Source organism: Coffea eugenioides, chromosome 6 (genome assembly GCF_003713205.1).
Source record: "Coffea eugenioides isolate CCC68of chromosome 6, Ceug_1.0, whole genome shotgun sequence".
NCBI classification, from domain to species: Eukaryota; Viridiplantae; Streptophyta; class Magnoliopsida; order Gentianales; family Rubiaceae; genus Coffea; species Coffea eugenioides.
Window position 1 is genome coordinate 16,504,355 of NC_040040.1, and position 72,089 is coordinate 16,576,443.

Genomic DNA, 72,089 nt, shown 5'->3' on the forward strand with positions numbered 1-72,089 from the left:
CGAGTCTAATATTTAGATCCAAATTCTATCCACGCCAACTAAAGCTTAAATTTACTGAGCTTTTTCGAATTGAACAGGCCGAATTCGGACATACCCAACCCTATTGATAATCCTAATTTTCCCAAACAATACACAAACAAAAAATAACTCCAAAAATACCCTAATATCTCAAAAACAACTTACAAATACACAAATTTTTTTTTTTTTTAAAAATCAATCATACCACCTTTTTTCCTTCCACGCATTACCACCACCCACCACAGTTGTCGCCACCCCTATCCTCTCTCTTTTTTCTTTATCTCCCTCCTACCTTCTCCTCCTCCCCCCCTCTCCTTGCCCCATCTTCCTTCCCTCCTTTTCCCCTTGCCCCTGTAGTCCATCCCTTTCTTCCCCAGTCCACCCTAGATCACAAACCAGATCGCGACCTTCTAGTTGTGATTCGTGACTTGGTTGCAATCAAATTAGGTGGGAGAAAGGGAGGGGCAGGGTGGTTGGGGGAGGGAGGGGAGGAGAAAAGAGGAGGAGGGAGGAGGACGAAGAGGGAAAGGGAAAAAAGAAGAGAAGGAAGTGGTAACGATGGCAGGAGATGGTGGTGTTATTTTTTATTTTTAAAAAATACCCTAAAAAATTATAAATTCTAAAAATGCCCTAAAGTGCATCTCCAAAACACCTTTAAAAACACCCCTAAAAACACTTAATACTTATAATAAAAAAAATTCCACATATATTGGTACTTTAAAATATTTAAAAAACACCCCTAGTGTTTTTGCAAGGGCAGAATGAACACAATCCCAGTCCCAGTAGGCCGGCACTGTCAGTACTAGTAACAATTTCTAAGTCCTAAGACAAAAGATAAATCTAAGCAATTATTTAATGACATAACTAATCATCCTCCTATTAACTAAAAGAACACACAAATTATTCGAAGAACTCGAGCGCGTCGATTTCTCTCCCAGTGAGACATGACAATAATAACAACACCATCATCGTCGGCGCCATTATTATCATCGCCATCATCATATTCCACGGACACCGGCCTTGCTGATGGATGCTGAAGCCGAGCATGCTTCCTTAATTCAGCATAATTCCCTGAAAAATCACACGATTCCAGAGCACAACTTCGTATCTTCGAGTTCATGTACGCACGAGCACCTTGTACCACAGTCCATCCGCTAACGTTCCCCCGACAAAGAGGGCAGAGAAGTTCCCGAACCTGCCTGTTTTCAAGGGGTGAAAACCCGTTGGCTGATGATCAGAAGTTGGTTTTGATGGGGTTAGTCCATGCACCTTACAGAACTGATAGAAGCAATTTGAATGGCGGTAGCTTGTGTCACAGATGAAGGGTTTACAGCCTTTTTCATGGGATGAACAAATTAACTGCACAGCGTTATGCGGATGATCCATGCATATGGGGCATCTTGCTTCTTTCCACTCTGAGTCTTCCTCTAACTTTTCCTCAGAACTAGTACTATTTTCTAACTTGTTCTTGCAACTTCTGCGATGATTATTGCTTGAGTTGACATCGTAAGGAGATGCCCTTTGTGGATGAGAATAAGTTAAGGAATTCGGGTTCCTGTGAGATCCTTTCGGCATCCTTGATGCTGATCGATGCTATGCTGCTAAAAGGCTTTGTTGAGCACAATTTTCTTTTTCAGGACTGACAAAATGATCTACGGCTTTTCTCAGTTTCTTGAGTCGAGGATTACCTCCAAGGTTTTGAAAAACGAAGTAGTGGTAATTATTTATAGGACAGGAGGCAGTGAAGCTAAAGGGTGTTTATTTATAGGACAAACGACGCGATACCGATGTAGGAATGGATTTTGTTTTCACTAGGAAAAGTTTGCAGATAATTATGGCGGTTATAATCTCTAAAATTAATCTTAGGATTTCAGTTCTATATAATCCTAAGTGGACTACATCGTCACAGTAGGTCTTTAATCTAATCTTAAGGATTCTAATTCTAAGTGGACAACTAATTACTTGACCCAAAAATTTAGGACAACTACAAATTTTGTCGTGCCAGCAATTTAGGAAATTACTATAGTGAAACTAATTACTATAATTTCGTTCATCTTGCTTTCAACTTTCCGCAAAGTTTTGGCCCAAGAGGAAATGTAGAACGGACAGTTTCTTTTTTTTTTTTTAAAGGAAAAATTTAGGTAACTTCGGCTTCGATCACCACCACACACAGATCAGAGCATGTTTTTGCGCAACGGATCTTCTGTCCCACACCCTGTGCCACTCTCTATCCCACTTTTTATTATATTGCTATTTCTCTTTCATAAACATCATGTTTTAATTTTTTTGTTTCCTTAAGATTCAATAACTATTAATTCAGTAAAAAATAAATACAACGGTTTCAAAAAAGCAATATATAATAGAAAATTAAAAAATACAGCAGAAAATTCATAAAAATTTTCATTTTTTATGCATTTTGATTTTTTGAGTTTGTTAAAGTTTGTGTATTACTGAATTAGGGACATTTAGAAAGGGTGTGGAACAGAAGAACCGTTGCGATGTTTTTGACATCATAAGCTGCTTAGAGAGGTAGAATGGATAGTACTAAGTAGGGCACAACTATTTTATAATTTGCCAAAAGAGGGCCGAGGCTGCCATTCACTTTAATGAGATTTAATTGCGCAATCGAAACTTACTACAAAGCGCTTAATGAAGTAGCTACCACTTGGCGCAAAAACTTTCGTGCAATTTTTTGGTTCATGTTATAAATATGGTGGTTCTTTTCCAATAGATGTGATGCAAGTTGCACAATGTCACTTTGGTACTTTAGTATTCAATTTATAGCTTAGTAGTTTGAAAAAAATTAATTACATTATAAATACAATTTTTAATCACTTTTCCTTGTACAAGTTACTTTTTCAATTTCACAACCCAACAACAACTTGGTGATGGATTTGGCCTGCCTTGAGGGCTTCTTTAAGAAAATGGGGCAGGTATTCTGAAAGGTTAATAGTCATGATTCAGTAAAAAAGAAAAATGTAAGACCCAAATTACATTTTTTTAAATGAATTTTAACATCATGTATGAGCCCATGTTTTACATTTACACGTTATTGAAACTGAATTACATTTTTAACAAAGGAGATTACATCCTATGTCTAGACTTGAACCCCATATTTCTCTAGCTAAGAATGCAAAGCTGATGTGAATCAATCAATAAATAGAAACAGGAAATGAGTTGGGTGACATTGGAGAAGTATAAATGAATGGTCCCAAATTTAAGACCTTTGCTTACACCCAAAAAAAAAAAAATCAATAAACAGAAAGTAGCGAAGACAAACTCACACATTAACCACTCCGGAATCGATTGGGAAGTGACATAGAAATAAAAACAAGTTGTTATCTTGCACGCTAGGAAACAAGACTCGAAAATTTCATCAAAAATTTACAAAATCAAATTTTAGCACCATATATACCAGTTTTAGCTTGATAATAAGCAAGTCAGGGAAATATGGTTCGAATTTTGTGGCCAATAGTTTAGGGTGGAAAAAGTATTGAATTCGAATCCTGTGTCTGATAACTACGGATGAAAAGGGTGGGAGGGTGGAAGGGAAAAAAAATCAAGAAGATATTTATAGCATGAAAATTCAGGATCACATAAATGAGACATGCCAATAGCCCGGGTTGAACAAAAAATTTCTGCAATCGATGCCCGAGCAACTAACTTGGATATTTCAGTCAGGGAAGCAGTAAGGCTCAGAATTCAGATCTGTGAAAGAATCAGGCTGAGGGGGACAGACACCGCCATGGCTGCAAAACCACATTGTTTCCATGAGCAATCTACTAGGCGCCCATGTTGCCCCGCCAAGATACGGGTCGTGTCACCCCAATGCCCACAAGAAGTAAGAACTCAAGAATTAAAGAATCAGATCTTCACAGCCTATAACAATGGAGGGGACCCGAAAACCAGCAGAAAGACTGGACCCATTCACGCTGGTGGTGACGGTGGAGACACGTTTTTACACGCGCGGGCACAAACAAATACTAGTAGATACCTTTCTCTGCCGGAGTATTCAGAATCTCAGAAACCAGAGCTGAAAAAGGGCTGTTAATTTTTTTCTTGCTTTGTTCTTTGATGAAATCATTGGCATGCAGAAAGAGGGCAACAACCCTTTAGAAAATTCCCCATTTTTCTCTCTGCAGCCTCAATTCATCCTTGAGTTCATTCTGGTCAAAAAAAAAAAAAAGAGGCTTTTTGGTGGAGCCGTTCTCTTCTACACAGACGATGAGGTCCACTTTCGTCCTCCTATTTACCAAGTTTAATGGGGACTAGCACAGTAAAATGCTTTTTGGTAGTTTATGAGGAAAAAAGGAAACCATAAAAAGAACAAAAAATTAATGCACGGGTAATTATAATGCCAAAATGTCTAGAATGGAGCAACCTCAGTAGCTTACCATCTTGAAAAGAGAATAAGGGACCATTCCAATTGATGTCATTTGTAGTTCACCATTTTTCTGTAAAGACAAAAGATTTATTCTCAAAGCCAAGGGGATTATTCTAAATAATTCACCTTTATTGAGGGCAATTACTGAAAGACTTTCTAAGGTTACAGCAACCTAAAATGTAGATCATAAATATACAAAAATACCAGTGATTTAGTTCTAGAGTTGTTGAACTTTTGTTAAAAAACTGAAATATTGGCGCAGAAGGCAATTATCATTTTTACACCAAAACATAGGAAGTAACATGAGATACTAAAGGGTTAGAAAATTTAAGGAATTTAAACAGGGGAAATCTTTCATGAAAAATTTAAAGAACGAGGCTAAAGCATCATCATCATACACTGGGTGAGTACTGACGTAGGCTCAGATCTGTAACAAGACAAGGCAAAAGAGAAGGCGACAGCGCCATGGCCTGCAATTTCCCAGTTGCATATGTGAAGGAGAAAGGAGGAGCTAATTGAAGCCCACCCGCTCTCAGATCACATGCCATCAGGGTTGCCCAGCCAAGATACGGGTCGGATTCAACTCCACGCCAATAACTCAAGAAAATAACTCTATCATCACAGCCTGAAACCTTCACTAAGCAACAAAGCCCTGATGAAGAAAAATGCTTTGTCGAAGGTGATCACATCAACAATGAAAAGTTTTCATGAAATGTGATGACTTCTTGACAAGCACTTTCAGAGATAATCAAACGAAGTCCCCAGTTCACATTCCATTTCCAAACGCAGAATTCAAGAAATAATACTACTGTATCTGTCTGTCTGCTTGGAAAGGGTTGTTGATTTTCTATGTTCTTTCTGTATATACAAGAAAAATTGGAAATCATCGGCAAAACAGAGAGGGGCAACAACCCTTTGAAAAACTCCCCGGCCCTCTGGCTGCCTCATCCATTCATTTTTCTTGAGTTTCGACTCTTTAAAGGTCTCAAGCCCCAAGAGGCTGAGACTTCATCATAACACTGAACCTTATTTATGCTAGTGGTGTCTCTTCCCCAAGGAGAACGGCACGAACACCGATACAGTGCGGATGATACAACAGCAAAATTGACCAGGCAAGTCCTTAGAGCATCGAGAAACAATAGGGTGTAACACGCTCTATTACACCCATGTATCGAATCCACTCCCATTGTTGGAGCTAATTCCTTTTATTATTGTCAAAGAAGAAAAAATCGCAACAATAATATTATTCTGACAATGGTCTAGTATAGAACTATACCTACTAGACTAACTAAACCCGATAGGTAAGAGAAAATTTTTTTTTTTTAAAAGATAGGCTATCGGACTGTCAGTTCAACAGTCCGCAACAATTTTTTTTTTAAACCGGGCTGACTAAACTCGGTAACCATCGAAAATTTTCAAAAAAGGCGAGGCCTAACTGACAGCTTGCAGCTTAACTTTTTTTAAAAAAAAAACTTGTAGGCTGCCGAACTTTCTTTTTGATTTTTTTTTTAATGTTCAAACATAAGAAAAAAGTTCAAGCAGATTTGCTAAATCAATTATTTTTATTTTATATTCAACCCTAAGAAAAGGTTTTAGATAAAAAAATCTCATTCAATTTATACGAAGATGCATTCCCCAAATCTTAATGTGCAACAGTCAATGCATATTTAAAAATCTTTGAAAGATAATCATTGAAATTATTATGTATAAGATTTGGTTTTATATTTTTATAAAACATATAGAAAATTGATATTTACCTAAATAAAATATACAAAGAAATTATTATTTGATAGTGGGTAGTTATAAGAATAGAGGTAGAAGCAAATATGATATTGGGTAATTAAACATAAAAAGTAATTATTAATCTAAACTATAATTTGACAAATATAACATTATTGTGGAATATAAAAATGGTGAAATGGTGAAGTTATTGTGCAATATAAGAATAGATCTCCAGGGCCTGGCTAAAGATGCAGCTCGGCGAGTAGAAATCATTTCTAAAAAAAAGAGTGCTTCTGAAGAATGGGGGTTCTTCCAGATTGTCAATGATGGGATTCCAGCGTTTTAAACAATCATTGAGGGTACCCATCAGTTTCATGAACAAGATACTGAGGTGAAGAAATAGTAATATACCCATGACTTAGCAAGAAAAATGTCATATAATAGCAATTTTGATCTATATCAAGCATCAGCAGCTAGCTGGAGAGACTCAATGCTTGAATTGTTATACGAGGGACTCAATGCTTAAAAAGTTAGCCAAAAAGCCCAACAGCCTCCAAGTTTTTCTTTTTTTTTTTTGAAGTGAGGCTACAGGCCGTCGGGCTGATAGCCCATAGTTTTTCTGAAAATTTCCAATGGCTGCCAGGTTTAATTAGCCCACAGCCAAATATTTTAAAAAAAAAAAAAAAAATTTGTTGTGGGCTATCGAGCTAACAGTCCGGTAGCCTAACTTCTTTTTAAAAATTCGTTTGCTTATTGGATTTAGTCAGTTCAATAGACATATTTTTACACCAGAACATTGTCAAGACAATATAATTGCAATTTGTTTTGGCAATAATCAAAAGAATTAGCCCATTGTTGGAGTATTTGCTCCATTACGGACAATAATGGTATAAAAGTTGAGAAGTGAGCCACTCTGGCCAATCATTCAATGCTTGCAACGGTTCAATTCTTGAAGGTTTTGCATGATTATTTTCAACATATTTGCAACGAAAGTATTTTGCTTACTTCTAATCCTCAAAATTTTGTCTATATATATCATTAATTTTTTTTTAATTTCTCACTTTCCTATTCCATCATTTCTCCTACTTCATTATATATTTTCTTCAAACTCTTATTCAATTTTCTAAAGTTTAAATATTTTCTCATTATGGATGAGAATTTTAATAATTTTAGAAATGCATTTATTGCTCTAAATATAGAAAATTTTTCCTATTATCTAATGCTTAAGTTATGATAGAGTTATAACAACGTATTATTTTTGAGAGACCTCAAAATATATATTATTGAAAGTAAAAAATTAATAATATTATTTTTTAAAAAATATTAGGAAAGTAAAATTTTCAATAAAAATTAATAAATTATTTTTCCTAGAATAATGAAATTATTTTTTAGAAAATGAAATTATTTATTTATGAGATATGTATTGTATATTATTAAAATAAATATGTAATTTAATTATGTGTCCATATGGTTATACCGTGTAAAATGTTTACATCCATTGTAAGTGATGGTATAAGAGCATCCCCAATCTAGTGAGTGATTGTGTAACGACATCACGAGAGCAATTTCTTATTACTCAGAATATGGTTGAAAAAAAGAAAACTCGGACATCTATTGCTCTGACATTGGTATGGTGCAAATCTATGGGTACCGGGCCGTGTCAGCTCGGCACCCAAAAGTCAGTCAAAATTTTTTTTTCAGCTCTGACATCTCTGTCGGGCTGTGTCAGCCTGGCAGCGGAATTTTTTTTTTTTTTTATAAAGTTGTCGGCTGCCGGCTGACAAGGCCCGGTAGCCGACAACTTCTGCAAAAAGCTGGTTGCTGGGCTGAGAGAGCCCGGCAGCCAGTCCAATTTGAAAAAAAAAAAGTGTCAGTCAAACATTCCTACTCTAATCAAGACAGAGTGATGGGGGTTAAAGAAGAATGCATTTAAGCAGAAGTAGAAGCAATAGGTTACGTCTAATAGGTTACGTCTACGGTGGAAAGTTCATTTTTCTGCGCATAATAAGCAGAAGCAATGCAAGGAGGCCAACTGTAATATGTGGAGACGCACAAAGAAATATATTAGAGCACTGGAGAAAGCGGATTATGCATAAATAAAAAATGTTATATATTTTAAAGTCATAATAAAAGCCCTCTTAAAAATTTATTCATCATCTAATGTCCAATACTTATATTTGGTAAATTAAAATAGTTAATTAAATATTCTATTATAATATAAGTAACTATATGTCATTGAGTCGATTGAATAATAATTTATTTTTTCTTTTTTTGGCATTTCAACTAGTTGTCTATCAAGTTTTAATTGAAATAAAGATTTTATAATTATTTAAATTATTCAATAAAATAATCAATTTAAGATGAACATAAATATAAATACATTAAATTGTATTATTGAAATATTTGATTTCATATGAATGAAAGACAAGAAGAAATGGCAAGAAAATTTTTAAAAATTCATGTGAGTTCTTTATATTGGTAATCACCTTTATTTGTTATTATAATCTTAATACCTGATCATAACCGATTGAAACTCATATCCTAATACTATTTACAACTAAAGTTACTATATACTCCAATTAAAATTTTCTTTTTTTCACTAAATTTTCTTTTATATATGATGTATGTGTTATCATTTGTTGATAATTAATATAACGAAAAGATGCTATTTAGTCTAATATATCTTGACAATGTGGATTACTTTTAAAGATTTTAATGAGAATTAGACCACATTTTTTATGGATTCAATCTAATTCACATTTTTATGTCATTTGAAATATAATTATTTAAAACATATGGGACCAAAAAATACGAAGTAAAACTTTTGACTAATTCTGACTTGTTTTTATATGATGTATGTGTTATCATTTGTTGATAATTAATATAACGAAAAGATGCTATTTAGTCTAATATATCTTGACAATGTGGATTACTTTTAAAGATTTTAATGAGAATTAGACCACATTTTTTATGGATTCAATCTAATTCACATTTTTATGTCATTTGAAATATAATTATTTAAAACATATGGGACCAAAAAATACGAAGTAAAACTTTTGACTAATTCTGACTTGTTTTTATATGATGTATGTGTTATCATTTGTTGATAATTAATATAACGAAAAGATGCTATTTAGTCTAATATATCTTGACAATGTGGATTACTTTTAAAGATTTTAATGAGAATTAGACCACATTTTTTATGGATTCAATCTAATTCACATTTTTATGTCATTTGAAATATAATTATTTAAAACATATGGGACCAAAAAATACGAAGTAAAACTTTTGACTAATTCTGACTTGTTTTGACCGTTATATATCATAGTTTTGTATTAGTTGTCCTAAATTTGGCTAAAATAAAAAATTTGCTATCATAATTATTTTGGTCAAAATATCACGGATTAATTTAACTGATAGACAAAACGTTGGGTGAACCAAAATTGCACATGTTCCTTTATTTTAATCATATTTGATATCCCAACCCTTTCTTTTATATTTACGCCTCAATTATTTGAAATATGAAACTCAATTAAAAAATAAAATCTACCACAATATTTGACATGTACAAAATTCACTAAATCATGTTGAAAATTTCACTCATTTTCCAATACAACAATTTCACCCTTTTTTTATTAAAAACTTATGTCGCTTGACGTACTAAATCCGACAGTCTTTTAAGTTAATTAAATGACGTTTCAAAATTCGAACAGCAGAAATAGATGAAAACAGGTTTTTTAAATCAATAATTACTTCTATAAGATGTTAAACTAAACAAAGGCCGTTTTAAACAAAAAATCTCATTCATTTTACAATAAGATGCAGTTCTCAAATTGTTGAAAAATTATTTGTTAAAATTGTTATGCAATTTTTAATGTACAATATAATTTTATAAATATAAATTTATTATGCAATATAAAAACAAAATAGTCATATACAATGTCTAGCATAATTATCCCGAAATGAACTTTCCACCGTAGACGTAACATATTGCTTCTGCTTCTGCTTAAATGCATTATTCTTTAACCCCCATTGCTTAAATGCATTGCTTAAATGCTTCTGCCTTGATTAGAGCCGGAATGTTTGACTGACACTTTTTTTAAAAAAAAATTGGACTGGCTGCCGGGCTCTCTCAGCTCGGCAGCCAACTTTTTGCAGAAGTTGTCGGCTACCGGGCCTTGTCAACCCGGCAGCCGACAACTTTATAAAAAAAAAAAAAATTTTCCGCTGCCAGCCCGGCAGCGATGTCAGAGCTAGAAAAAAAAATGATTGACTTTTGGGTGCCGGGCTGACACAGCCCGATACCCATAGATTTGCACCAGATTAATGTCAGAGCAATAGATGTCCGAGTTTTCTTTTTTTCAACCATATTCTGAGTAATTAGCCAAATATAGGCATTTGCTTTTAAAAAAATGATAAAATGTAATTGTTTGAAACTCATAATATAATCTTAGAGGTGGCAATTTGTCCCAAGTCCTAATGGGTTATCCATGCCCATCGGGACTTTGGGCGGGATGAGTATTGGAATTTGATATTTGGTTTAAAATGGGACAAATCCCAATTGTACCCATTAATTGATGGGAAATTGTGGAAAATACTTGGGTACCCATTGGGCTCAAATAGCAAGGGATCCGTTTGGATTAGTTGTTTTTTAAGGTATTTTTGAAATATTTTATTATAGCAGTGTATATGAAAAAATTTTACTATAATTTTTTTTTGAAATATTTGATATACTAATGTGGATGAGATGTTTTTTGAGTTATTATATATTACTGTAACATTGTATTTGAAAATTTTTTTTTTTTTTTTTTGAAAAAATAGCCAATCCAAACAGAGTCTTAGATTCAAAAATTATCTTTAACAATTTTTATAGTCATTCCAGCAAATATAATCTAACAATCTTCCTAGTCATTATCCAAAAGAATTTCCAGCATTTCAATCAATTTAGACCTATCATCCTTAAACAATTATGAGGATAAATATTCAACACCCTAAGTGCCTTGGCCATCTTGATATATGTTGAAATATGGCTGTATATCTATCTTTTGCTTTATTTGTTAATCCAATTTTTGGTGGGAATCCTGAGTATAAAGCACTTGCATGTTTATTTAATAAAACTAAAAGAAATTTAATAAATCAAAAATATTAAAGTTATATAAAAAATAAAAATGAATTAAAGGAAAAAAAATGTAGAAAATAAATTTGGGTATTGGACGGGATCAATCTAAACCCATCCCAAAGTGATCTTGCCCAAGTTAGTCCCAAAACACATATGAGTAAGGTTGGACCCAAACCCATATGACTCGGTTCCATCTGAAACCCAAGCAAATCCCGCCCATCCCGCCCATTTTGTCACCTCTATATAATCTATATCTTTCATGTCTACATGATACAATGGGACAAAAAGAAATTAAAAAAAAAAAAAAAACCAAAGAGCTGTTGTGCCATGTAGGCGCAACGATCCAAAAATTAAAACAATGCCCTTTGCGCCAACATAACGTTCCGGCTTTAAGAATGTGTCAGGCCCATCACAACAGAGTCTGACATTTTTTTTTTCAGAATGTGTCAGGCCCATTTGGTTTACAAGAAAAAAAAAACCATTTGGTTTACAAAACATTCCTTTTTTTTTTTAAGTGTAAGGTTTGTCAAGTTTTGTAAAGAGTGTTTTGGGTTTATTAAGTTTTAGCAAATTTAGGATTTACGATTTATTATAAAAGGTTTAGAGTTTACAATTTGTTAATATTAAATATAGTCATTTATAACTTACTTAAATATAGCCATGTTGACGCAACAAGCGTTGCTTAAAATTTTGGACTGTCCCATCAACATGGCATGATGGCCCTTTGGGTTAAGAAAAAAAAATTCTTCTTAACCCATCGTGTCATGGGCTAATTGATTAGAATATTGATAGTTGATAAAAAGTTCGGTCAAATATGGCTCCTTAGCTGCCTGATATCAATTTATGCCCGTCGCTCCTATATGGCGCGACGGTCAGCAAACTTTTTTTTTTTTTTTAAAAGTCCTTCTGGCCGTCGTGCCATGTAGTAGCGACGGTCAGAAATGTTTTTTTCTAAAAAAATCTTCTGACCGTCGCTCCATGTAGGATCGACGGCCAGAATTTTTTTAAAAAAAAAGTCTTCGTGGCTATCGCGCCATGTAGGACCGACGGTCCGATAATTTAGAAATTTTTTTTTTATAAAAAATCATTCAACCAAGTGATTTAGAAATCTTTGTACAATTGAATTGGGAGTTCGGCAAAAATATTTTCTGTAAAAATTATTTAAAATCAAAATTTTGAAAAACAATGCATACAGTTTGACAAAATTTTAAAAACAAACATTGGGCTAGCAAGAATTTTAGCATTTTAAAGGAGACTAGGTTAAAAAAATTTGATCCATTTGTTAAAGGATTTAGGGGTTTCTTAAAGAATTAATGTTTACCATTTTAGCAAGTTTAAGTTATATAACATGCGTAACTGTTATGATTTGTTAAATTTAGAAAATGATTTAATAATATGATTTAAGTTGAAGTGATTGCATAATGGATGAAAGTATTGCTTAATATTATTATGATTTGTTAATTTTAACTTTATTATGTATAATGCACACAGAATGTTAAAAGAACCGTAATTGTGTCAAAAAATGAAAAATTATAATATGAATTACAATTATATATTTGAATTTTCATATAAAATGTAATCGTATAAAAAGATTAATAACATATTTGTAGAAATGAAAAATTATTTGCGTGTCATTATTTGATATACGATAATTAGTTTAAATAATTTAATCAATTAAAATAGCTGTAAAACAACTAGTACTTATTTGTTTTGTAGATATTGTCCTATAGGGACCCTTCCATCCAATTATAGGGTATAATAAAATAACTTGTACTTCTTTATTTTGAAAATGTTTAACGTTATTCAAATTAAAAGTGATTGGATTAAACAGAAAAAGTAGACAACTAAATTAAATTAAATGTCATGTGAAATGCATTAAATGGATGAGATATAAAACATCGTCGAAGACAATAATATAAAAAAATTTTATCTGGCTTCATATTATATCAAAGGCTGCATATATTCTAATATCAAAATAATATCAAAGGCTGCATATATTCTAATTATCTGGCTGGACGCCTAAGAAATTTTTTTTTTTTTAAATGAGCAAGAGGATTTAAAATAAAAAAAACACAGAAGATTTTTTAAAAAAAAAACATTTCTGACCGTCGCGCCACGGTCAGAAAATTTCTGACATCTCTGACCGTCGGGCCAGAAGGACTTTTAAAAAAAAAAACAATTTGCTGACCTTCACATCATATAGGAGCGACGGGCATAGATTGATACCTGGTAGCCAATGGACCATAAATGACCGAACTTTTTGTCAAGTAACAATATTCTAATCAATAAGCCTCGTGTCATGTAACCACAACGGACATAGATTAAGACATGAGTTCCAAACAACCACATTTGCCACATCATGAAGGATTACACTTTAGAGTGTAATCCACTATCTCTTCCATTACAATATCACAGGATTCCACTCTCTTCTTTCATCTCTTCCATTACACTATCCCAGGATCACGGCTAATTGATTAGAATATTGGTGTATAAAAGAAAAGTCAGACACTTGCGGGTCTGACAGGGGCGTGGTATAAATCTATGGGTGCCGGGCCGTGTCAGCCCGGCACCTGACACCAAAAATTTTTTTTTTTTTTTATAGTTGACACGACACAGCCCGGCACCTGACAAAGTCTGCAAAAGCTGGCTGCCGGGCAGTCAAATTGTTAAAAAAAAAAATTCGGCAGGCTGAAAAAAAAAGCTAGCTGCCAATTAAATTGTTTAGAAAAAAAAAATGCGAAACAAGGTACTAAACTATAGAGCCTTCTTTTTGTTGGGGAAGAAAGAGGAGGGGTTACAGGGGCACTGTTGGATATACGTAGAGGCGGTAGGGAGTTGGGAATGGAAGCTAAATTGCGGAGGAAAGAAAGCTCCTGTTAAGTGAAAAAAAGCTCAGCAATTTGTTAAGTGAAAAGAAGGCAGCTCCTGTGAAGCAAAAAAGCTGAACCAAAAGAAAAATTTACGTACGATAACTGTTAGCCATTTAGTCCGGGTAATTTAAATATTTGAAATAATACCTATGCTAATAAAATAAATATATAAAATTAATGTAATTAGCATAGCTTAATTTCGAAACTAGTGATATTAGTTTAATGCAATTCATTTTTTTGTTAAGATAGTTGATAATTAGTTTACGTTATGTAGTATACAATTATTTTAATTAGTTTAGTGGATTAATTAGTTTAATTAATTGAATGAATTAATTTTAAGAGGTATGATTAAATGAATTTAGATGTATTTGGCGAGGTTAATTAATTGAATGGATTAATTGAACGAATTTGTGCAATTGAGTTTTGATTAAGATAGCCATTTAGTCGGGGCAATTTAAGTATTTGAAATAATATCCATGCTAATAAAATAAATACATAAAATTAATGTAATTCGCATAGCTTAATTTCGAAACTAGTGATATTAGTTTAATGCGATTCACTTTATTTGTTAAGATAGTTGATAATTAGTTTACGTTTTTTAGTATACAATTATTTTAATTATTTTAGTGGATTAATTAGTTTAATTAATTGAATGAATTAATTTAAAGAGATTTGATTAAATGTATTTAATTAAGGTGTTGGGCTGACCCAGTCCGGCACCTGACATCTTTTTTTTTTAAAAAAAGGCACCTGATATCTTTTTTAAAAATAGGGAATCTGTCAGGTGCCAGTCTGATATCTTTTTTTTAAAAAAGGAACATATCTGTTGTTTTTAAACCTGTCTGATTTTTTTTTTTTACACCTATATTCTAATCAATTAGCCACAGAAGAATGCATTTCTGACAATATTCTTCCATCCACGGAATTAAAGTGGAGGTAAGAATTAAACATTGGTTACATTTCTATGGTGGAAAAAGTTCACTTTTCTGCGCACAATAAGCAGAAGCAATGCAAATGTGGAGATGCATAAAGAAGTATATTGGACACTCGAAAAAACGAATTATGCATGGATGAAAAATATTATATATATTAAAATTAGGGGTGGCAATTTTCGACACGACCTGAAAACACGACACGAACCTAACACGAAATTAATGGGTTTGGGTTGAGATTTCGGGAATTCGGGTCAGAATCGGGTTGGACCCGATGAACCCGAAAAGAAAACAGGTCGATTTCGGGTCAACCCGTGGTGACCTGATATGACCCGATATGATCCGTTTACGAATTAAAAATAATTTAATAAACATAAAAATAATTTTATCTAACTAAACTAAGTTATTCTTTTTTTCAAAGGCATTAATTACTTAATCCTAAATGAATTTATTTAATTTGTGTGAAGTTGAAATTATTATATTTGGACAAATAATATATTATATTATTTTTTACTTTTATATTGTTTTAATTTATTTTATATTTTGTTTGGGATAAAACACTTTTACGGTGTTTAATTTATTTTAGATTTGGTTTGGAATTATTTATTTAAATTTTTATTACTTGATTATGTAATTAGTTTTGTGAGAAATTGATTTTATTAGAAATTACAGTGATAATTAATAAATTAAAATTAAGTTTCGGGTCATTTCGGGTCGACCCGCCAACCCGTCAACCTGAAATTTTCAGGTTCGGGTCAGCATACCTGACCCGTCACGGGTTGGCGGGTCGGGTTCGGGTCAACAGATTTTCTGACGGGTTGACCCGAACCCGACCCGCCAACCTGATTTGGACCCGAATTGCCACCCCTAATTAAAATTATAATAAAAGTCCTTTTAAAAATTTATTCATTATTTAATGTTCAATACTTTATTTGGTATATTAAAATAATTAATTAAATATTCTATTATATTATAAGTAACTATATAACGTTAAGTCGATTGAATAATATGTAAGCAGTTATTGTTTCACGACCTGCTAAAGTCTAATGGAGCATAGTTTTTTTGTCCAATCGTACGTAAATTTTTCTTTTGGTTCAGCTTTTTTGCTTCACGGGAGCTGCCAGACATTTTTTGTTTTGTCCACAAGCCTGCCAAAAGGGGCAAATCTGAAGCAAAAAAGTGTGAAAAATTCACAAGAGCTACTTTGTCTGAATTGCATTGAAGCCTGCCGATTTTATTTTTTTAACAATTTGACTGGCTGCCGGGCAGAGAGTGCCCGGCAGCCAGCTTTTGCAGTCTTTGTCAGGTGCCGGGCTGTGTCAGCCCGGCACCCATGTGTCTTTCATAAAAAAAAAAAAAAATTTTTGTGTCAGGTGCCGGGCTGTGTGCCGGGCTGACACAGCCCGGCACCCATAGATATATACAGAACCCCTGTCAGACCCGTAAGTGTCTGAATATTTTTTTTTCCACCTATATTCTAATCAATTAGCCCAGGATCACATTCTACGCAATATAATAGTATGAATCTACAATTAAATCACACATTTATGTTAATAATTCATAATACATATATCATAAATAAATAAATTTATTTTCTAAAAAATACTTAATTCCATTGCTCTTGAAAAATAATTTATTAACTTTTGTTGGAAATTTTTTACTTTTCAAATTTTTTAATTTTCTAAAAAAGAATATTATTGATTTTTTACTTTCAATAATATATATTAAGTTCTCTCAAAAATAGTACATTGCTATTTTCTAAAAAATAATTAATTAATTAACTCCATCATAACTTAATCATTGAATAAAAGGAAGAATTTTCTATATAAAATTATTAAAACTCTCATCCATAATGAGAAAATATTGAAACTTTAAAAAATTAGATAAGCGATTAACGAAAATGAATTATGAAGTAGGAGAGTGAGAAATTGAGAAAATGTTAACAATATTTATAAACAAAATTTTAAAGATTGAAAGTGAAAAAAAATATTTTTGTTGCAAACATGTTAAAAATGATGATGCAAAACTTTCTAAAATTGGACCATTACAAATATTGAATAATTGGACAAGGCGAATCCACTTTTCAGCTTTTGTCCCTTCATTATCCGTATAATAGGGGATTGTGTATGTAGTGGGGAAAATACTCCTATCACACCCCACTGTGGATGCTTCAATGAAAGAGGGGATAATGAAATAATGATATGGCATATGGATTCCATCATCGATGCCCTTAGTACAAGTTGAATTTTACACACAAAATAAAAAGCACAAGTGTCCCTAGTCTATGTTTACTAGGGAGATTGCAATATGATACTCCCATTTTGATGTTTGCTAGGAAATTTGCAATGTTCGTACTCCTATTTTATTCTATGCCTTGTTCTTGAAAATTTTCAAATATTTTGTGTCTGTTTGAATTACTATTAGCACACTGGTAAAACCACCTTAAACCCGTAGGGCTCCTCAACAAGAGACTAACCTTAAGGGCATTTTACTTTTAAGTGCATGATCTTGTATACACTTTTCTACCAAATCATCAAAAGCCTATATGTCGTTTTACCAATGGGTCTATTTGGATTAGCTATTTTTGTAGGGTGTTTTTCAAAAATTTTACTGTAACAACGTCTTTAAAAACTTTTACTATAAATAATTAGTTGTTTTTAGGAATATTTTTGACGGTGTTTTTGAGGATGTATTTTGAGACATTTTAGAATTTAAAATTTAGGATATATTTTAAAAATAAAAAATAACACCACCATCTACCACCAGCACGCACGGCCACCACCCACCATCACCACCACCCATTACCACCTCTGGTCAAGAATTTACCCTAAAATCTCACTCCCACTGAAGTTTTTGGCGTAGATTTCATTCGCGGCATTACTCTTCACATAAAATGATTGAAAGGTGGTCAAACGAACCATTTACAGCTGGATCTCCTTTTCCCAAACTTACCCACATCAAGCCCAAAATCAACAAAAAAACGCACTAAAACGACCTTCCTCGATTCTATGATACAACCATAACTCTAAATTATCAAACCAAAGCAAAAATTTCACAAGTTAAAGCAAAAATCAAGATTCTCATAGGAGATTAATTTCCTTTGTTTTTATGCATGAAAACTGCAAGTTCCCATCCTAAACATTCTCACCAAACGATAACCATCAGAATGACTCAAGAACCAATTTGTCAATGGCTCTTCCAATATTCAACGTGATTTTCTAACAAAAAAATTTAATCATTTACTCTTTGTTCACAAAACAGGATGTTCAAGTTATAGTCACAAAGGAAAAAGCATCATCACTCAACACTCAGCCAAGAAAGATAAAGCAAAGTTTGCACAAAAGGGAATGAAAGAAAAGACCTTCATTAAATTGGTAGCCTTTCAACTCGAACAAGGAGAATTTGGCGAAGAAATCCATGAGTCCAAGCTGTCCTTTGTCCCACTTTCTTCTTCTTTTGTTCCTTTTTCAGTGTGTGATTTGTGAGAGAGTGCAAAGGGAAAAAGTGAGGTGTGTGTGCAGATTTGTTTGTGTTAGTGTGTGCATGTGTTTTCTGGTGTGTGTGTGTGTGTGTGTAATCTGTGTGTACGCGTGAGAACTGCGTGTGTGAGTATATGTTAATGTGTGCAATGAGTGCATGCTGGTGATGGAGAGAGAAAGCCGAGAGAGAGGGAAATATAAGTGAGTGTGAAAACCGAGAGAGGAGGGATGGGGGAGAGTAAAATTATTATAATTTTTTTCATTTTCTTAAAATTAAAAGACCAAACTTAGTGCCCAAGACATAAAATAAAAGTCACATTATTTAATTAAGATTATCAATTTGCCCTTCCTCTTCCCTCTTTTTCTTTCTTCATTTTTTTTTTCAAAAAACCTACAAAATAAGAAAAATTCATGTTAGAATTATGAAAATAAATGACCAATAAATAGATAAAAATTTCAAGAAAATTTTGAAAAATAGCAAAAATTTGGTGTCTACACGACACTGGACGTTACACTGATGAAAATTGTTGAAAGCTTGCATTTTGTAAACATGACAGCTTTTTATTAGTTTGATTGTCATATACATGAAATGCGACCTCTATTCAGTAAACAAACACTGGTTTTCCTCCTCCCTACCCTGTCATTTGGTGTCTACATGACACTGGACGTCACACTGATGAAAATTGTTGAAAGCTCGCATTTTGTAAACATGACAGCTTTTGATTAGTTTGATTGTCGCAAACATGAAATGCGACCTCTATTCAGTAAACAAACACTGGTTTTCCTCCTCCCTACCCTGTCATTTGTCTCCCTCTCCCTCCCTAAACCAAGCCGCAGCACTTCCTCCCATCTCCTATTCTTTATATTGTGTGAAGTCTGTTAATCGAAAGGGCCTATGAATGACTACCGACATTGAGAAGGAAGATGCTTTTAGAGATCCCTTCCTTAAGGAAAGGTCTGTTATGGACCCCGTGCATGGGTGCACCAAGACACAAACATGTGGAATCATAACTTGACCCACATATTTGTGTCTTGGTGCACCCATACACCAAATCCATAATAGGAAAAGACCTTCCTTAATCTCTTTCCTTTTCCCACCAAGAATAATTAACAAACACCACCACCACAAGACATGGTATACTCGTGCTTGATCCTCCTGCTGACGTGCAAGCCAAACATGATTCTCAAACTCAAGAAGTCCGGACATGGCCGTCCTACTTGCACGCAAGGTGGACAAGATCCTTAGGCTGAACACAATAACTTAACCAACTTGTTTCAAGTAATTAGTTACAAAGATCATAAACCCTATAGTGGTATTTAATCAACACTCACAACAAAACCTAGATCTACAAACTTACATGTTGAAGATTGGTATGCAAACCTAAACATAATGCATTCACCTAAACCTGACGGCTAAGCTAGTAGCTTTTTATTCAAAACTTATTACTGTTAGTACTATCTTTATCCAAAGCCTAGTCCTCATTATTTGTAATGCAATGGATCTGAAAGGATCTAGGAGGCCAAATTTTAAATTGCTACCACCACCAAATAAGGACAGTCGCAATTGCTAGGTGCAATATTATATCATTTATAAAAGGTGACCTCCTTTCAGGATTTCTTACCCTCCCTTTGTTTCCTTTTCCTTTTCTATATTACAAAGGGGGTCGCATTCGAATGCAATGCCATTTGAATGCAACCTCCATTGAATGTTTCATTTGTGAAATGCAACCCTCACCCATCCCGGCATTGCTCAAAAAGCGACCATTACACTTTAAGCATAATAAGAATCAATATAAGCACTCAAAACACTTACATTTTTTCCTTTTCTTGTAAGCACACACTGACACATATTATATATGTATTCGTATTCTATCTCTACATGTGTATGGGTATACAAGTAACACAAGGAATTACGAACCTTACACATGATTGCCTACCCTGTAAAATGAAAAGACATGTGAATCCAACAAACTCTTTCCAAAGAAACTATGAAATTATGCTAAAGCTTTGTTAAAAACCAGTTGACACATTGCATCATCCGTGACTACAAAAATAAGCTTACTGAAAAGCAAGCCATAAACTTCCTCAGCATACCGAAAACTAGTTAAGTATGTCGTTAAGAAGCAGAATTCATACCCATCATCTGTATAAGAATTTCAATTAAATTTGTAGTTTAATAGCTAAAACAAGTTAAGCAAAGCATAATCCATTACTCATACAAAGATAAGAACACAAACATCGCATATTGATAAGACCATAACCAAAACAAATGCTTTCAAGTAGCCTAGGACAATGATTATACTTCTCAAAACTAAACTTCTCTATAGATTGTAAATGCTAACAAGCGACTAAAATTAGATTTGAGCAGTAAGACTCCTGAACTACCAACTACCCTTTTAAAAAAAGGTATCCACCGATTTAGCTCCTATTCCACAAAAAATTGCATGCTCCTGTTTATTAAAATACTTACAATGTACAGCTGCATGGACAACACAATTACATGTGAACCCTTATAAAAATTCCAAAAAGAACAGAAAATGAAAAAAAGAAAGCAAATCTTTTAAGCCAACCTAGTTACATTTGTAATTCATAGAGCACTCCAAAAATATTGGCCGCAATAAATTGTTTACAAATCTCTTTTTTTAGCCTGCAACTGGTGAAGCTGCATTAGTTATCGTAAAGATTAGTGTTTGGAGGTTGTTCTCCTTTATTTCCTGGTTAAACACTGATAATGAAATTCTCAAAGTAACACAGAAAACAGAGGGAAATTTTCCCAAAAAAAAAAAGACGTCATTTATAGAGAATTAACACATAAGCAAGTCTATTGTCGAATAAAGTCGATTGTTACTACATTATATGCTACTACTTAGTTGAAGCGAAGTGCAGCAGATAACTCTAGCATGAAAAATTCAGGAAATCAAATATAGGTTATATGTACCTTTAAACTAGACATGAAGGACGTAAAACCTGCCAATTGCTTATTGTCTCAATCCTCAATGGGAGAAAAGCCATAGCCAATCAAAGAAATGGTGCGGGCTGACCTGAAAGCATTGAGCTTCGTGTCCGCCCCGTGTGGATATTTATTTTTAAAATGTGGATATAAGTAAGGCTCAGATCCGTGATGTAATCAGGCAAAGAAGGAGAGACACCGCCATGGCTGCAAAACCACAGTTGCCCAAAATCAATCCACAGGCCATCCGGGTTGCCCCGCCAAGATGCGGGTCGAATAACCTCAATGCCCAGATGAACCCAAGAGCAATCGAATTCGATCGTCACAGCCTATAACAGTGGAAAGGAGCTAAGTCTGAGATAAAAAAGGAGATTGCATTGGTAAAGGTGGTGTTGGAAATGTGAAGTAGAAGCCAGTATTCCATATTAGCAATAACCAGAGATCCACCGCCCCAGAGATCACATACAGATATATATATATATACACATAAATACACGCATGAGTACTTAAAAACTGAGAAGGGTTGTTAGTTTTTCTTTCGATTTGAATGAAATCATTGGCATGCAGAGAGAGGGCAACAACCCTCAGAGAATTCCCCCATTTTTTATTTCTCTCTGCTGCCTCAGTCCATTTCTTGAGTTCGTTCTCAGAGACGAAACAAATTAGCTGGCTCCGGTGTTTATGAAACTCTCCTAAGTCCTACCGTCGAGGCTGTTTTTGCCCTTTCACGATTGTCTTGGACCGGTGCACCAGTCACCAGCCCATTGGCCCAAAACGGGGACCCCGCTGGGTTTTGTGGCTGAAATGGATTTCGTAAGGTAAGAAGAAGCTCTCTCTTGACCTTTTCTAAACTGAAGTTTAGAAATTCGGCTTTTATAAACCTAATCCCAAAAGAAACCTCAAAAGCCGGCAACTCTTGAGGTCCTCCCAGGGACTTATAAACCAAACCCAAACCCCCCCAGAACCGATGTGGGATGGCAAACCCCACAAGGGCAAGCCAGTAAGGCCGCTGCTGCTAAGAAGTAAAGACCCCTCACGACACTCAGTAAACTACCCCTGCATGAATTTGCCTCTTGACCTTTTCTAAACTGAAGTTTAGAAATTCGGCTTTTATAAACCTAATCCCAGAAGAAACCTCAAAAGCCGGCAACTCTTGAGGTCCTCGCAGGGACTTATAAACCAAACCCAAACCCCCCCCCAGAACCGATGTGGGATGGCAAACCCCACAAGGGCAAGAAGAAGCTCTCTCCCTCGACCGGTTTAAGATTGAGGACTTACTACTAAGTACTAAGCCAAATTTGTCAACTTATAGTAAAGCAAGTGATGTTGCTTCTGCTCGTAGAACTAAATTAACTTGATCTTTTAGATTCCACAACTAAAAATAAATAATTAATTGCAAATCATACCAAATTAAAAAGTTTTACGAATCCATAAAGGGTGTTATACAAGTAATTTGCCCTCTATTTTTTAAAAAAAAGAATATGATGACTAATTATAAATAACAATAGAGTATGGGATAATAGTCTTTTGGGGTATAGTTTTTCATTTTTTTTAGTGTTTGTGGAAGGGTTCGAATTCATACTCACTTGCACTTGAATCCTCCCACTTGCATTCTTTTCCCTGGTTTTACATCATTTACTAATTCTACTTATAATTAGAAGACTTGCAACAAAAATATTTATAAAGCATAACAATAAAATCTAAATGTACAAATAACAAATATATATATATATATATATCAAATAAATTCAACAACTGTATTGTATATGTGTCATGCTTCAACTACAGTTGCTACTCCAATTTACCATGAAAGAAGTATCAATGGCTGTGTTAGGATATTAAAAATACGTTTTAAATATGATTTCAATTGCATCATAAATATGCTTTTCAAATTTTTTTTTATATTCAAATTTTTTTTTTCACATACATCACGTCACAAAAAATATGTTATAATAATTATTTCAAATAATATTCTATTCAAACATACTCAATATTTATTTTTATTGGAAAAATGACGTAGTTGATAAATACTTAGTTCTTACTTTTGAGGTTTATCACATTGAAAATAAATTATTTCAGTAACTCACATTAAAATTTGTATTTTAATCAAGGGATAATTTCAATAACTTCTTTTGAAGTTTCTAACAATTTCGACCACCTCCCATAAGGCTTGAAAAATTATGCTTATCTCCATTGATGCTATGAAAAAGACTATAATAACCTTCACAAACTTCACAAAATTTAAGTGAAAATGAGTTTAAAAGAGAAAAATAGAAATTCTTGTTTGGTAATACTTCTTTGTCCTAAAGCTCTAATGTTATTTAATCTAGTACATTATACTTCATTCCCATTTTTTCTAACTAGATTTGTTAATCAATTTACAAAAATTTGACCAACCAATTAGGGAGGCATTAATTAAAATAAGTATTTTCAAAAATTACTTAACCAAGAAAAGTATAAAGTACTAAAAAGGAATGCTTTTAAAACATGTCTTAAATTTTCCTACAAAATACTAACTTGAAATTTTACCCATCGGATAATGGTGATAGTTGACTTTTTAGCATTTAATTTGTTTTACATATTAGAGTGGGGTAATATTGGATATTCATTGGATTTTTTTCACTTGCATCATCAATTGCTACCAAGATATAATTTGTAGGGGAGATTTTTACAATTTTTCAAACTTTAGAGGAGATGGTTGCAATTATCAGAAACCTCAATCGAGGTTTCTAAAATTATCCCTTTAATCAATTGTTATAAAATTTGTATTTTAAGTCTATCTTCGAGGAGTTACTTATAATTGCTTCTTCTCGCATTTTCAAGAATATCATGGCAAGATTTGTGAAATAGAAGATAGGACGATTAAATATTCATAAGAAAGCCATAAGTTTTGGGAATTTTGTAAATATGTCATAGGTTACTAGCATATACACATGCCCATATATATATATATATATATATATATAAATTCAAATGTGCTTATTCATATGTACACATAATTCACCAAACTGCATGTTTGTATTGATGCACATATGCTTATACGTGCAAATTTGTATCTGTCTATTGTAGATATCAAGTATATCAAAATGCACACTTTTATATGGATGCATAGTTTTGTTTATCAACTTGCAAATTTTTTTTTTAAAGGCACATTACTATGAGCCTTATTCAATCATTTAAGAATAAATTTAGTAATTATTGCCTGAACCATAACTTATGCACCATTTACAAATTTTTCTAATGGACATTGAATCTTCCCATCCTCATTTTCCAGATTTTCCTCCTTTTTTTTATTTTTTAATGTTGTTTCCTTTTTTTTTTTGACTTCCACTCGTGATTCGAGCTCTCTCTGCTGCAGCACTAGAAGCTAATACAAGAAGAAGATAGAAGTGGGTCACTTCGATCTTGTCTGTGAATAAAACAGAAAATGGTTTCCCAAATAATCTTAAATCCAAACACACTCATAATCTGATCTGAGGGCTTCAGGCCTCAGCCAAAACTCAAGAAAAATGTATGAGGCTGCGGAGAGCCGGGGAGTTCTTAAAGGGTTGTTGCCCCTCTCTGTATTGCCGATGATTTCCTGCCCAAAAATACATGCTTAAACAGCCCTTTGCAGAAAAATCAAGATGCTGAAAAGAACCATGTTGTTTCCCGGGTGCGTTTGGTAACTGGTGATGTTTGTGTTTTGAAATCGAGGACCGTTTTGGGTTATTTCTCAAAAATCTGTCTTGTTTGCTTTAGAATATCGTTGATGCTGTCGCTGTTGCTGTATTATTCCACAACCATAGTCTATAAAGCCTTTTCTTTTGCTTTTAAGGCTCTGAGACTTCAGTAATATTCAGGCTGTGATGATTGCAGGAATCTTTTCTTGAGTTTGTTGTTGTTGTTGGGGCACGGAGTTCATCCGACCCGTATCTTGGCTGGGCAACCCTGATGGCATGTGAGCTGAGATTTTCTCATTCGCATATGCAACTGGGAATTTTTGCAGCCATGGCGGTGTCTTCCTCCATTTTGCCTCCTCTTGATGCGGATCTGAGCCTAGTTGAACTGTGCATGATGATTTACTGTCTTCTCTCAACTTCCCGAAAGGAATGAGTTTGTTTAGTTTGCATTCGACATTTTTACTAGGTTTTATCGTGCTTTTAGACTCAATTTTTGAATGCTATAATTCTATCAGTATTTTGACCCAAGAAAATGAAATATCTGATCGGCACTAGGGAAGATAATTTATTTTCTGGCTACCAAACTTGCTTATTGCTCTATAATTTTGGCTTGAAAGCTGAGTGAACTCGAGTAATATGCCTACTTAAGCTAGATAGTAGCTAGTGAAAGCTTAGGTTTTTTGAAGATCAAATGATCACATTTATGTTTATGTAGTATGGTTGAGCTATTTTTCTTTGATGTTACTTAGGTCAATGCATGAGCTCTTTCTCTGTGATGCTACGTAGGTGAATACATCATCTCTTTTTAGTTGAGGTAGAATGAAAACGGAGTGGTGATATCACTTTCAGTCCTGTGGTATGTTTTGATAAATCTTGCTTGGACTTGAGTGTGTTTGGATAGAGATAATTTGAAAAAAATAATTTGCCTTACAAATTCCAATCACATTTTTATCTTTCCAATCACCTTTTTATCTCACATACATCACATCACAAAAAGTGTTACGGTAATTATCTCAAATAAAACTTGTTAAAGTTCAGCAGTTCAGCCTGGAATAGGAGATGAAATTCTTCATGTTGATTGATACTCGAAGGCGCGAGGGACTAAAGGTTCTCTCTTTATACATCATTGTGGGGCTAATTATGGACAGAAAGTCTAGAATTGCAGGTTGTTCATCATTTGTTGCTATACTAACTTGAACTGAAAGCAGATCAATCTAGACATTCATGCATTTGTAGGTAAAAATAGAAAACCAAAGACACCACAACTTTGTGAACTAAGCAGTCTTTTAACTATAGACTGGAGTGACCCCTTATCCCTGATGCATATTGCTATCTTGTTTGTGATCATGATAACGAGGACATATCTTTTTTTTTTTTGGTTGCGCTGTTGGTGGAAGACTTTTTGATTCAATTGTTGCCATCTCTCGATCGAAGAGTCGAACTAGGTGATGCAAAGAGCAGTAGAGGTCCTCAATCTCTGGCTTAGGAATTACAAAAACTGGCGGAGAAGTAATCCGAAAACCAAGAGAGCTTTGTTGACTTGAATAAAGAAAGGAAGAAGAAAGACTACAGAAGAAATGGAAAGTGCAGATTTAACAATTCAAAAGTCTATCCCTACTGGTGTCCAGCTTCGCCTTTTATAAGTGATCTAAGGCGGTGAGCTATAGTTGGCTAACAAACTTATGACATCTGCTGATGTCATAAGAATCTTACAAATCAATATTAACTAACTGTAACAAATTCTAGTAACGAACTTCAACAATTCCAGCTGCGACCCTTCATGCAAACCCCATGCACACCCATATGCAACCCATGCACGCACATGCAGCCCCTACACCTACGTAACCCAGTTCACGTGTATCAATACCCGCCTCTCAAACAATCCTTGTCCTCAAGGATTGAAATGAGGAAACTGTAGCCGCAAGTCCTGCAAGTATTCCCAAGTTGCATCTTCGGGAAAGCTGTTACTCCACTGAACCAGCACCTGTGTAGCGGCAACTCTCCCACGCTTGACCAGACGCCTGTCAAGAACAGCTATGGGCTCTGCCATCAACTGTCCTTGGTGTGTAATTCCCGCGGGAATCTGAGCTTGAATGCACCCTGCGCCAACCTTCTTCTTGAGCAAGGAAATATGGAATGTGTCATGGATACGGACATGCGAAGGTAAAGCTAACTTGTACGCCACTGCTCCTATCTTTGCCAACACCTGAAATGGACCAAAGTAGCGAGGCGACAGCTTTTGACAGTGGTGAGAGCGTAGGGAATGTTGTCTGTAGGGCTGAAGTTTCACATAAACCCAGTCACCCACAGCAAATTCCCTCTCCGTCCTATGCTTATCAGCTAACTGCTTCATTCTATGTTGAGCCTTGGACAGATTATGTCTCAAGGAGTGAATGACCTTCTCCCTTGCTTGTAAGCTCCTATCTACGGAAGCGACTGCTGTGGCCTCAGGTAGGTACGGAATATGGAGAGGGGGTGGCTGGCCGTAGACAATTTCATATGGAGTGAACTTAGCAGAAGAATGGAAATTTGTGTTATACCAGTACTCTGCCATTGGCAACCACAAACTCCATTCTTTGGGATGGTCACCAGTCATACATCTTAAATAGGTCTCTAAACATCTGTTAACTACCTCCGTCTGACCGTCACTCTGAGGATGATAAGAAGAGGACATGTTCAACTGGACATGCTGCAACCGGAAAATTTCCCGCCAGAAGGAGCTCAGAAAGATGGGATCTCTATCACTGACAATGGTCTGAGGGAGACCATGTAACTTGTAAACCTGGTCCATGAAGAGCTGGGCAATGGAGATGGCTGTGTACGGATGCGCTACAGCCAGGAAGTGGGCATATTTACTGAGCCTATCGACCACCACGAAAATCACTTTCTTGCCATGTGAGAGGGGTAAACCTTCGATAAAATCCATAGAGATATCAGACCAGATCCTCTGAGGTATGGATAGAGGCTGTAATAAGCCCGGATACGCCACATTATCTGGTTTATTTCGTTGGCAGACATCGCATGCTGCTACAAAATGGGCCACATCTTTGAACATGAAAGGCCAGTACAAGATCTGTTTAAGCCTCCTGTACGTTACTTCAACTCCCGAATGCCCCCCTTGTGAGCTCGAATGCCACAAGGCAATCAACCTGCCCCTTAAGGACTGGTCATTGCCAACCACCAATTTTCCCTTCCTCTTCAACAATCCCTGCTGCCATGAATAGTTGCGAGAGCACTGACCATTGTTGGTTAACTTCTGGATCAAGTTCTGAACTACTACATCCTGTTGCCAACTCTGTTGTATGTCTTTGATCAGGGACGTTGTGATAGTGACCAGGGTATATAGAGAACTGCCCTCCTGAGGTTGCCTGGATAATGCATCTGCCACAACGTTGTCACTCCCCTTCTTATATTGTATTTCATAGTCATACCCCATCAACTTGCCTATCCATTTCTGTTGCAGTGGTGTATGTACCCTTTGTTCCAGAATATACTTCAAGCTCTGATGGTCCGTTTTAATGATGAAGTGCCTTCCCACCAAGTAAGCTCTCCATTTCAGAACGGCAGTGGCAATGGCTAACATTTCCTTTTCATATACTGACAGAGCCTGATGCTTGGATCCCAATGCCTTGCTGAAAAAAGCGAGGGGTCTCCTTTTTTGCATTAACACCGCCCCAATTCCATTCCCAGACGCATCTGTCTCCACAATGAATTCCTGACTAAAATCTGGTAGAGCTAGGACAGGGGGGCTACTCATAACCTACTGCAACTTCTTAAAAGCTTGAGTAGCCCCATCTTGCCACTGAAACTGATTCTTCTTAAGCAATTCAGTTAATGGTTTTGTAATTTTACCATAGTCTCGTATGAACCTCCTATAATACCCCGTGAGACCTAGGAATCCTCTCAGTGCCTTGACCGTCTGAGGCAGTGGCCAACTTCTAATGGCATCAGTTTTTTGGGGATCAGCCTGGACGCCTTCTGCATTGATAATATGCCCCAAATAGTCAATTTGCTGTTGAGCAAAGACACATTTACTCCTTTTTACCTTCAGTTCATGACTTCTCAGTAGTTCAAATACCACACTCAGATGCTGCAGGTGCTCCTTCCAACAGCCACTATATACCAAAATGTCATCAAAGAAAACCAAAATAAACTTCCTCAAGAATGGCCTAAAAATGTCATTCATTAGACCCTGAAATGTTGAGGGAGCATTAGTTAGCCCAAAAGGCATAACTAGAAACTCATAGTGGCCATCGTGAGTTCTAAATGCTGTCTTCTCCACATCTTCAGTTTTCATTCTAATCTGATGATAACCAGACCTCAAATCTAATTTGGTAAAGAACTTAGCTCCAAAAAGTTCATCCAGCAGCTCTTCTATTAGAGGAATGGGAAATTTATTCTTTATTGTGGCATTGTTTAGCTGCCTATAGTCAACACACATTCTCCAGGACCCATCCTTTTTTTTCACCAAAACTACTGGTGAAGAGAATGGACTAGAGCTAGCTCTGATGATTCCACATGCAAGCATTTCAGCTATCAATTTTTCAATTTCTCCCTTCTGAAAGGTAGGATACCTATAAGGTCTTACATTGACAGGTTCCGTACCTTCTTTTAGAACAATTCTATGATCATGCAATCTTTCAGGGGGTAAGCCATTCGGTTCTTGAAACAATTCATCATATTCACTTAACAAGGGTTCTAAGTCCATAGATTGACTAACCTGCTCACCACTGGTTCCAGCAACAATAGTAGAAAGAGATAATGTTTCTGGCTCAGGCCCTTGGATCATCCTGATTAGGCAGATTTGTGCTCCTGCAATTTGCTCAGGCTTTTGGAGTAGCTTTTGCATTTTCCTCTGTTTCACCAGCTGTAGCCCATGTTGCTTCATTCCCCTCAAGACCACTTTGTGACCGTCCGACAAGAACTCCATCCTGAGATCCTTAAAGTTCCACTTCACGTCACCAATGGTGGTTAACCATTGTATTCCCAAAACTACTTCGCATCCTCCCACAGGTAGTACCAACAAGTCGGCCTTAAACTCTTGCCCCTGCATTTTCCAGGTGAAGTCTGGACAGAGCTCCCGTGTAGTCAACTTGTTTCCATCTGCTACTTCTACAATTAGGGGGTCCACCTGCCGTGTGATTAACCCCAGCTTTTGTGCAACCTTGGGATGGATAAAATTATGTGAGCTACCACAGTCTATAAAAATGTTCACAGACTGCCTCCCTACATGCCCAGTGACCCTCATTGTCCTAAAATTAGGAACAGTCAGGTTAGTCATGGCATTGAGGGAAATATGAGCTAACTGCCCCTCATCTATCGTACCCCCTTCCTCATCTGTCTCCGTCTCCTCCTTATCTGATGTATCATCCCAAACCTCCAGTCTGTGAAATTGCTTCCTCCCACACCTATGCCCAGCAGCGAACCTCTCATCGCACCAGAAACAGAGTCCTCGTGCCCTTTTTTCATCCATTTCTGCCCTACTCAATTTCCTGAAAGGCTTCCTAACAACTAACTCCTGCGGCCTTTCATTGCTAGGGAGCGCGGGAAAGGTAGGTAGGGGTAGGAGTGGCTTAGAATCTACCTTCCATTTGTGACCAGATGGATTGGCGTGGAAGGAAACGGAATTGATGGTATGACCTGGATAACTTGTGAAAGGTTTGGATAACCCCTTCCCTTTCTGCTGCACAAGCACCTTAGCTTCTTCAATCCTGGCCAGGGTCCTAGCATGCTGCACGTTTTTAGGCATGAACATCCTTACAGTCAACTGGATTTCTGGTTTCAACCCACTCACGAAACAGCTTGTGGCGTAGTCCTCAGGAAGCTCCACCCTGTTGAGCAGCTCCTCAAACAGGTCGTGATACTCCTGTACTGTCCCAGATTGTTTCAAGCTTTTAAGTTCCCCCATTGGATCGTCATACAAGGAATCTCCAAACCTGGAGGACAATTCTCTTATATACTCCTCCCAAGCCGGGATCTCCCGCGTAAGTCTGGATCGCATGAAAATTTGATGCCACTGGAGAGCTTTTCCCTCCAGATTCATTGCAGCTATTTTGACCTTCACCGAGCTTGGCGTCTCATCTATTTCGAAAAACTGCTCACACTTGTACAACCATCCCCTAAAATCCTCCCCATGAAATTTTGGAAAATCGATCCTGGATAATCGAGAGGGAGCATGGTAATTCCCTCGGTTGCTGTTTGAAGAATCCGAATTATGAGGGGAGTCATTTCCTTCTACTGGACCCTTCTGTGCATGTAATTCAATCACCAAATTCCGCAAAGCCGCCATTTCCCTCTCAAATTGCTCCTGCTGCTCCTTCAGCATGGAGCGAACGTGTTCCTCCATTTTCCTGACGTCTTGAGACCTAGTGCCCTCTGCCATCGATGATTTGAGCTGGCGTAACCCAGCTCTGATACCACTGATGCAAAGAACAGTAGAGGTCCTCAATCTCTGGCTTAGGAATTACAAAAACTGGTGGAGAAGTAATCCGAAAACCAAGAGAGCTTTGTTGACTTGAATATAGAAAGGAAGAAGAAAGACTACAAAAGAAATGGAAAGTGCAGATTTAACAATTCCAAGGTCTGCCCCAACTGGTGTCCAGCTTCGCCTTTTATAAGTGATATAAGGCGGTGAGCTTATAGTTGGCTAACAAACTTATGACATCTGCTGATGTCATAAGAATCTTACAAATCAATATTAACTAACTGTAACAAATTCTAGTAACGACTTCAACAATTCCAGCTGCGTCCCTTCATGCAAACCCCATGCACACCCATATGCAACCCATGCACGCACATGCAGCCCCTACACCTACGTAACCCAGTTCACGTGTATCACTAGGCTTTCTTCGCGTCCTTTTCTTCTTCCTGGTGAAATTCTTGCGGCTCTTGTTTCTGTCAAAGAACCAGAGGCCATAGTGATCCAGTTCTCTGGAAACTCATTTACATGAAACATAGGCATGGGATTGCGAACAAAGAAATGAAGAAAACTCTGCGATAAAGCTCAAAAGAAAAACGAAGCATCACACTCCAGAGAGATGGGAGGGCCAGAAGCTTTTAGGCATTCACTTCTCTTATAGGTTAAGTTTATAAGTATTCTGACAGGATCTGCCAAGCTTTTCTATTGTGGCACCAATATTTTAAAACGTAGCTTCTCCCTTCTCTTTTGATCTCAGCTCTTACAAATGCCATTGTTTCAGTAAACTCTGAAAGCCTGTATTGATCAAGACCACCTACAAACTGTGGAAGCTGTTTTGATCCTTAAATTTGATGGTTTTTTATCTAAAAAAATAATAATGAGCACGATTTACTTTGGATTGCCCTGCTGCTTCAATTGATTTTATTTTTTTTTTAAATCTCAGATCTTGCAAATGCACTCTGTGTCACGACACTTTTAAAGGCTGCATTCACCATGAGTCTAAGACCGCCTACAAACTTTTGAAGCTGTTTTGACTTTTGGTCCATAGCAGTGTCACGCGACCATTTTTATTTATGACAACACTTGCCATACTGCACCTTCTGGTGGAATTCGATGCCAAAGGCGCGCTTTTGTATTAATCTGTAGGGCTTCAGCGGTGGCTTTCACTGGGCTGCATACGAGTAAAGTCGTTCAGCTTGAATCAAAATTCAATTCAAATTCAAATTTGAGCTCGATTTTGAGTCTAAAAATACTTATTACCTCGATTACACATATATATATAATTTTATTTTAATTGTCAAATTACATATATATATATTAATATTTTATCATTTGTTAAAAAAAATTATTAATTTATTCATTTTTTAAAAAATAAAATATTTTTTTTTATTTTTTTTTAAACTCGAGTTTGTGGTTGACCTGGTTCGAATTTGAAGTTGCATTTGAATTCAAGTTCGAACTTGATAAAATTAACTCAAAATTCGATTCGATTAGGTTAAATATCGATTCAACTCGACTCGTTTGAAACTTTAGCTTTTACCTTGTAACAGAAACTAGAGGCCCAAAATGACCATCCTTTGTTTCTTGTTGTGCATAAACACAATCTGTATAAAACCATACACGCTCGACTTTTTCATTCTTTCCACACATTTATACCAAACAAAGGAAATTTGACTCTTGTAGTACCCTCTAAAAATTAAAATAAAATAAAGTGGGAATGAAATGTCATTAGATTACAGAGCTGTGGGCCGGGAGGCCAAATTTATTAATTAGGGTACGGATAAGAAGCACGCCGGCTCTGTTTGGATTGTAAATTATTTGAGATATTTTTACTGTAGCACTTTTTGTGATGTGATGTATGTGAGATAAAAAGGTGTGTTGAAAATTGTAATGATGATGTAAGCAAATAAATTTTGGCTAATAATCCTCTATCTAAACAGAGCCCGCTAAATAACCGTTCCAGCTTCCCCGTCCCGTTTCCTATGCCACAACCCTTATCGAGAGACAAGTTCTAAGTGTATATATGAATCTTATTTATACTCCCCTTGAACCTGTTGTTTAATACCATAATCCTAGAACTAGTACAGTAAACAAGGCCGTGTTTGGCAAGTTGTTCTTGTTTTGATTTCCTAAAACTGTCTCAGAATTCGTGCTCTCCACTGGTTGAAATTAAAATGAATACACGAATAAAAAATGAGGCAGCAGGGGGCTGGGGAGTTTCCGAGGGTGTCAAAAAAAAAAAAAAGAGGAAGGCCCTTGGCGGAAATCTCAAGAACTGGAACTTTCATTAAAGTTAGAGGACTATATTGGACATTTGCCGGTTACGTCTACGGTGGAAAGTTCACTTTTCTGCCCAATGCAAGGAGGTCAACTGTGTTCTGTGGGGACGCCAAAGATGGACAGATAAATGATGTACCGAGCACAGGAGAAAGCCGGTTGTGCTTGGATGAAATAATGCAATACATTTTAAAATTATGATAAAAGTTCTCTTAAAAATTCGTTCATCATCTAATACCTATTACTTAGAAAATATTTTGTGAACACTCCAACCGAAATGCAGGTCCCAATGAAAAGTGTAGAGCGAAAAAGTGAATGTCAAAAAAATGTGAAAAATAAAGGTACGGAAAGATAGACGAAATTGTTGTAACAAAAAATAGGTGAAATTTTCAATATTATTTAGTAAATTTTATACATGTCAAAACAAATATTGTGGTAGTTTTTATATTTTAATTGAGTTTAATATTTGAAATAATTGAAGCGTAAATATAAAAGAAAAAGTTGGGATATCAAACATGATTAAAATAAAGGAAGATGTATAATTTTGGTCTCCTAACGTTTGGTCTATGAGTTAAACTAGTCCCTAATATTTTGACAAAAATAAATATGGTCCCAAATTTTTTATTTTAGGCAAATTTAGGATAACTAATAGAAAACTACAATATCTAACAGTCAAAATCAAGTAAGAATTAGTCAAATGTTTGACTTTATATTTTTTGGTCTCTAATATTTGAAAATTTGTTCAATATGGTCCCTTATATTTTAAATAATTATAGTTCAAATAAAATAAAATGTGAATTAGATTAAATTCATAAAAAATGTGTTCTAAATCTCATTAAAATCCTTAAAAGTAATTCACATTGTCAAAACATATCATTTAGCCTAAAGAGTATCTTTTCATTAAATTAATTACAAATAAATAATAACACATAAATCATATATAAAAGAAAATTTAGTGGAAAAAAGAGAATTTTAATTTGAGTGTATAGTAACTTTAATTGCAAACAGTATAACACAAATTGTTGTATGACTTGTGCATATGAGTTTCAATTGGTTATGGTTAGTCATTGTGATTATAATAACAAGTAAAGGTGATTACCAATATAGAGGGCTCACATGAATTTTTAAAAAATTTCTTGCTATTTCTTCTTGGCTTTCCTTTATATTAAATCAAACATTTCAATAATACAATTTAATGTATTATATTTATTTTCATCTTAAATTGATAATTTTATTGAATAATTTAAATAATTATAAAATATTTATTTCAATTGAAACTTAATTGACAACTAGTTGAAATACCAAAAAAAAAGAAAAAGAAAATATTATTCAATCAACTCACTGACATATAGTTGTTTATATTATAATAGAATATTTAATTAACTATTTTAATTTATCAAATATAAATATTGGGCATTAGATGATGAATAAATTTTTAAGAGGACTTTTATTGTGATTTTAAAATGTATTACGTTTTTCATCCAGGCCCAACCGGCTTTCTCCAGTGGTGCCCGGATATCCTTCTTTGTGCGTTCCCACATGGCACAGTTGGCCTCCTTGCATTGCTTCTGCCTACTATGGGCAGAAAAGTGAACTTTCCACCGTAGACGTAACCGTCATTTGCCCAATCAATCAGCTTAAATGAAAGTTGGAGAACTTTTATTGAAGTCTGATGGTTGCACTGTTGCAGCCACCATTAACTGAAGGAAAAATGAATGAGGCAGCAGAGAGCTGGGGAGTTTCTAAAGGGTTGTTGCCCTCTCTGTTTTCCTGCCTATGATTTCGGCAATTCTTTTTGAAAAAAGAAAGAAATTAACAGCCCTTTGCAGAAATCAGAAACTGGAAATGTTATCAAACGAGGCCTGTTTGGATTGGAGATTATTTCTGAAAGATCTGCTGAGATAGCAGTGCTTGTTTCATCACAACCTTAATTCTTTGTTGTTGCTGCTGCTGCTCTGCTGTGTAGTCATAATTACTGATGCCTTTTTGCATTTGGGCGTTGAGGTTTGTGTATATTTCCGGGCAGTGACGATGAAAATCCTTTCTTGAGTTATTGATGGCGAAATTCATGGAGGTAAATTCGAGCCCGTATCTTGGCTGGGCAACCCAGATGGCGTGTGGGATGAGATAGGACTCATCCGCATATGTAACTGGGAATTTGCAGCCATGGCGGTGTCTCCCTCCATTTTGCCTCCACTTTTTACAGATCTGAGCCTGATTGATCATTGCATGTATCTTCTCTGTATCTTTTAATTACTCGATTGTTTTTGTTTCAGTCTTCTGGTATGTTGATTTGTTGGTGGATGAATTCCATTGGAAACAATACATTGATGGACCTAGAAGCATCAAGTCATTAAGCCAGGAGCAACCAAGAAATTTTATGCAGCAATTATCTGTTATGAAACATTAATTTTGACTTTTACCCCCTTGTCATGTTAGTGACCATCTTCGTTAGGGCTAAAGACCAGTTAAAAGAGTATTTTCCCACCTCCTACAGTCTTGGTACTAGTTTTCCATATGTTTTGGGGCTCAACAAGTAGAATCTGCGTTCAACCATGATTTGTTTGATATAATTCGGTTTCTGTTTCAATTTTGGTCTTAGGAAGTTGATGCTGGTCATGCACTGATCAATTTCCGGCACAGATAAGCACATCTGAGTTCCATATATTGGTACTTTGAAAGGGGATTATTCAATGGACAGATCTTAATTAGGAGACTAAGGACTCTAACGTATCTCACTCGTCAATCATTTTGCAGCGATCTTTGTTATATTAATTTTACTGGTTTTACACATGGACTTATGCTTTGCTTTAATTACCCTGCTGCTATAATGGTTTGCTTCAATGGTATCGCATGAACATCTCTGAGGACACTTTGGGCTTTGACACTACAACTTCTGGTCAATTTTGAATATCAGGTGTGCTTTGTTTCTCTCCTGAGCCCCCCCCCCCCCTTTCTGGTGTGTTGCATGATTTTGGTAGCATTTTACTAAATGCAGCAAATTTCAGTTTCGAAAAATTGCAGGATCTTTAAAATTCACTTTGGATAATTTGCACTGTGGTATATCAGAAGAGAGATGATGTCAATATGTAGTGAAAAATAAGCAAAATCCATTTACATTTTTAAAGAAGACAGAGCCTGATTGTTCTTTATTGCTGTCCTTTGCTGTTAGGTTTCGTTTTAAGGACATATTGAGGACAACAATATTGGCTAATGATAGTCTCTCTGTTTGCATATCTAGAGTTTTGGTAGTTTAGTTTAGAGATTTGAAGCTTCAAATTTCACACTCCACAAGAATGTTATCAAAGACGAAGTGACCAACTGATGTAGGGAAAAATTGTTTTCCTGATGTTTCTGGGGTAGCCTATGAGAGCCTTAGCTAATTCACTCTTTCCTTCTCTAGTGGGGAAAAACAAAAGATGATTGCAGAATACAAATACGTTATTAGGTATAACTATTCTTTACAGAATATATTTGGGTGTCTCTACAAGCTAATAAAATGACCTAGAATTGCAATTTGTACTCCAGCTGCAATGTCTTGAACACTTCTTCGACGAACATCCTGCTGCCAAATTTCAGTAAGTAAGAGTTGTAGTGTACTGAACTTCAGCAATCCTATCATACGGTGACATGATAGGTGTCTGAATTTGGTAATTTTGATATGGATTCAGGTGGAAGTTCCATTGTAGAGGTATTGATTCATAAATTCATACTGCCTATTATCATTCTGCTCCAAACGATCCCAAACAGACTGCCTCTCGTCATCTGCCTCCGTTGGCCTCACCCATGGATGTTGAATCCTAGCATGTTTCCTTAATTCATCATAATTCCCAGAAAAATCACAAGATTCCAGAGCACAACCCCGTGTTCCCGAGTTCATGTACGTGCGAGCACCTTGTACCACAATCCAACCACTGATGTTTCCCCGAGAAAGAGGGCACACAAGTTCAAGAACCCGTCTGTTTCCACAAGGAAAAGACCCGTTTGGTTGATCAGTGGAAGTTGATTTTGATGGGGATAACCCATGCAATTTACAGAACTGATCAAAACAATTTGAATGGTGGTAGCTTGTGTCACAGATGAATTCGTGGTTCTTTTGAGCAGAACTACTTTCCACAGAGTTCTTGCAATTCCTGCTATTAGTCTTTGATTTGTTGCAATTGTAAGGAAATGTCCTTGAATATTGATTGGAAGATGAGAGATTCAATCTTATGTCCTTCAGCATCTTAGATGTTTGATGGATGCTTTTTATAAGAGGATTCAAGTTTGGTTTTCTTGATCAACTGTTTGAGACGAATTACTACTTTTTTTTTTGTGCTAGACTCAGAAGATGGGGCTTTCTGAATTTTTGATGAGTTCGATTCTGTGAAGGATTTCTCTCAGAAATAGAACACCAAAGTACGTTCCTGATTGATCATTGTCCACGTGAAACTACATGGGGTTTGTATTTATAAGTACAACGCAGGGTAGGATACAGTTGAGGTGAGAATCCTAGGAAATTTTCCGAAGTTCAATTAGACAGAAGAAAGAAGGTGTTTATTGGAAAATTTGAACTGGCATTCCTTCAAACACAAGGCAGAGAACCACTCAATAAATTTGGACACAGTTGCAAAGGTCAAATAATACTTTAACATGTTAGATCAAACTAATTAAAGCACATTAATAAGTCAATCCTAAGGCTCCTCCATCTGGAGGAAGTGGAGAATTGAAGTTGGAGTAGTTAAATCATATTGATGATCCGTTCATTCTTGAGGACGCATCACTCACATGGTTAAAAAAAAAAAAAAAACAAGTTCTTCTTTTGGATATTTGTTTCCATCAAATATTTAACTAGTACAATGTTATCATCAGTAACAGCAGACCAATGCTGAATGTTTTGAGACTGTCAAAGAAAGACAATCCTGCATGAATTCATGCTGAGGAAAGTTCTAAGTAAAACCACCTGATGTTATTGATGAACCTAAGTAACACTAGTGAGTTCACCAAAGGCTTCCAAATCCTGAGTATCTCATGACTTTCCACTCTCAGCAGGAGACATCTTCTTCTCAGAAAATGCTTTTCCGGTCACATGGTATGATTCTTTTCATCTGCACGGCATCGTGAATAGCTTGAATACCTGTCTGGATGTTGTGCTTCCAAGGTACGCAAAATGCACCGCCTTGCCGATGCCTCTTAAACAGATTAAACCCCATAAAGCAGCTCAACCATTTCTCATATTCTAAGGCACCTGATGTTGGGGCCATTGAAGTATCATGCATTCCTTTAGTCGCCTGTCAGTAACAAAACATAGAGCTGTAATCTGATATCCAACGGATTCTTGGCAAAAAGTCTATCACTCTATCCCAAGAAGCTGGAGAATTGTCTTCAACTCTATCCCAAGAATTGTCTTCAATGCCAAGGTAGGCTTCCTCTTCGTGGGTGCGCTGAGGATCAATGTGAGTGCCATGACTCGATGTGCTGAGGATCAATCTCAGGTAGTTGTCATCTCGGCTTCGCCTCCCTTGCATAGCCGCCTTCCCTTCCATCTTCATACATTGGATTGGGTGTCACTTGGCAGATGGCTTAATCGAGGCGAGCACAACCAATAACTTAGACAACTGTTCAACACCAAACACAATAACTTCGACTATAATCTCTACAGGATCCCTCCTTTTATATCTTTGGCCGATTTGCTGATTAGGCAAATTTTATGAAGTTGAGAACCCCAGTATATTCGATGTTCGAGTACTCCAAAATTCAACAGGAGACAATGATCAATTTCTCGAACACAAATTTTAACAAAATAGTCTAGGATCAATTTCTCCAACAATAGACCTTAGGATCATTTCTCTACAATTTATGGAACCTGACAATTGGGAGACCCTAGGATCAATTTCTACAATCCAACAAGTGAATACCTAGAAAGACTAATTCCACTTGTAGGACATTTATGATCATGGCACACAAAGATCAAGAAAGAATCACACTAAGGCCCTTTGGAAGGCAACCAGCTCTATTCTATATCACCAAAACCTCACCTAGTACAACAGTTCATATACATAAGAATTATAGTCGGCCAAAACCAACATAGGCTCAAGAGTAACTTAGAAGCAAAGCGATTAACATGTATGTATAGAAAAATAAAGCGACTGGAAGACTGTACAGCCCAGTTTCTAATCCCATCTGAATGATAATGCCATGACAACTTTAGAATCTAACAACTTACTAGTGAATAAATTTGTAGGACTTGACTAGAAAACAAAAGGGCAACTACATGAAAATTCTATCTCTCTACAGTTCCGAATAAAGAATGTTCAATCACATGATTTGTAAATCAAGATTCTTCAAAGTTATTTGATATATAGGGGGGCAACATGCAAAAATTTTACCCATATTATTCAGCAGTTTTCTGTAAGGTCATGTTAATAGGAGTGCCCAAAACTTTATCTTGGAAGGAATGACTTGCTCATGGTTGCATATCTTGGAAAGGGAAGACTTTTAGCATATCAATTGGTAGTGGAAAGGATGTGTATTTCCTGACCTTATCCACAACGACCAGAAGCAAGAATAACAAGCCTCTCATTAAGGGTACAAGAAACAACTCCAGCAAATGTACCACTCAGTATGCTTTAATTGCAGGGCCTAATATAGTACCTCAGGAACCAAAACAAAGATTGTTACTGTTAAGCCAGAAACTCAGAAAGAGATCAAATACATGGTATTTAAAATTATGAAAATAATTGAAAATCTATACAGAAGAAAAAGGTAGAGCAAAACAAGCACCAAGGCTTTGGGATGATTATAAGGTCTTTGAGCACATCACATGACTTCTCTACCACTTTGTTGAAGTTCAATCTTGTGTGCAACATCCCCCTTCAAGTTTATTGAATAAGTTACCTGTTATAAAAAAAAAAATTGAAGGTTACAGAAGTTCAAAATTTAGATTATTCAAAGGACAAATCATAACATGTTAACACTCACGAGTTCTAGGGAACTGACTCTGTGTAGAAGAAAACCATTCACCTTTTCCCTGGAAAAGATACAAAACAGTAGAAGATGGTTATCAATAATGCTTCAGGCAAAACATCACCTTAGAAGATTAGAACTAAGGATGAAGCACTCACTTGTTTTGATCAAATATCCTACGAATTGGAGTAAGACAAGGTCCTTTGCCCGGTTGATCAGCATTACCAGGCTGTTTTGCACTCTGTTTGTGAACATGTTTGGTACAAGCATGGCCACTGAGGTAAGCGTCCTACTAGGACAAAGTTCATGTGCAAAGATTCAGGAGATTCAGGAGTAAGCTTTATGATACATGAAACATCAGAGAAGTACTGGCCTCTGAACTCAGTGATGTCAGGAATTTTGGGGAAAAGGTATTTGCTTTGAAGGTTTACTATTTGAATGCTATGGACAGAATTTGATCGCCAAAACTACCACTCACCACTCGATGATTCAAAAACATTTCATTAAGACAGAGAGGATTGTCTTTAGCTTCCGTACTTCCATTACAAGCTAACAGTGGGTGGAAACCAACAACAATGCGCCTTTAGCCCCAATAGGAAAACCAAAAAGCAAACCAGAAGATGTTAATAATTGAAAGTGGGTTGAATGTAAAAAGTATGCAGCAAGCTGCCACGGATGGTAGCAACAGGCCTTGAAAGAAGAAATGTAATCCTTTTTAAGAAGTAGTGCAAGATTCTAAGCTTTAGACCATTGGTTTTTTATTCTTTTACTGCATGGTCATACAACTAAGCTACACAATAGTTGCAAAAAATTTTCAGAAGAAAAAAGCTACTTTTCATTTACCCTTGAAATTGGTTCCAAAGTTGCCAACCTTATTTTCAGGAAGATAAGCCACAACATTGTTCACATTAAATTAATTTTTGTCCATTTCCAATAAATAGCTTACCAGTCACTGGTGCTTTCTTCCAGTGTCTTCGTGAGCCATAGTAACTGATGCTCCATAGCACCAGCTGAAGGGCCCTGGAGAATTCAAGTTTGTTAAAATGAACCATCAAAAATGTCTTTGTTATTCACTGAGAGGTAACAAAAAGGAGAGTGCGGGAAAAGAGTTAGTGAAGTATGCAGCTAAGGACCATAATGGTCCACTAGAAAATGGAAGTATGTTTCTTCTTCTCTTCATATTCATTTAACAGTTGCGGACACCATTACAGGATTAACAATGAGCTGGTTCAAGTACGCAGCAAAACATAGTAGCTCTTTGATCACTCTAGCTGATCTATGACCTCAGGCAAGGACTGCCAAAAGGGTGGGACCTAGGTATAAAAAGGTTCAAGTGAAATCTAGTTCTAGGAAACCTGTCAAAACTCATAAATGCGGGGCTATAAGACAGATGAGAAGAGCTTAATAACAGGGATTGTGCAGTTACAGTGGAGCATACTTCTGGAGAGGGCAAGAGAACCGCTTATGTGTAATATATATAGGCATCTCTTTATTCCGAAACTGAACATTTTCAATGCCTACATATGATGTAATCTCTTGAATGTAGGCTTTTTGCTTCTGAATTTGAACTTTTATACATAGTGACCCGAATTTTTAATTAGTACACTGAACTCCCCTTAAAACCAAACAAGTTTAGAAGGTATAAAGTGAATGGGATTATGTTCAAGTAAAGAAAGAATAAGATCAAACCCAAATCCCCAGGCAATTGCAAGACAAAAGTAAATGCTACTTAAGCCACTTTCTCCTTAGCTTTGATTATTTCCATGTCCATCTTACGGGGAAACTTGGTTTTTCCTTTGAGATTTCCAGGTTCTTATATAATCTATTTTCCGAAGAGAATAACACAATGCGAGTATCATTTAGGCTCATGCATCTAGCACTCCTGCACATGGTATTTATTCTTCATTTCAATTCATCATCAGAACCATGCATCAAAACCATGTCTCAAAACTGTACAATTAAGGTAATGTCCTTAAATGGTTTCACTGAAAACAGGGATGAAGGCAAAATCTTGAAATGGGGAAACTAATTCATAGTATAGATGCATCTAGCACAGAAACTGGGGCTACCAATTACAGACAGGATCTTCTGCAGATTTCTATGATGTATACCCCTTAAACACAACAGTAGATTCAAAGAACTAGAAAGCACTATTTGAAAAGGCAAGGGTTGCCAACCTTACCTTGACCCTACGAGTATACAGACTGCTCCCAGTCAAACAAACCAAAAACATGTATCCTCAATGTCAATTGATTTTTAATGATACATCAGAAAATTAAATGACTACTATTATTTGCAAGAAAGGGAATATTCAAGTTCATGTGTTAAGCATGATTCATACCTGAAATAACTCTGTATTCACAATTACAATATCCAAGGTATTCCCATATTGAACTTTTGTATGCTCGAGGTAGGAACCAGGTCTTTGTCCTTTGAATGATTTTGTTGTGTACCTACAAGTTACAGCAGCTGAAGAGAAATTGGGAAAAAGGACTCTTAACAAATTTGAACCTCCAACTAAAACTGCCAAAGTCAGACATGGTAAAGGATGGTATACCAGGGAAGTTTTAGAGACAGAAAATACCACGTGGCCTGTTAGGAAAGAAATGCATGTTAGTTGCTTATAGCTAAAACTACCAAGTAAAACAAGATCCTAAATAACTGATGAGATCCCAATCAGACCCATAATGTAACTGGTGTAATTTTTTGGTATAAAAACTAAATTTTGCTACCACAAGGATACTTCAAAAGAACAAGTTCAAGATGAAATGTATTTTGCTCTACAGAACGGAATATATGAGGAAACTTCAAGAGATGATGAACCATGCACAAATTATCAGATTCATGAAACTATTTGGCACAAATAAATCAGGTGTAGGTGACCACAAACAACCGTTCCTCACAAGAGTAAACCGTACTTTGAAGAAGAAGTAGAATTTATTACAACAGCAACGAAATCAGTTTCACTATTAGTACATATATTTACAGCAATATCAAAAACAGTAATCTTTTCTGCAGGAGACAGGTAGGTAGGTGACTGAGAAAATATCCATTGCTAGTTTCTAATGTTAACCGATTCCTGTATTGAGTTTATTGATTGCCTGTCATTTTTTCAATATGTACACGTCTAACCAAGCAAATTTTACCTAATTGTGCTTATCTAGGTAACTTCGAACTGGGCGAACAATCCAGCATAAAGGTTTCACCCAGCATAAAGGTGCATTAAACGATTAAAAAGTCATGCCTTACATTCAGGCCGAGAGGATCATTTTCTCCAAGTTCACTAATGCTCACTACAAATTGTACTTTGTACACTTTTGCCACCTTCGCCATCTGCATCAACATTACAGAGAATCCAAATTTCCAGTCAAATCAAGCACCAAAAGCAAGATGACAATAAAGCAAAACTCTCACCGCATAATTGGATGGCTTTAATTGGAACAGCTAATAAACAAACATTCATATTAAAACTACAGAGAAAATCCTATCAGTACTAGTACTGTCAGATGAACTAAATGATCTCTGTACAAGAATGCCTTTCGGCCATAACCTAAACAACAAAGCAGTAATTAAATCCAGCCAAGAAACAACCTTCAAAGTCACCAAATAAAACAGATTAGACCAACAGTTCAAACCCAATAATCCAAACCTCTAATTTAAAACCCGGTATCTAATGAAAAGGGATGAAAAAACACAAATTTTTCTTTATTACCAATAGAAAAGCCATGCAAACTACAAGAAACTGACCAGTTTGAGAAGAAGGGTCTGTTCTTTTTCAGGCCTAAAACCTCCTGCAACACTCATAAAGTACGTCTCAACAGGCCTGCTGCTACTCTCAGTTCTGTCACCCATGTTAAATGCAAGGTAAACACAGAAACAGAGGGAAATCTGTGTGATGAAAGTGCAAAGCCATGAATGTTCCTTCATTATTATTGCCTGAACTTAGTTCAGATTCCAGACGGCTGAAACAATCAAAAAGAATACCACCAAGTTCCCTTAATTTTTTTTGCTGATAGTGGAAGAACATGCGCATAATGCGGCATGTAGATCCGATAAGTACTGAGAATGGAACACTAGTTCTTACTGCGCAGGCATTACGTATATCTCTTCCAATTACGGTGTGTGTGTGTGTGTGTGTGTTTTTTTTTTTTTTCAATTTTTTCCCGTCTCACTTTTCATAATTCATTTTCTTTTTAAAGTTTCAGTAACTCTTAACCGGGTAAGACATAAAATACAATGGACTACAAAAACAAAATATAGCCAAAAAATAATTATTTCATTCTATTACATTTTATTTTTGTAGTATGCTATATTTAAATTTTTTTTACTTTGTTTTTTTTTGGTTGCCTGCCACGGTATCCAGGGCTTTGCCCTGACTAATCCGTTGGTCGACCCGGGTCGCACACCTGACTATGATGGGTGAGTCTCCCAACAAGGGTAGCTGCATACGCCAGGTTTTTTTTTACTTTGTTAGTAGTTGTTAAAACTTAAAAAAAAAATTTGAATAAAATGAGATTCTTACCAAGGATACGTGTTGATACACGTACTTTAAATCTTTCTTCTCCCAAAAGAATTCTTAAACCTTTTTTTGCCTTCTCAAAAAAATAATTAAATCACCTTTCAAAGTTGAGGAACCATTAATGTTAAAAAAATTAAAGGAAAAAATGCCTAAATGCCACCTCGAGAAAATAAGAGTAAAATTATATTAACGTTGATAGGTTGCAATTTTGTCATTTATTTTATTATTAATTTCCCCTATTACCTGACTTGATGTGAATTAATTATTAGATTCTATTCATTTTTCGTAATTTATATTTATTTCAGGGAGTAGAACAAAAATATCACAATAAAGGCCAATTTGACAGTTATCGGGAAAGAGTTCACATAGCAGGCAATCGAGGGCATTTTTGGAATAAGGAGATACAAGTCTTTTTGGTAATTCGCAGAGGGCAGCATTAAAAGGAGGAACGCAGGGCTGAAGTAAAGGAGTCTTCTTCTTCCCCCTGAGGGGGCCGCCGCACAAGACCAGACAGTAGCAATAGGCCATTAGGATAGGAACTATTAGATTGCAGAGAACAAGCACTTTCTTTTTCTAGCTTCACTTTGACTTTTCTTCCTAGCTTTCCATTGCTTTTCTCCACGCATGTCAGGAGGAAGCAATTTTTAGTTTTAGCGTTTGACTTTTCCATTTCGTCTTTTTGTGGTTCTCTAGTCCGTATGTGAAGACCAAGTGAAAACATTGAATTCCTTCCTGTAGCTTGTCTTTCTCCTTGATTTCTCCGAATTGAATTTGACGATGGCTGCTACTGTTGCGTCAGCTTTGTATGGGGTTTTTCCATCAACGATGAGCTAAATCCATTTTCTCTAGTCAAGGAGTAACGGATGCTTTGAGTCATCTAAAATTGTGAGATCGATTTAATTTTATCTTTTTCTCTTATTTATTGGTATTTACATATTCTCTGGTTGCAGTGCTTATGGTTGTTTAATTAATTGATTGTCTTGGATCCGGATAATTAATTGATTTGATAATCTATTGTCAATTGAGGTATTAAATCCGTAATTGTTTAATTACCTCAAAATAGTGACAACTGGCACGATTAGATTCGTGTCAGGGGAATACGCGGGCTAATCTAAAATAACCCTGGTAGTGTGTTATTTGGTTAGAATAGGGCTCCTCTAATACGTAAGGCAATTGGGGAATTAAATTCTATGGGCGTACCTAGGATTATTTCTCAATTAGAGCAGTGATTAACGGGCGTACCTTGATCACCGACACAATAAGGAGGGGTTGACTGCCATCGCTTGTTTGGTAGTTATAACCTATTTATTAGTAAATAATTGGAATTGCCTTTGCTTATCGATGATCAATTGGGTGAACCATTGCTGAAGTTATTTCTTGGCTAGATCCTTAATTATCACTCATTTGATTTCAGTAATTTGTTAATTTTTAGTAGCTTTTTAGATTTTAGTTGAATTTCTTTGATTGTCACATTCTGCACAAAAACACCCCCTTGTCACTGTGAACTTGAAAAGAAATAATTACTCCCAGTCCCTGTGGATTCGACCCTGCTTACCACTATCTACAGAAATTAATTTTAGCTGAGCAGGTTTTTATTATTGCACAGGCTGACAACCTGTCAATTTTTGGCGCCGTTGCCGGGGACTGGCGCTAGTTATTTGTTTCTTTTTCAATTCATCTTGTTTACATTTTTTTATTTAGTTTATGGCTTCTTACACTCCGTATTTTGGTGATATACTGGATTTTATTTCCGGGGAAGGCAATGAGGCTAGTTTTTTTGTGAGGTCTGCATATGCAGAGGCACTAAACTCTGTTAGAGAAAGAATGGCTGCTGCAACCTGTGAAATTTGTTATGCCAGGGATCATTCAACCGGTATGTGCCCCGAATATCAAGACTACCTGAGTGACTATCTCAAAAAAAAATTTGGAGATTCTTCACCTCGATCTCAAACGTGGTATGACCCTTATTCAAACCGGTATGATCAAGGATGGTGGGATAACTCTAACGTTAATTATGAAGAGGGGCCAATGAGTTTTCAGCTGCAAGAGTCTCAACAATCGTCATTCATGTCAGACTTGCCCTCACAGACCATCAATGACTCTAAGAAAGGTGAGAGTGCAATTATCCTGACAAGTGATATGGAACTGCAAGAGTCTCAAGAAGGAGGATCCAAAGATACAGTTGAAAAGGAAGTTGAAGCGGAAGACATGAGACTCCAACATCAAAGTATTCAAGTGAATGAATCCAGTGAACAATTTCCAAATGCGGTGACATCTTCTCCACTCCTTAATCAATATTTTCCTAATTCCTCTTCTTCAATTCCTGTTACTGAAATTGATTTTATTATACCAGAAAATTTGAAATTTCATGACAGGAATAAGTTAAGAGTGGCAATGGAAAAATATCTTGAACCGATGAATGCGTGTGGTGGAGGAGTGAGTGGAGAATGCAGATCATTGTTGACTTGTTTAGCGCCATTTACTAGTCCATGGAAGCCCGTAACTCGTGTGCTCAAAGATTACTCCATCTATGAGGGTTACCAGGATCATATTGAAGATGAAGCATTGAAACGAGCCACAAGATTTTATCCCCCGTGAACAAGCATAGCATGTCTAGCCAAAGACATTAAAGAAAGGCGCTCATTGGGAGGCAACCCAATTGTTTCTTTTAATTGCTTGATTGGTTTCGTGTCTTAGTTTAAATCTATTTTCTTTGAATTTGACTGATTTTGGGTGTTAATTTTCGTTTTTGCTGACTTGTAGGTGACCTTCAGTCATGACGCGCCCGCGTGATGACGAGCAGGAAGCTCAGGATCAGAAACTTCTGGGAGCTCTCTTGCTCTCATGACGTGCCCGCGTGGTGACGTGCAGGAAGCTCACGATCAGAAACTTCTGGGAGCTCTCTTGTTCTCTTGACGTGCCCGCGTCACGTTCGCGGGAAAGGTAAGGATTAAAAAAAAAAAAAAATTTAAACATTGCTTATCACCGTAGCTTTAGTTTTCAAATTTTAAAAAAAAAAAAAAAAAAAAAGAAGAAGAAAGAAAAAAAAAATTTTTGAAAAAGGAAAATTATTTCCGTGGCTCAAAGAGCCTCATAATTGGAAGAAAAAAAAGAAAAGAAACATTTTTGGAAAAAAAAAACAACAAACAGCAATTTCTCTCTTTTTCTTTTTCTTCTTTTCTTTCTTCTTTCTTTCTTTTTTTCTTCTTTCTTTCTCTTTTCTTTCTTTCTTCTCCACCTCGGCTCCAGCTCCACCGAATCTCTGGTCTGCTGCCGCCCACAGCTACCGCCACCAGCTCTACCTCCTTTCTTTCATCTTCGCACCATCTCGCGACCACCTCCACCACTCCGCGGCTCCTACCAGCAGCCCCATCGCGGCGCGGCACCACCATCTGCTCACGAAGCCCAAGCCCAAGCTCGCCGCGACTGCCGCAACCTGCCGTCGCACGCACCGCCCACGCTGCCAGCTCTTTTCTTCCTCGACCAGACCGCGCGACGCCGTTCCGCCTTGCCCGAGACCCAAAGCTCTCGCGCGGGCCCGATGCCTCTCTGGTCCACCGCCGCCGTCTAGCGGACATCCACCAGCCCGCATCGCCGCCCGCCAGACAGCGCCGTCCACACAGCCGCCTTCCACTCCCGCAAGCGCGGGCAGCTCGCTTCGCCTCTACTGTCTGCTACTGGCCGCACGCCCGCGACCCCAGCCAGCCGCGGCCCATCCTCTGTGCCGCCGCCGCTGCCTCCCAAAGCCACGGACGCACGCCAGCCGCTGCCCGTCGATCTATCCAGCAGCCCCTTGCGAGCGACTCAGCTTCTCAGCCGCCGCTGCTGCTCTGCACACGGAGGCCGCAGCCCTTTTCCCCTGTCTGCTGCTTTCTCCCCCTGCTCTCTCACTCTGTCCGCCAGCAGCCACAGCCACTCGCCACCACGGCCACGCGCTATCCCTCTTCCATAACAGGTGGAGGTATTCACCCCTAGAACACTTATACCCAATTGTTTCCAGCACTATTTCTTGGACTTAATTGCTTGGCTGGATTGGAAAACTCCGTGGCTGCATTATCTGCTTAAATTGATTGGCATTATTTGGAGGAGTTCCCTGCTATTGGGATTGTTGTTAATTACCCATTTGAGCACCACAGGGTTTATTGGGTTGAGTGCGACATTCTTAGTTGATTGCTTTGCTTTCAAGTACTCTGTCGGTCGATGTCAATTGCTCGTTTCCTTGAGCTCTTTGTTGGGACTTTGAGTTAATCAGTCCTACTGTTATTTGTTGAATTGGGAGCCTGTGCTGCTTACCTAGCTTGTTGGGGGTGATAGAATTTCGTTTAATTGTTGGGGGCATCTTAGTGATTGGTTAATATTGCACTTCTGGAGACCATTGTCTGTGACTTCGGTGGCCGGGGTTCCCACCTGGTGGATTAGTACATACTTGGGGCTATTGCTCTACCATTGCTTTGATCTGCTATAACATTTGTTAAAATTTCTGGGGGCATTTGTTGAGTCTTTAGGTGCTATTATTGGAATATTTTATCTGGAACTTGTTAACTCTAGTTGGTTGGATATTTGATCAATTGCCAAGACCGTGTGACTGTGTTGCTATTGCTAATTTTCTACACTTCTATTGCTGAATTTAGCATATTATTGGGGCAGTTGTTATGGTTTGACTGGTGGAGGCATTTGTTGAAATTTTAGAATGCATTTGTTGAGAGTGTGGATGGCCCAAGTTTGCTTGTTGACTAACTGAATTGGGTAGTCCCTGTGCTTATTGACGTGACTTTGCTAGTTTCCAGTTATTGATAATAGTTTCTGGTTGTTGATTTTGGAGTGCAACTGTTGCTTTGTTGACCATATTTGGGCTTGGGTGCCCGTGTTTGCTTTTGCATTTGACTATTGAGTTGGGGAACGCCAGTGACTATGGATTTGCATTTGTTGGTTGCTATCATTGTTGGATATTCTGTCTTTTGTTGTTTGGGGTGATAATTGGCGTCAATGGTGAATGGCGCCACTTACAAGCACAGGTTCACAACGTAGATGAGCAAATGACGAACATCACCCGCCAAGTGGCAAGGATGTCTCAGAACTCGGTTTCCCTCCACTGTTTCCTCCTATCCCTTAGCTGTTCAACAGGGAAGTTTCGTTGTCCTCTTCACTTTCATTACTTTATTACCTCCATTGAGGACAATGTAGGATTTAGGTGTGGGGGGGGAGCAGTTATGGTGCTAGTGTCTTTCGTTCATTTTCTTTTTCTTTTTTTTTTTTAGTGATTGGCTCGTAAGTGCATGCCAAGGTTTGATGTTGGATTATTGCCTCTATTTCTGCTTTTGCCAAGTTTTAATAATAAAAGGGTATCAAGTTAATGTGGTTGAATCCAAAAACATCTCTTTGGTGAATATCGATGATTGTTTTACTCTTATAATTTTTGGTTAACTTTCCTAGGCATAGGGAATGATTATTGGCATTTTCATGTGAATTGGTCCGGTTATTAACTTTAGTTCTCCATGTTTGAAAATGAGGCTAGCTGATGCAAGTTTTCTTTTGGTTCTTTTGTTATATTAAGTTTTTGTGATTTTTAGCTATGAATAAATTGGACTGTACTCCGCTATTAGTTACTACTGAGTAACCGGGGATCTGCACCTAAAAGTGTTGATTCTCGCGTCAAAAAGTAGTAATTGCTATGAGTACGTGGTCACGTGGCGATAGAAGCTGAGTAACCGGGCTCCTTCATCTGGCCAATGTTGGAGTTTGCGTCAAAAGGCTCAAATGGCTAGCGACTAAGTCTTTTGTTACAAAAAAAGAAAAAAAAAAGAAGAGAGGAGTAAAAAAAAAAATGTGAAAAAAAGTGAATGTTGCGTTAGTGTATAATAAAAGTCAGCTTGCCGATTTATGGATTTAATGTTGAGATTTTGGTTAATAGTTGGACCATTTGCTGATAAATGTTATGCGTCATTCCTTTTTCTTAGATTAGTTAACCTGAAATTAGAGGAGTTTGTGGTTTAGAAGCTAACCAAAGTGATATTTCTTGGATCTTAATCACTGATGCTTGATTATTATTTTTCTTGGTATCTTGGCAATTTGTGAGATAGAGCAATAGTCACTATCAAATATTGGTACTTGTTTGCTGTTCTCATGCTTGAGGACAAGCATGATCTAGGTGTGGGGAGAATTGATAGGTTGCAATTTTATCATTTATTTTATTATTAATTTTCCCTATTACCTGACCTAATGTGGATTAATTGCTAGATTCTACTCACTTTTGATATTTTGCATTTATTTCAGGGAGTAGAACGAAAATATAATAACATGTGCTAATTTGGCAAGAAAAGAATTCAGATGATAGAGTTTGTCCTAGGGGCATTTTTGGAACAACAAAACGTGAGCCCTTGTTGGGCAAATTGGGCCGAAGTCTTCATTTTTCCGCACAGGAGCCGCCGCAAGGAGCACTACTTTATATAGGAAAATTGCGCAGGAAAAAAGGGAGTCTTCTTCTTCCTCTCCGGAAGGGGGCCGCCGCGCAAGGAGAGCAGTTTTTGAGCATCAGATCTTCACTTTTCCCTGGGAGATAGCGGATGAGGCAGCCGGCTTCATGCTTAGTTTTTCGTCTTTAGCTTAGCACAAATTGTTGACTTTTCCTTGAAGTTTTACCTTCTGCTTTTGGGACTTACGAGCTTAGCCATTGCTGGCTTTGACTTTTCCTCTCTAAATGCTGGTTTCTTTTCCTTTGTGCGTGAGACGAAGTGAAACTATGAATTGCCTTTCGTAGCTTTTCTATTTATTCACATTCGGACGAGTTGGATTCTCCAGAATTTCAACGGACAATGGCCGCTGTTCCCTTTTCAATTTCCCGTGGATTTAGTTCATCAATTATGAGCTAATTTTCCAATCCTAGTCAAGGAGCAATGAAGGCTCTGGCTCGCCTAAAAATTGTGAGATCGTTTTAATTCAATCTTTTTCTTTTATTTATTGGTATCCGCATATTTCCTGATTGCTAAGCTTATGGTTATTTAATTAATTGGTTGTCTTGGATCCGGATAATTAATTGATTAGGTAATCTATTGTCAATTGGGGTATTAAATCCGTAATTGTTTAATTACCTCAAAATAGTGACAACTGGCACGATTAGATTCGTGTCAGGGGGATACGCGGGCTAATCTAAAATAACCCTGATAGTGCGTTATTTGGTTAGAATAGGGCTCCTCTAATACGTAAGGCAATTGGGGAATTAAATTCTATGGGCGTACCTAGAATTATTTCTCAATTAGAGCAGTGATTAACGGGCGTACCTTGATCACCGACACAGTAAGGAGGGGTTGACTGCCATCGCTTGTTTGGTAGTTATAACCTATTTATTGATGAATAATTGGAATTGCCTTTGCTTCAATGATCAATTAGGTGAACCATTGCTGAAGTTATTCCTTGGCTAGATCCTTAATTATCACTCATTTGATTTTAGTAATTTGTTATTTAATTTCTAGTTAGCTATTTTATTTTTATTATTTTACTTTTAGTTGAATTGTTTAAATTGTCACCCCTGAGATAAAAACACCCCCTTGTCACTGAGAATTCGAAAAGAAACAATTACTCCCAGTCCCTGTGGATTCGACCCTGCTTACCGCTATCTACAGAAATTACTTTTAGTTTGAGCAGGTTTTTATTATTGCACAGGTGACAACTGTCAATTTTTGGCGCCGTTGCCGGGGACTGGCGCTAGTTATTTGTTTCTTTTTCAATTCATCTTGTTTACATTTTTTTTTATTTAGTTTATGGCTTCTTACACTCCGTATTTTGGTGATATACTGGATTTTATTTCCGGGGAAGGCAATGAGGCTAGTTTTTTTGTGAGGTCTGCATATGCAGAGGCACTAAACTCTGTTAGAGAAAGAATGGCTGCTGCAACCTGTGAAATTTGTTATGCCAGGGATCATTCAACCGGTATGTGCCCCGAATATCAAGACTACCTGAGTGACTATCTCAAAAAAAAATTTGGAGATTCTTCACCTCGATCTCAAACGTGGTATGACCCTTATTCAAACCGGTATGATCAAGGATGGTGGGATAACTCCAACGTTAATTATGAAGAGGGGCCAATGAGTTTTCAGCTGCAAGAGTCTCAACAATCGTCATTCATGTCAGACTTGCCCTCACAGACCATCAATGACTCTAAGAAAGGTGAGAGTGCAATTATCCTGACAAGTGATATGGAACTGCAAGAGTCTCAAGAAGGAGGATCCAAAGATACAGTTGAAAAGGAAGTTGAAGCGGAAGACATGAGACTCCAACATCAAATTATTCAAGTGAATGAATCCAGTGAACAATTTCCAAATGCGGTGACATCTTCTCCACTCCTTAATCAATATTTTCCTAATTCCTCTTCTTCAATTCCTGTTACTGAAATTGATTTTATTATACCAGAAAATTTGAAATTTCATGACAGGAATAAGTTAAGAGTGGCAATGGAAAAATATCTTGAACCGATGAATGCGTGTGGTGGAGGAGTGAGTGGAGAATGCAGATCATTGTTGACTTGTTTAGCACCATTTACTAGTCCATGGAAGCCCGTAACTCGTGTGCTCAAAGATTACTCCATCTATGAGGGTTACCAGGATCATATTGAAGATGAAGCATTGAAACGAGCCACAAGATTTTATCCCCCGTGAACAAGCATAGCATGTCTAGCCAAAGACATTAAAGAAAGGCGCTCATTGGGAGGCAACCCAATTATTTCTTTTAATTGCTTGATTGGTTTCGTGTCTTAGTTTAAATCTATTTTCTTTGAATTTGACTGATTTTGGGTGTTAATTTTCGTTTTTGCTGACTTGTAGGTGACCTTCAGTCATGACGCGCCCGCGTGATGACGAGCAGGAAGCTCAGGATCAGAAACTTCTGGGAGCTCTCTTGCTCTCATGACGTGCCCGCGTGGTGACGTGCAGGAAGCTCACGATCAGAAACTTCTGGGAGCTCTCTTGTTCTCTTGACGTGCCCGCGTCACGTTCGCGGGAAAGGTAAGGATTAAAAAAAAAAAAAAATTTAAACATTGCTTATCACCGTAGCTTTAGTTTTCATATTTAAAAAAAAAAAAAAAAAAAACGATAGAAGAAAAGAAAAAAAAAAATTTTGAAAAAGGAAAATTATTTCCGTGGCTCAAAGAGCCTCATAATTGGAAGAAAAAAAAGAAAAGAAACATTTTTGGAAAAAAAAAACAACAAACAGCAATTTCTCTCTTTTTCTTTTTCTTCTTTTCTTTCTTCTTTCTTTCTTTTTTTCTTCTTTCTTTCTCTTTTCTTTCTTTCTTCTCCACCTCGGCTCCAGCTCCACCGAATCTCTGGTCTGCTGCCGCCCACAGCTACCGCCACCAGCTCTACCTCCTTTCTTTCATCTTCGCACCATCTCGCGACCACCTCCACCACTCCGCGGCTCCTACCAGCAGCCCCATCGCGGCGCGGCACCACCATCTGCTCACGAAGCCCAAGCCCAAGCTCGCCGCGACTGCCGCAACCTGCCGTCGCACGCACCGCCCACGCTGCCAGCTCTTTTCTTCCTCGACCAGACCGGGCGACGCCGTTCCGCCTTGCCCGAGACCCAAAGCTCTCGCGCGGGCCCGATGCCTCTCTGGTCCACCGCCGCCGTCTAGCGGACATCCACCAGCCCGCATCGCCGCCCGCCAGACAGCGCCGTCCACACAGCCGCCTTCCACTCCCGCAAGCGCGGGCAGCTCGCTTCGCCTCTACTGTCTGCTACTGGCCGCACGCCCGCGACCCCAGCCAGCCGCGGCCCATCCTCTGTGCCGCCGCCGCTGCCTCCCAAAGCCACGGACGCACGCCAGCCGCTGCCCGTCGATCTATCCAGCAGCCCCTTGCGAGCGACTCAGCTTCTCAGCCGCCGCTGCTGCTCTGCACACGGAGGCCGCAGCCCTTTTCCCCTGTCTGCTGCTTTCTCCCCCTGCTCTCTCACTCTGTCCGCCAGCAGCCACAGCCACTCGCCACCACGGCCACGCGCTATCCCTCTTCCATAACAGGTGGAGGTATTCACCCCTAGAACACTTATACCCAATTGTTTCCAGCACTATTTCTTGGACTTAATTGCTTGGCTGGATTGGAAAACTCCGTGGCTGCATTATCTGCTTAAATTGATTGGCATTATTTGGAGGAGTTCCCTGCTATTGGGATTGTTGTTAATTACCCATTTGAGCACCACAGGGTTTATTGGGTTGAGTGCGACATTCTTAGTTGATTGCTTTGCTTTCAAGTACTCTGTCGGTCGATGTCAATTGCTCGTTTCCTTGAGCTCTTTGTTGGGACTTTGAGTTAATCAGTCCTACTGTTATTTGTTGAATTGGGAGCCTGTGCTGCTTACCTAGCTTGTTGGGGGTGATAGAATTTCGTTTAATTATTGGGGGCATCTTAGTGATTGGTTAATATTGCACTTCTGGAGACCATTGTCTGTGACTTCGGTGGCCGGGGTTCCCACCTGGTGGATTAGTACATACTTGGGGCTATTGCTCTACCATTGCTTTGATCTGCTATAACATTTGTTAAAATTTCTGGGGGCATTTGTTGAGTCTTTGGGTGCTATTATTGGAATATTTTATCTGGAACTTGTTAACTCTAGTTGGTTGGATATTTGATCAATTGCCAAGACCGTGTGACTGTGTTGCTATTGCTAATTTTCTACACTTCTATTGCTGAATTTAGCATATTATTGGGGCAGTTGTTATGGTTTGACTGGTGGAGGCATTTGTTGAAATTTTAGAATGCATTTGTTGAGAGTGTGGATGGCCCAAGTTTGCTTGTTGACTAACTGAATTGGGTAGTCCCTGTGCTTATTGACGTGACTTTGCTAGTTTCCAGTTATTGATAATAGTTTCTGGTTGTTGATTTTGGAGTGCAACTGTTGCTTTGTTGACCATATTTGGGCTTGGGTGCCCGTGTTTGCTTTTGCATTTGACTATTGAGTTGGGGAACGCCAGTGACTATGGATTTGCATTTGTTGGTTGCTATCATTGTTGGATATTCTGTCTTTTGTTGTTTGGGGTGATAATTGGCGTCAATGGTGAATGGCGCCACTTACAAGCACAGGTTCACAACGTAGATGAGCAAATGACGAACATCACCCGCCAAGTGGCAAGGATGTCTCAGAACTCGGTTTCCCTCCACTGTTTCCTCCTATCCCTTAGCTGTTCAACAGGGAAGTTTCGTTGTCCTCTTCACTTTCATTACTTTATTACCTCCATTGAGGACAATGTAGGATTTAGGTGTGGGGGGGGAGCAGTTATGGTGCTAGTGTCTTTCGTTCATTTTCTTTTTCTTTTTTTTTTTTAGTGATTGGCTCGTAAGTGCATGCCAAGGTTTGATGTTGGATTATTGCCTCTATTTCTGCTTTTGCCAAGTTTTAATAATAAAAGGGTATCAAGTTAATGTGGTTGAATCCAAAAACATCTCTTTGGTGAATATCGATGATTGTTTTACTCTTATAATTTTTGGTTAACTTTCCTAGGCATAGGGAATGATTATTGGCATTTTCATGTGAATTGGTCCGGTTATTAACTTTAGTTCTCCATGTTTGAAAATGAGGCTAGCTGATGCAAGTTTTCTTTTGGTTCTTTTGTTATATTAAGTTTTTGTGATTTTTAGCTATGAATAAATTGGACTGTACTCCGCTATTAGTTACTACTGAGTAACCGGGGATCTGCACCTAAAAGTGTTGATTCTCGCGTCAAAAAGTAGTAATTGCTATGAGTACGTGGTCACGTGGCGATAGAAGCTGAGTAACCGGGCTCCTTCATCTGGCCAATGTTGGAGTTCGCGTCAAAAGGCTCAAATGGCTAGCGACTAAGTCTTTTGTTACTATTGAAAAAAAAAGAAGAGAAAAGTAGAAAAAATTGTGGAAAGAAAAGTGAAGGTTGTGTTAGTGTGTAATAAAAGTCAGCTTGCCGTATTATGGATTTAATGTTGAGATTTTGGTTAATAGTTGGACCATTTGCTGATAAATGTTATGCGTCATTCCTTTTTCTTAGATTAGTTAACCTGAAATTGGAGGAATTTGTGGTTTAGAAGCTAACCGGAGTGATGTTTCTTGGATCTTGATCACTGATGCTTGATATATATTTTTCTTGATATCTTGGCAATATGATAGATAGAGCAACAGCCGTTGTCAAATTTCGGTATTGTTTGACTGTTCTTATGCTTGAGGACAAGCATGGTTTAGGTGTGGGGGGAATTGATAGGTTGCAATTTTGTCATTTATTTTATTATTAATTTCCCCTATTACCTGACTTGATGTGAATTAATTATTAGATTCTACTCATTTTTCGTAATTTATATTTATTTCAGGGAGTAGAACAAAAATATCACAATAAAGGCCAATTTGACAGTTATCGGGAAAGAGTTCACATAGCAGGCAATCGAGGGCATTTTTGGAATAAGGAGATACAAGTCTTTTTGGTAATTCGCAGAGGGCAGCATTAAAAGGAGGAACGCAGGGCTGAAGTAAAGGGGTCTTCTTCTTCCCCCTGGGGTAACCGCCGCACAGCAGAGGGCTGTCTGGTCCTCTTAGTTTTTCCGTTTCTTTAGTTTTAGCTTAGGATTTTGACTTTTCTTCTCGTAGGAATTTTGGGTAGCCTTTAGCTTAGCAACTTTTGTTGACCCCTTTTTTGGCCTTTTAGCTAGTTTGTTCTTACGCATGGAAGATGGCTGAATAGCTGAGGCTTGTTCTTTGTTTTTCTTTGACTTTTCCTTTTGGTTTGCTTCCTGCGGACGCCCAGACCGAAGGAAAACTATGAAGTCCCTTTTGTAGCTTTCTCTCTTTATTAAATAGACGAATTGAATTCCCTCAACTTGCGAATTGATGGCCGCAGCTTTTGCTTCAATTTCTTGTGGGTTTAGTTCATTAATTATGAACTAATTCTACAATTCTAGTCAAGGGACAACGGATGCTTTGATTCGCCTAAAAATTGTGAGATCGATTTAATTTTATCTTTTTCTTTTATTTATTGGTATTTGCATATTCTCTGATTGCAGTGCTTATGGTTGTTTAATTAATTGATTGTCTTGGATCCGGATAATTAGTTAATTTAATAACCTATTGTCAATTGAGGTGTTAAATCCGTAATTGTTTAATTACCTCAAAATAGTGACAACTGGCACGATTAGATTCGTGTCAGGGGGATACGCGGGCTAATCTAAAATAACCCTGGTAGTGCGTTATTTGGTTAGAATAGGGCTCCTCTAATACGTAAGGCAATTGGGGAATTAAATTCTACGGGCGTACCTAGGATTATTTCTCAATTAGAGCAATGATTAACGGGCGTACCTTGATCACCGACACAGTAAGGAGGGGTTAACTGTCATCGCTTGTTTGGTAGTTATAACCTATTTATTAGTAAATAATTGGAATTGCCTTTGTTTATCGATGATCAATTAGGTGAACCATTGCTGAAGTTATTCCTTGGCTAGATCCTTTGATTTTGGTAAATTGTTATTTTAATTTCTAGTTGGCTATTTTATTTTTATCTTAGTTGGATTGCTTAAATTGTCACCTTCTGCATAAAAACACCCCCTTGTCACTGTGAATTTGAAAAGAAACAATTACTCCCAGTCCCTGTGGATTCGACCCTGCTCACCGCTATCTACAGAATTAACTTTAGTTTGAGCAGGTTTTATTATTGCACAGGCTTCGACAACCTGTCAATTTTTGGATCAATGTGGGTATTTTTATTTTTTATTATAATCGGCATCATTGGTTTGGAGTAGAACAATATTTGTTTAATTTTGTTATATAAGCGGTGGGTGTAGTTAAGTAAACTATCATTAGTTATAAACATAGTACTTTTTTGTTATAATGTTATGTCTTACCACCATCATAACAAAACTTATTACCTTTACAGCTAAAATTAATACTTAGTTGGAAAACTTACCATTTAATCCTGGTGGTAGAAGAAGGCCATAGCCGTGTTTTCTTGTTCTCGTACTTCTACTTAAACAATGCATGGACATTATGACAAATTATGCAGAATTATGATTATGATTTGTGGTTATACAACCACAAAAAAAAAACATACTTAGGTGTTGAACCGAAAGAGAGATTAAAAAATATAAGTACATACCTCTTTTTGTTGGATTGATTGAAAACCAGGATGATGATCTCAACAGAGAATTGCTAAGAGATATAAGTGAAGTCGTGAATAGGTAAAATGAGGGACAAAGAATTCATGAGTGAGAAAGTTGAGAAACTACAATCAACATCAAGGCAAATTTATAGGGAATGGATTTGATACCTTGCTAATGCAGCTGGAAATGGAAATCCCATTTTTGATGAGTAGTTATACACTATACCATACCCCTTAGAATGATAACCATCACTTTTATTCTTTCCCCGTCACTTTTACTGTTCTAAAGGAAATAAAGTTACACACTTGGACGAGTAATATTATGGGGACAAGTCAAGAATCAAAGCCTGAAAAAGCAAAATTCAAAACAATTATGGTATAATAAAGAGTGCTTCTGGAAATTCGTTAGCCCATCGATGACTCGATCTCATTTCACGAAAGAATATTGAAGATGCAAAAGGTGAACTTCGCTTTAACATGTGAAAAACAAGATCTAACTTGTTATGTTCATTGTTCAATATATTTATGTCTAATATATACACACATACACGGGAGGAGCCAAAGCTTGGAATTTGGGTGGCAAAATTTATAAATATATTTGCTTAAGGGGCACTCTTATACTTTTGTACAAAAAAATTTGGGTACTTACATTGATACAAGTGAAAACTTTTAGTATGTTAAGGGAGTATAAAAGGACTTTTAAAATCTTGGGAGGGAAAAATCTAATTTTTACAAGGATATATGTGAAATATCAATAAATTTTTTAAGGGATATAAAAGAATTTCTAAAATCTTAAGAGGGCTCTTGCGCTCAAGGTTTTAAAAATCGGGATTCTACCTAGAATCATTTTTTGGTTGGCAAGATCGGATCATAGAATCGGTAGATCCTACAAAAAATGTAATAAATTGTCATATTTATAATTTTTAAGTTTGCAATTCATAAATATAGTGACAAATAATGTAATTCATGTGCAATCAATATAATTATAAGGTTAAAATTGTGCTATATAAAGTATTTCGGACAATTTGAAAAATATAGAGAAATTTGGGACTACTTATAATATATTCAAAATGTATTTTGATTAAACTAAACAACTTGTTCTTTCTTGTTGTAAATCCAAATTCAATTATGGAACAATATACATGGAAAAGTTGACTTTATATGTATATAAATTATCTTATTAATAAAATAGTTAAACACAATACATTTAGTTAACTATGATTTAGTGATTGATTATTACATCATTTTTATATAATAGGATAATTAAATATTATATATATAATAAAATGATTCAAATATATTTTAATTGATAGAAAAATTGGTATACAATAAACAAATAATTAAAGAAAATTTTGAGAATAGCATTTTGTGCTAAAAAATGTGTACTTTGGGTTCAAATTTATAACCCACCACTTATCCACTTAGAATTAGCAAAAGTATTAATTCATTTCTAAAGACTCTAAACCATATTAATTTATTATAATAAAGACACAAAACACTAGCTCCATGTGATAACCTATGACAGAGATCATCTATTCACTTTAGTGAATTATATGAGTCAAAGTACTAAAACAAAAATAAATTTTCTAGGTTTAGAATTGGGGTTAGTTATTTACATGGATTTAAAGCACTTTGAATATAGTTTACAACGTAACAAACGACACTCAGTTTGGACTTTTCTACACAAAGATATGTTCAAAATCCTAAATTTGTTACTTAATTTATTAAAATAGTAGGATCGTATCAGGATCGCAGAATCATACGATCTTATGTACAATCCTACGATTAGGATCGTGATCCAATTGATCTTGTTAATTTAAGACTAATTTTCGATCCTACTTATAATTTGGATCGTTAGTCTTGATCCGGATCGTAGAATCGTACGATCCTTTGGTCCAAATCGCTATCCTAACAACTATGCCTCCCTACCCCTCTTGCATTCGTCATGTACACATATATACCAGTACACTTGTTTGAATCTGGAGAAGGTACCGTTATATTATGTCTGGTTTTGCCTACTTGTTGTCACTATAATATTAAATTTACATCAATCCAAGGACGGAACTATGGAAGGGCATGAAGGACCATATTCTCCCCCTTTCTCCTTTCTTAAGTTCTCGATATACTTTTTTTTTCTTTAAAATTTTGAAAATTTTGAAAAAACTCCTGTGCATTTTAAGCTATTTGCTTACCTCAACCAAAATTTAAAAAAAAATGTTATGTTGATTCAAAAGTTTATATGCATATATATTTCGCTCCCTCAAACTAAAATTTTTCATTCCATCCTTGCATCAAACTTGTTGTATAGAATATACGTAAAATATTTTAGTCATATATATTATATATCTACTATTTTACAAATAAATATAATATGACCATACACCTAATAATATAGAAATTATGATAATCGTACAAAATTGGATGAAACCACAACTTCGCCTGTCCCAAATCTCTTTTGTCCAACCCTCAAGGAAAAATTTGTTTAAGTATAGTTTAGATATGTTAGGCATGTCAATAAATCTATCTTACACAAAGTCAATTCAACCAATCCCTTTTCTTTTTTTTTGGGTCTTAAATTTAAACCGAAACTTAGATGTTTGGTCATCCTCAAACTTAGATGTATATTCATCCTCAAACTCTATATGAGAATTATAGGTTTGGTCAGGGTTTGACTTTTTACAATCCAAATTCAGATCCTCATCAAGACTCAAATCATATCTAAACTCACATGCATATCTTAATTATTCATTAATAATATAGTAGTTGACTTAGATGTTTTATTACCTAACAAAATTTTTATTAAATAGTTGAGAAATTATAACGAGAATTAACAAACTATTTGATGTTAGTCTTGATATGCACTAACCCAGTGGAAAGACACACCAAATATTCAACAACTTACACCAACCTGAGGGTATAACATGGGTGTAACATAGACTTGTACAATAGAAAATCGGGGTTAATACCACTTTGTCCCCCCAAACTTTGGACGATTACCCATTTCAGTCCTTAAACTTCAAAATGGGACACTTAAGTCCCTAAACTTATAAATACCTCCCACTTAAGTCCCTAAACTTATAAAATGGGACACTTAAATCCCTAAACCCTTATAAAATGGGACACTTCGACCACCAACGGTATTCTGAATTTGTTAACAATTTTCCTTAAGTGGGAGGTATTTATAAGTTTAGGGACTTAAATATCCCATTTTGAAATTTAGGAACTGAAGTGGATAATCATCCAAAGCTTGGGGGGACAAAGTGGTATTAACCCTAGAAAATCCTTTGCTATATAGAGAGAAGATACTTTGTAGTGTCACCGGAAGTTGGAATACCATTTTTGCTCTGTAGCTATAACATTCTGTCCTATGGCCTTTGGAATGTAATCATGACTTCTATCTTTTCCTTGTCACTTTTACTTTGTGAAGGAATGATGGCCCATAACTACTTTAATGGTACAAGTAAAGAATCGCAATCCTCAAAAAGAACAAACTCAATAATAATCTCATGAAGCAAAGAATGCTTCTAGCCAATTTGTTACCCCCACGATTGTTATTCTTATCGGACAAAAGAATATTGAAGTTGCCTTTTGCCTCAAAAAGAACGAATTCAAAACAATCTAGTGGAGCAAAATATGCTTCTGCCCAATTTGTTAGCCCTACAATTGCTAGATCTCATTCCACAAAAGAATGCAAAAGGAAAAAATGAAGTTAAAATGTGAAATAATTGAATATATTTGTCCAAATGCCTCCAACTCGCAGTCAAATAGTTTTTTACATTTTGATATAAATTAGATGTATAATTGTGCTGTAAGAAGGAAGTGTTTTGATCTATAGAATTAGACAAGAAAGAATAGAAGAGAATTAAAGAATTTAAAAAAAGCCGAGTAGGTCCCTATTACCCTTGTAAGTGATTTCATTCCTGTAGGTACATGTCCGTGATGCATATGGTATCAAACAGGAGGAAGAAGGAAGTTTATGGTTAGGAAATAATAGATAATCATCAATATCAAACCTTACACCTCTTCTGGAGGCAGGTTTTTTTTTTTTTTAACATAAGTGGAAGGATTCGAATTCGAAACCTTTAACTTACACTCTCTCCCCCTAAACTATCCAACCCCTCCCTTCCCCCCACCCTCCCTTTTGTAGGCAGGTATAAATACTTGACTCGAGGAATGATTAAGTCAATGGTTTAACGGAAATAACTTAAAAAGGCATATTTTGCAAAACTCCATTTGGATTAGCTGTTTTTTGAGGTGTTTTTGAAAAATTTTGCTATAGCAGAGTTTTTAGAGTATATTTTGGAATATTTTTAGAAAATATTTTGGGATATTTAAGAGTAGAAAAATTTTTAAAATGTATTTTGAGATATTTTTTAAAATTTTAAAAAAATTTAAACTAATTTTTAGAGTACTTTTTAAAAATTTTTATTGTATTTGAAAAACTAATTTTTGAAAAACACTCCCATCTGTGTTCTTAACTTATACACGAGTTCATGATGGTTCATCCATATACTACACTGGAATCAACAATGAATTTTAGAATATTTGTCTAGTTAAAAATAAAAACTCATACTACTTGTAAGAGTACCAAGGAATTCTATAACCTTAGGATCCTTGTTCTTATAATTTTTCTTATGATTATTGCATATTTGTAAAATAGATTTACTTACTTTACTTGTATTAATCTAAATGATAAAGGAGTTTGAATCACATTCTAGTAATTGATAATCTTTACTATGGAATTGACATTCAGATGTTCCGTATACTCGTGTACTACCTATGTTCCTGCAATAATAGAAGCTCTACAATGTGTAATGTAAAACTTTACAATCATAGAGAGTTCTATATTAACCATTTCCAACGCTCAAATCTGTGTAGAGCCACGCAAATGGGTGGTGGCAAAAGACTAGTAATTTAGAAAAAGAGAATCCGTATTCGACAACTTCAAAAGAAAAAAATGCAGCATCCTTTTGTTCTTAGGAATTTATAATCTCCATTGACTTGACTTGCGGAAAACAATAGAAGGACAAATGCCATGTAGTAAAGATTACCGCAGGTTCCAAAAGATCGTGATGAAGGATTAAAGTGCTTTGCCTTAGATGCAGGGACAAAAATTTTTAATATAGTATTCTATAAACTTTTCATTAAGAAAAATAAGTATTGAAAAAAGTATAAATAGGATTGTCAATCCGCTTGCCCCAAAGAAAGCACGGTGAACCTAATCTTTAATTGGATTAAGTAGGCTTTGGGTCTAAATAATAGGTTTTGGATTTAAATGTGAATTGAACTTGAATCATGCTAGACTCAAGCCTGATTGGACCTGATCTGATTCTATAGCGGCTTTCAGTGGCCACTTGTATAATGCAATACCATAAAAATCTCTATTTGAACAATATATTTTTAGATTCTGCCCATTTAGAAGACAAAGTCAACCATATTTTTATGTTAGAAACACACTAATAAAGGAACATACTTCAATTTTCTTAAAGCCACCCTCAGAGAAACCAAGAAGGCAGGCCCAATTAAATTCTAAAATTATTTTTTAATCACCTTTTGGTCCAGAACACATGCTGGCAAAATTTCGGTGCCTGTTTGAGTTAAGTTTTTTTTTTTTGAGTGGTTTTAGAGAATTTATTGTAGAATAGTAATATTTCACGTATCTTACATATGATTGTATTGTCCTTAAATATAATTTTTTTAGATATTATGAACAGCCATTATAGGTTAACAATAGTATCACATGGATATACTAAATTATTTATTTTACATTCATTATGTAGTTCAGTGAATCATCTACTTATATACTATGCCAATAGATTATATAATTTGAAATATTTATCTAACTTTTTTCTCTTTTTCTTTTTCTTTCACTCTTGTAGATGCCTTTGAATCGTTAGCTAGTTGTCCTTCTTTATTTTCACAAATTAAGCATAAGCAACAATAACTTTTTGATTCTAGCATCACCTTTTTTTTTGTAGTATCTATATTAATAACTTTTTTGTAGTATCTATATTTCTGATGATCTTGGAATTGGAATTACAATTGTGGATAATCAAGAATTTTTCATTAACAGATAAATTGGGAGTAAAACGCAAAGGGACGGTTTTAGATAAAAGTGCTTTATTATTTTAATTGTCTCCATAATTCAGATTTGCTGCTTCATTTTTTGTGATAATTACCAATATTGAATATTATTCGAGAAGAGAGTACTTAAGGCATCAATAAAAACTAAGACTAGATTATGCTAACACCCTAATCTAAGACTAATGACACATTGGATATCAAAATATCCATCATTTGAGTGTAACGTTTCAATGTTTTATCATTTTTTGTCTTTCGATCTGTGTGTCATTTAATGTAGAGTACTTTGGGTATCACTGAAATTGAAGCTAACTATACTAACACTTCAATCTAACTAAGATGGTTGGTACTATTGATATCAAAGTATCTATATTTACATCTATATTTTTGTTTCTATATTTTTGTTTGATTCGGTTAATCATAATGTTCTCTTTTATGATATTTGAATTGAATTTTGCAATTTTTTTGGGTAACGTTTATCATTCTTTATGTTATATCATGATTTTTTAAATTTATTTTTGGTCTTTTTTGTGTTTCTTTTTTCCTTTCTTTTACTATTAATATTGACTTGAAAATGATGCATAGTGCTATTTTAGTTATAAGACTGTCTTTTAACATGACCGTTGGATTTTAATACACTATTACTCAAAGGGATGTCTCTCTTTTGTAACTGTATTCATGATTCATGAACCATATTAATTGACATTTATTATTATTGAAATGTAGTAAAATGTTTCTAATTATTGGAGAAAATGGTAATTTTGATGTAATAAAATCTAGAACCAAAATTTTTGCTTATACTTTCATACTAAAATCAAATCGTGACATTTGTGTGAGACATGCAAAATTCTTCCCCTTCGTTTGAATTGGATGGATACAACTAATATAATTCATCTATTCGCCGAATGTTTCTTAACTCATTTTGTGTTTACAAGTTTAATGAGATTTTTCTCTATAAATTAAAATGGTACGATGTAATATAGTGAACTTAAGTATCAATTAATGTTTTATCTTGTCATCAACCAATATTTTCTAGATTGAACTTCAATCATCATAAATTATAGTAAAAGCAAAATATAAAACATTAATCATCAATTAATAAGGGCATAATTGGGATAACAAAAATTAAGACCATCAAAATGCATAGTTCAACGACACCAAAACTCATGGTAACTTTTATAATAGTAATGATAATGATAATGACAGGTGCCGAACCTGTGCAATAATAATTACTAAAAAGTCCTAATTACCACCTCAATTAAATAATTATAGAACAAATCCAAGTACTGGAGCAGGGACCCTAGGTGTGCAATGGGTTACTTGATTCACCCTGTTCCCGAAGAGTTTGCTTGATCCGATATACTGGATTTATCTATAACAATACTAATTTTGCGTACAATGGCAAGTAGGGTCGATTCCACAGGGAGCAGGTAGGAAATTATTTCTTTTCAAATTAGTAGAACGAAATTGGGGGATTTTCAATAAGAGGCAAATAAAAATAAAATAAAATAAAACAAACAAAATTCAAAACTAACTCACAAAGCACAATTCACTAGAAATAGCAATTAATAAAAATTCTACCCAAAGGATCAACTGCTCAGGCACGGTCCAATTAAATGATCATCGATGCAAAGATATTTCACCCAATCATCACTAGGTTGGTTATAGTTATCAATAAGCTCTGACAACCAATTCTTCCTTACCTTTTCGGCAGTCAAGGTACGACCATTGACTGCTTCCCTAACCAGATAACAACCCTAGGTACGACCGTAGGAATTTAATTACCCAATTGCATTAAAGCTAGAAGAACCCAACCCTAACCAATAGACACGCTAAGAGGGTTTATTTAAATTAGATCCTGCATTTTCCCATCATAAAGCCAATTATGGTGGTTGCCACGGGGTGTTAACTAAATGAACAATTACGGATTCTATTTAATTAACGTGGCAGTAGGCTATTAAATTAAATCAAATACCCGGCCGTTGATATTCAATTAATCAAATACCCATGAACAATTAATTCAGGAAATGCACGAATAACAATAAATTGGGAGAAATAATGAAGATTCGATTAGATCTCACAGATATTATGGACCGCGCCCCTGCGTCACCCTTTGGGTAGAGGAGGAAATTAGCCGCTCCTCATCGTGTCAATCCCGCGTGATTTAATTGGATACATTCAAATGATTTCCGAAGAATTGGAAAAGCCCAAGAGAAATCTCACGGAATTTAGAAGAGTCAAAAGTAAACAGTGAAAAAGGGTTTCCGTTGTACAGAGCCCAGATGCAATCCGCAGAAATATTCAATGTCTGGCCGCTAGCCGCAGGCGAAACAAAAGTAAAAGAGAGAAACAGGAAAAAGCGTCTGACCCTGAGCCGCAGAAGGAACAAAAGAAAAACCAAAAGAAAAAACTATCTGACAAATCCTCCCAAAAAGAGAAAAAGAGAACCTAAGGCTAAAAAGTTGATTCTTCAATCTTGCTTTGTCCTTTTCTTTTTATAGCCGCCGCAGGAAAAGTCAAGGAAGGAAACGTCTGGTGCAATTGAATCTCCAAAAGCCATTGCCCTTTTGGAGTTTTGATTCCATGCGCCTGGTCCACATGGACCACGGTCCGTCTTTCGGTTTCGTCCACCTTCCAAGGCGTGGTCACGCTCTGAGATGACAAGTCTTCTAGAAATCTACCCCGCGAGATCATTTTTAATGCCGCTCACCTATAATTCATACGAATGTGAGATATGAGTTAAACCTCAGTACTTAGCATAGTATATAGCCAAAATTAGACCAAAATAACACTGCAAAATGTGCCAACTAACTGCTCTATCAAATCCCCCCACACCTAGACAATGCTTGCCCTCAAGCATTGCGAAGCTCAGAAGTACAACCAAGAGAGCAGAGGTCATGCAGTAGTCCATACTAATACAAGCATCTAGGGTCCCTGACAATATCACCAAAGGTGGAACACACCGGACATGTTGTAATTCGAATCGAAGAATATATAAGAATACTAGGAACGCTCAAATCAACATCACGGAATGTCATTACCATAGGCTTGCACATTTATCACATCTTCACCACTTAAAAGTGAACTAAACACATAAATCAAAGGGGCTTCAATAGGGTTGTAATGGGGCTCAGGTGAAAAGCGGGTTGAGACAGTATAGATAGGGGGTAAAGTGTCAAGAGAATGTCCGAAACTTACTAATAACCATAGTGCTTTACTGGAGGAAGTTCACTAGTTAGGCAGTTCCCATTTGCTGTACACACTGTACAAGTGCCCAAATTTTTTTTTTTCCTTTTTTTTTTTTTTTTTTTTTTTTTTTTTTACGAACTGCTCGCAAGGCGTGGGCACGCCTTGTAACCCTTAGTCCACTGGTCACGAGGGCTTCTTCAGTTTTTTTTTTTTTTTTTTTTTTTTTTAAAGTTCCGCAAGGCGTGGGCACGCCCTGTAAGCCAAAGTCCACTGGTCAGTGGCCCTCTTCCAATTTCTCATTCTTTATACAAGGCTAACATCATATGGCACCTAATCTAAAACCACTTGCAACCCCCAAATTTGTTTGTTTTCGCACAAATGATGGAATTCAGGCATCCCTTGACAACACAGGGGTAAACAAGAAAGTTTAAAGAGGTCTTGGGTTAACAAACACGGATATCAACCAGAAACGAAGGACAAAAGCTCAAATTGGTTCACTATTGGGAGATAAGATGAGGGCTTGATTTTTTAGATAGCTGAAGAGGGTTAAATCCTAAATGCCCTTATCATTTCAAATGCATCCAATTCAACAAAAATGTGGCCTCGACATGCATAAACTAGCAAGTTCTAGAATGCCAATACCATGTGTGATACCCACTCAATCAAACAAAATAGAGCAAACAAGAATAATATGCTCAAGCAAGGCTCAAAAGCTCCCCAAAAGTTACAAGAATGGGTCAATTCCTGCATATTCAACATTCAACGACATTGCCAAGGGAAACAAAATGCATAGCTAGCATACTTGACCACATAACCACTCACTTTGATTGTGTCATTCATCACAGCAACATGCCCCAACACTAACAAGCATAGAAATAACCAAAAAGCCGACTAACTACAATGTTTTTCATTTTTTTTTTTTTTTCATTCAACCCATGTTTTTTTTTTTTTTTTTTCCGAGTAACTAATGAAAAAGAACCAATGGAAGCCACTCCCCCCACACCTAAGACCTACATTGTCCTCAATGTAGAAGAGACAAAATAAAGTAATAGGAGGAAAGAAGAGAAACTTCCCTGGCTCCGGGGAGAGGAAAATGAGATACTAAGGCGGAGGGGGGTGAGGCGGCTGCGTGCACAAGGTGGTGGGCACGCCTAGAAGTTATAGTCGTCTGACCGTCAATTCCAAAACTCCATTCCTTAGGTGTGATGACCTAGCATGGGCATGTCTAGCTGCCAACTTCCTGTCACAAAATAACAACCCACTAAATGACACTAACACTTAACAAAAACTTCAAAAATATAAGAAAACTAAAACAAAAGAAGCCTTGGGTTGCCTCCCAAGCAGCGCCTTTCTTTAATGTCTTTGGCTAGACATAGCACCACTCTTTAGTCTGGATGTAATTGAATTTTCCTTGTAATTGGTGGCCCTCCTCCAGGATCCACATGGCCATTGAGTGCAACTTTTTTCCTAAATTTTCTCTCCATTTTTACCTCATGAATTGCTTTCATCCTATAGGACTTGTTCGCAGCAACCTTGGATTTACCCCTAATAAGCAAACTTAGAAAATTCTTGCACAGAGGGATTAGTGGTATACATAGCAAACACAGAATGAGAGTTAACAGGATGTTTCATTGTATCAAAAATATTAAAGTGGACTATTTCTCCATCAAATTCCATCGTGAGAGTACCCTTACTAACATCAATTTTAGTCTGGGCAGTACTCAAAAATGGTCTTCCTAATATAATGGGTGATGGATTTGGGGCACTTCTATCATCCATGTAAAGCACATAAAAATCAGCAGGAAAAATTAATCCATCTACTTGCACTAAAACATCCTCAACTATCCCATCCGGATAAGCACATGTACGATCAGCCAATTGAATTATTATCCCCGTTTCTTTTAAAGGTCCTAAATTTAGGGAATCATAGATTGATTTAGGCATCACATTAATAGAAGCTCCTAAATCTATCATGGCATTTTTGATACTAGAATGACCAATCTTACAGGGGATAGCAAACATACCTGGATCTCCGCATTTGGGTGGGAGTTTCCTTTGAAGTACAGCTGATACATTCTCTCCTACCATCACTCTTTCATCACCCCTTAGCTTTCTTTTGTTAACGCACAAGTCTTTCAAGAATTTTGCGTACTTGGGTACCTGCTTGATCGCGTCCAATAGGGGGATGTTTACTTGAACTTTGCGGAACACATCCAGGATTTCTTTTTCCTTTTCTGCCCTCTTTGTCTTTTCCAACCTGCAAGGAAAAGGAGCTAGATTAGATTTAATAGGGATCGAAGGAATAGATGTTACCTTAGGCTCTTCGCGAATGCGCCATTCCTCTTCAATTCCCTTTTCTATCTGCTCCTCACTTTTGCTTTTTGAAATCGTCAACTTAGATCCCTCCACCTCCTTGCCACTCCTTAATGTCATGGCACTTACATTTCTGGGGTTTACCTCAGGTTGCGATGGCAATTTTCCATAGACGTGGGACTCCAGGCGATTAATGGCAGTTGCCATTTGACTCATGCGAGTCTCCATGTCTTTCATGCCTGCTTTGGTGTCATGTTGGAACTGAGTGGTGGTCGTGACGAGTTGAGTGGTAGTCGTGGCCAAACTCTTGACAATTTCTTCCAAAGAACTCCCTGAGCTTGAGGACGAGGGTTGAGACTTATGTTGCCAAGGTTGCTGAAAACCTGGAGGCCGATTGGAGAATGCATTTTGTGGCCTACTACCATAGCTGGGATTGGGGTGATCTCTCCAACCCGGATTGTACGTATTAGAGTATGGATCGTACTGCCTACGAGGCGCGGGCACGCCTTCAGCCATGTTCACTTGTTCAGCCCCATCCTCTTGCAACATAGGGCATGAGTCAGTATGGTGACCCATATTTGTGCAGATTCCACAGGCCTTTAGCTGGGGCATATTTCCCACCATTAATTGTCGAACAACGGATGTTAGCTCCGATATCTGCTGCTGGAGGGATGACGTCTCCACCTCGTTGACTCTACGGGGAGGGTTGCTCTCACGTAAGCCAAATTGCTGGGAGTTCTCTGCCATGACTTCGATGAGCTCCCACGCTTCCCTCGGTGTCTTGTTTGCAAGTGCTCCCCCACTCGCAGCATCAATGATACTCCTATCAGTTGATTGGAGTCCTTCATAGAAGTATTGGATTAACAGTTGCTCACTAATTTGATGCTGCGGGCATCTAGTGCACAACTTGTTAAACCTTTCCCAGTATTCATACAAGGACTCACCGGGATATTGCTTAATGCCGCAGATCTCCTTCCTCAAACTCGCAGCTCGGGATGCAGGGAAGAATTTTTCCAAGAATTTCTTTTTCAGCTGCGCCCATGTGGTAATACTACCTGCTGGTAGGTAGTACAACTAATCTTTGGCTGCATCCTTGAGAGAGAACGGAAAGGC

At 36.6% G+C, this 72,089-nt stretch overlaps 2 protein-coding genes, 3 long non-coding RNA genes and 1 other non-coding gene across 6 annotated transcripts in view; 1 reads left to right on the plus strand and 5 right to left on the minus strand.

Annotated features, from left to right (window-relative positions):
• Window positions 1-4,844: 4,844 nt before the first annotated feature.
• Window positions 4,845-22,169, minus strand: LOC113775205. Its single transcript, XR_003468860.1, has 3 exons — window positions 21,463-22,169; window positions 18,407-18,915; window positions 4,845-5,054 (listed from the first exon to the last, which is right to left on the minus strand). It is a non-coding gene; the product is annotated as an uncharacterized LOC113775205 (long non-coding RNA).
• An 18,201-nt stretch (window positions 22,170-40,370) lies between these two features.
• On the minus strand, window positions 40,371-41,111 carry LOC113776491. Its single transcript, XR_003469022.1, has 3 exons — window positions 40,935-41,111; window positions 40,792-40,840; window positions 40,371-40,707 (listed from the first exon to the last, which is right to left on the minus strand). It is a non-coding gene; the product is annotated as an uncharacterized LOC113776491 (long non-coding RNA).
• Window positions 41,112-41,262: 151 nt separating this feature from the next.
• On the minus strand, window positions 41,263-43,214 carry LOC113776492. The gene is made up of 3 exons (XR_003469023.1): window positions 43,118-43,214; window positions 41,723-41,796; window positions 41,263-41,357 (listed from the first exon to the last, which is right to left on the minus strand). It is a non-coding gene; the product is annotated as an uncharacterized LOC113776492 (long non-coding RNA).
• Window positions 43,215-43,308: 94 nt separating this feature from the next.
• Window positions 43,309-44,817, minus strand: LOC113773701. Its single transcript, XM_027318325.1, has 3 exons — window positions 44,524-44,817; window positions 44,026-44,109; window positions 43,309-43,368 (listed from the first exon to the last, which is right to left on the minus strand). Exons 1-3 carry the CDS (start codon window positions 44,701-44,703, stop codon window positions 43,309-43,311), a joined length of 324 nt encoding a protein of 107 aa, XP_027174126.1. The 5' UTR covers window positions 44,704-44,817.
• A 25,071-nt stretch (window positions 44,818-69,888) lies between these two features.
• Window positions 69,889-72,089, minus strand: part of LOC113773702 — a 2,444-nt gene continuing 243 nt past the window's right edge. Inside the window, exons 2-3 of the mRNA XM_027318326.1 lie at window positions 70,977-72,031; window positions 69,889-69,903 (exon numbers count right to left, since the gene is read on the minus strand). Coding sequence (XP_027174127.1) covers window positions 69,889-69,903; window positions 70,977-72,031 — 1,070 coding nt within the window. The remainder of the gene's footprint in view (window positions 69,904-70,976; window positions 72,032-72,089) is intronic.
• Window positions 71,854-71,960, plus strand: LOC113776577. Its single transcript, XR_003469064.1, has one exon. It is a non-coding gene; the product is annotated as a small nucleolar RNA R71 (small nucleolar RNA).

Bases quoted from the DNA above. Each gene is read 5' to 3' on its own strand.
- LOC113773701 (XM_027318325.1), bottom strand. From the start codon at position 44,703: ATGAAGGAACATTCATGGCTTTGCACTTTCATCACACAGATTTCCCTC. The intron at 44,110-44,523 runs GTCAGTTTCTTG...ATGTTGATGCAG, and splicing joins AGACCCTTCTTCTCAAACTG to ATGGCGAAGGTGGCAAAAGT. The intron at 43,369-44,025 runs GTAAGGCATGAC...CTTTCCTAACAG, and splicing joins ATGATCCTCTCGGCCTGAAT to GCCACGTGGTATTTTCTGTC.